Here is a 72,089-nt window from a genome sequence, read left to right as displayed (position 1 = left end):
AGTATTTGAGGTCTGGCTTGCCTATTTGAGAGGAATCTGATAATTATAAATGGTACCACATTGGAGTCTCTTAATGCTTATCTCTGAAAATCATAAATATGGACCAAAAATTCCATCTAGAATTTTGTGGATCCTGACCAGGTGAAATTTCCAGCCATTGAAATACATATGGACACTGTGTAAAAAAACCATATGTGATAACTAAGTTCATGTTTTCAGTTTAAGAGTAGTTGGCTTGTGACGTCAGTATTTATGAAGCAAAATCAATTGGCTATTCAGACTGAGCATACTTTTGATGAACTAAAATTGCCCCCACTGTGCACTGATAGTACTTACTTACTTACCTTGTGTGTATGGGTTGGCAGACATAGAGAGTACTTTCATTTAACTTTTAGTTGGTCAAAAACCTTGTATAGTTCTGTTTTCCAATTAAACTGTAAAGGCATTCTTAGGCAGCACTGAGTTTGTAAGTAATATGTGTAACATGGGATAGAAATGTGGCATAACATTTCACCTAAAAATATAAATAGAGTAGATCCACACAGAGGAGGCATTGAGTGTCAGACAGGCACAATGAAGAAGACTGCTATATATTATTCAACTGTCAGACTAAGCCCATCATCAGACATAGACAGTGAAACACATGCACGTGCGCGTGTGCGTGCACCCCCTCCCCCCCCCCCCCCCCCCCCCATACAAACCATGTGCACATGTGCCCACTGTGACAATGGGTGCTACGATCTGTGAGGTTGCAAAGAATTCCTCTGCTCTCTACTGTAAGATACTCTAGCTTAAATAACTCATGGGGGACTTCTTGATTGGGTGGCAAAGCAGACACTAATGTTGTGTACATGGAATTATGTGCAGGGAATGCTGAACTTTTATAGGGAAAACAGCACAGATGGTGCAGCATCCAAAACTTGTTAGTCTGAGATAAGGAGCAGATAAAATAACTTAAAACCTTACAGCAACATTTTATGCTCAAAGCAATTGTATAAAATGAAGAGTGTCAGTCTCAATGTACCTTTGAATGGAGCATAAAATTTTGATTTTTATTTTTCACTATCCTTTAAGCAACTGTCTGTCCTTTCTATTGGGATTTCATGTAATTCCACAGGAACCAATCAACATGTGTGATGTCCACCAATCATGCTGGTCTTGGGAGCGGACCTCCACTTCTAACCAAATGCTGACTGTATGAATTGTTAGAAGTGCTCACAGACATAAATACTCAAGTGGGATGGTATGCCTACATAGTGATGTCAAGTTAGTGATGTCAAGTTAGCAAATATAGCAGCAATGCACTGTGTGAAAGGCTGAAAGGTTTCGAGTGGAATGACACTGAGTGGCCGTAATACCATACACTATACCATCACTGGAAGGGAAATCCAAGATGCCACAGAAAACGTGCACATAAGACTCAAATATAAGATCAAGGACAGTAATGAGATATCTAGGGGTATTTCTGGACAAAAGTCATAACTTTGCCCATCACATAGGGAAAACAGACAGAAAAGATACAGATGTAATGAATAAAATTATAATCATTGCAAATAGGCAATTTCAGCTCCCTTGAAGAGTCAGAGTATACCACCAGGATAGTGCAAGCATCTGGGCTCACAGACTGCAGCTAGTGAAGCCAGCTTCGACAGTGAGAAGAGTTCAATGAGGTGTGCTGCAACGATTAATGGACACCCACTGCACTACTCTGAGTGATGCTTTGTTAGTAATCCTAGGAATACGCCCACTGGACTTGAAAATTAGGAAAAGGGGAGCCTTTCACTCGTTAAGGAAAGGCAATCAAATGGAAGTATGAAGGGTGCTTGGAACTGAGGCTACTTTGAAATAGGCATTAAAAGATTGGATATTACAACTGGTGGCAAAATGAATGTGACACTTCAGGCACTGAAAGGACAACATATGGACTTCTCTCTAACATCAGGGAAAGATTAACAATGAAATTTTTTAACCCATCAAGTGCATTGATACATTACCTGACTGGTCCTGGCCCTTATGCCACATATATATACAAAAACAGAAGACAGATGAATGGCAGCTGCACCTGCAGCAGTGTGAGCACACCAGAACACACATTGTGGGACTGCATGCTCTGTGAAGATGCAGCATGTAATAGATGTCAGGTATTAAGGATATTGGATCCCAAAGCAGCACTAAGGAGCGAGTGACCTGGTGCATCTTGCACAACACTGCAGCCACAGTATCCAGGAAGGCCACAGAAGGCTTCATGAAGCATTCAACAATAAGTCGTCATGTGCCATCCAGACTAGACAACATACTCTGCACATGGGATGAAGATAACTGAGGTCAGTGACCACCGAATGAATTACTGTCCCAAGAATTTACACTGTGTTGGTGCAAGTGATCATGGAAGGATGGACTTTAAGAAGCAATGGTGATGGATGGAGTTATTTGCTATAGTGGAAATGCTACTGACGTGCTGCCTGACACCCAGTGAATCCAGCAGACTATGGCTGTTGACCAGGTTAGTATGAGGGCAGATCCAGTAGTGGAGACATCCATCTACAAGTTAAGTGCACCAGAATAAATGAACAAACAGAGAACAAATTTTGTAGCATTTGTATTAGATTAATAGCTGGGTAATTGGTTAAAAGTGTTAATGTAGTTTTGCAGTAGTAGAAGTAATTGCAGTTTTTTTGTCTCTCTCTCTTTTTGAAAAATTAAGTGTCTGAAATAAATAATTAATAAATCATTTATTTCTATACAAGGAAATGTATTTGTATGACCTATTTTAGCTTTTCAGATAACAGACTTGTAGTGCCTCAAGAATTTCGACACCAGTTCTAGAGATCCTTGGCTCACGAGAGTGAGAGATGGGAGAGAGTCTACCTCGTGTCAGTTTTCTGTGTGTACAGTGTGGACGTGTATCAAGAGAATGCTACAATGTGGACGATTGATCGACATGGGCAAGTGGTTGCTGCACTTGCCACAGGAGCTACATGCCCAGCACAAAGCAAGCACGCCTTGCTCAGTGACGGTGTTATGTCAGCCATTATTGTGAACAGTTGAATTACGTTATATGAAAAGAAGGAGACACTTACTTACGTACTCTCTTGAGATTCTGATGGTAGGCTTGCGAGAACTTTGAGAGATTTCTGGAACTGAATTTACTGTAAAAGTACTTAATAGTTCTGATGGTCCGCGAGTCATTGGGCTTACGAAAAATTGTTTATTTACATGAAAACTATTATGTGGTGTTCTGTTTGTGGCAGTGAAAATATAGTGGGATTGATTTAAAAGTATCTTGAGTGTACAGAATCATTTTGAGAGTAGAGAAAATTCCTCCAAACAGCATTATATCTTCGGAGAAGAAGCTGGGGAGATCGACAGAGCTGGCTATCCTGAAAAGATAGGCAAAGCACCTCCAAGTAAGTCCAATGATGAAGGGGATGTGTGAGTGTTGCACACCAGAACCACATGGTTTAAAGGAGAAATTTTTGAAGTAAATTGAGACAAGAAGATATTGGGAGTTGCCATAGCAACCAATAGTAACAAGACTTAGAAAATGTTCTGCAGAAATGGGTGCGGCCCAAACAGAAAAAAGGGTGAATGATTTAGTAAATACTACACAAAAGGAGGTGAAGAAAATACTTCGGATAAGAAGATTTGGATGTGGGGAGGAAGCAATTCTCACACACACAATAATGAGCCACCAACATCAATGGAGTAACCAGCCAACGCCGATGCAGTAACCAGCCACCGATGTCGCCACAGTAACCAGCCGCCGACATCGATGCAGTAACCAGCCACCGACATTGACCCAGTAACCAGCCACCAACATCGACGCAGTAACCAGCCACCATTGCTGTCTGAAATGGCTGTCGTTCACTGTTGCTGACTTCACATCCGCTCGCCAACGCCGCAACCAATATTTGATGCTGCCGGTGCCTGTGCTATTCACTGGTGCCGATTCTACACCTGCTTGCTGACGCAGCATGAAACTCTATGCCAGGTGAGTGAACAAAAATAATTGTTCAAGTAAAAAAAAAAAAATAGTTGTGGGGGAATTTGTTTTATATGATCACTAGATCGAAAATCAATAGAGATATGGATAGCATTAAAAAAAACAGGGGAAACTTCAGAACTAGCCGTCGCTATGACATTGAGTAAAGAGTTACTGGACTGGTCTGAGGTAGTGAATTTTAAAGCCCAGAGTGCAGATTCAGTGGCTTTAAGAAAAGAACTAAATGCTAAGTTAGGTGCTCAAAGAGCAGATTTAAATACTCAAAATGCTTCTTTACGAAAAGAACTAAATGATCAAAGTGCTTCTTTAAGACAAAAACTAGGTGATCAAAGTCTTAAGTTATACTCAGTAAATACACAATTGAACACCAAGTTAGATGCTCAGAGTGAAATATTAAGTAACCAAAGAAAAATGTTGAACAATCAAGCAGCTAATATAGTTTTGTTAAAGACTGAATTTGACTCTTTTAAATAATAAGATAGAAAATCTGAAATTAGATTTAAAGAGTGAACTTACCAGTTCTTTGAATACTCATGATGAACAACTATTGACTGAGTTTAACCAAAGACAGGATGAGCACTTTCAGGATTTAACTAAAAAATTAGAATTTGACATTGAAGATAAATGTAATAATGTAGAAATGGGACTTGTCAAAAAAATTTGGATCGTTTCAAAATGTATGCAATCTTACATTCAGTGCGCTAAAGCAAAGGTTGCATGCCTTAAAAGACAGCACAGAAAGGCAGGATAAGATGATCCCTATTGTCCAATCGCAAATTGTAGGCATCAACACTCGAGTTGATGACGTAGAGAGAAATTTTAATGAAAAAGTGGTAACTTCAGACACACTAAATTTAAGTGGTCTGGAGGAACAGGTCGAGGAAATGATAGACAGAAAAGTTGCCGTGAGGGTAACCTCCAGCAACTTGTCTACAAGTCTCTCTTATGAACTCAATGACACTAAGAAAAATGTCAGTGAGTTATGGAAAGAATTCAAGCTTATGCAGGCTAGAGTAAGTAACAGGGTGATTTCTCCTAACGCCATATTAATTAGTGAAGTCATAACAGATTTACAATGGGGAGCGAATTCAAGATTGTTGAGGCAGTTCCAAAAATTTAAGCCAGACGGGGACATACACCTAACTCATTTTTTGAAACGATTTAACCAAGCCTTGCCTAAAAACTTGGAAGACTAAAAAAAAAAAAAAAATAATAATAATAATAATAATAATAATAATAATAAATTTGCAGTGCTGCTGTTGTCTTCAATCCTGAGACTGGTTTGATGCAGCTCTCCATGCTACTCTATCCTGTGCAAGCTTCTTCATCTCCCAGTACTTACTGCAACCTACATCCTTCTGAATCTGCTTAGTGTATTCATCTCTTAGTCTCCCTCTACGATTTTTACCCTCCACGCTGCCCTCCAATGCTAAATTTGTGATCCCTTGATGCCTCAGAACATGTCCTACCAACCGGTCCCATCTTCTTGTCAAGTTGTGCCACAAACTCCTCTTCTCCCCAATTCTATCCAATACCTCCTCATTAGTTATGTGATCTACCCATATAATCTTTAGCATTCTTCTGTAGCACCACATTTTGAAAGCTTCTATTCTCTTCTTGTCCAAACTATTTATCGTCCATGTTTCACTTCCATACATGGCTACACTCCATACAAATACTTTCAGAAACGACTTCCTGACACTTAAATCTATATTCGATGTTAACAAATTTCTCTTCTTCAGAAACGCTTTCCTTGCCATTGCCAGTCTACATTTTATATCCTCTCTACTTCGACCATCATCAGTTATTTTGCTCCCCAAATAGCAAAACTCCTTTACTACTTTAAGTGTCTCATTTCCTAATCTAATTCCCTCAGCATCACCCGACTTAATTCGACCACATTCCATTATCCTTGTTTTGCTTTTGTTGATGTTCATCTTATATCCTCCTTTCAACACACTGTCCATTCTGTTCAACTGCTCTTCCAAGTCCTTTGCTGTCTCTGACAGAATTAAAATGTCATCGGCGAACCTCAACGTTTTTATTTCTTCTCCATGGACTTTAATACCCACTCCGAATTTTTCTTTTGTTTCCTTCACTGCTTGCTCAATATACAGATTGAATAGCATCGGGGACAGGCTACAACCCTGTCTCACTCCCTTCCCAACCGCTGCTTCCCTTTCATGCCCCTCGACTCTTATAACTGCCATCTGGTTTCTGTACAAATTGTAAATAGCCTTTCGCTCCCTGTATTTTGCCCCTGCCACCTTTAGAATTTGAAACAGAGTATTCCAGTCAACATTGTCAAAAGCTTTCTCTAAGTCTACACGTGCTAGAAATGTAGGTTTCCCTTTCCTTAATCTATCTTCTAAGATAAGTCGTAGGGTCAGTATTGCCTCACGTGTTCCAACATTTCTGCGGAATCCAAACTGATCTTGGCTGAGGTCGGCTTCTACCAGTTTTTCCATTCATCTGTAAAGAATTCGTGTTAATATTTTGCAGCTGTGACTTATTAAACTGATAGTTCAGTAATTTTCACATCTGTCAATACCTGCTTTCTTTGGGATTGGAATTATTATATTCTTCTTGAAGTCTGAGGGTATTTCGCCTGTATCATACATCTTGCTCACCAGATGGTAGAGTTTTGTCATGACTGGCTCTCCCAAGGCCGTCAGTAGTTCCAATGGAATGTTGTCTACTCCCGGGGCCTTGTTTCGACTCAGGTCTTTCAGTGCTCTATCAAACTCTTCACGCAGTATCGTATCTCCCATTTCATCTTCATCTACATACTCTTCCATTTCCATAATATTGTCCTCAAGTACATTGCCCTTGTATAGACCCTCTATATACTCCTTCCACCTTTCTGCTTTCCCTTCTTTGCTTAGAGCTGGTTTTCCATCTGAGCTCTTGATATTCATGCAAGTGGTTCTCTTTTCTCCAAAGGACTCTTTAATTTTCCTGTAGGCAGTATCTATCTTACTCCTCATGAGATAAGCCTCTACATCCTTACATTTGTCCTGTAGCCATCCCTGCTTAGCCATTTTGCACTTCCTGTCGATCTCATTTTTGAGACGTTTCTATTCCTTTTTGCCTGCTTCACTTGCTGTATTTTTGTATTTTCTCCTTTCATCAATTAAATTCAGTATCACTTTTGTTACCAAAGGAGTTCTACTAGCCCTCGTCCTTTTACCTACTTGATCCTCTGCTGCCTTCACTATTTCATTCCTCAAAGCTACCCATTCTTCTTCTACTGTATTTCTTTCCCCCATTCCTGTCAGTTGTTCCCTTATGCTCTCCCTGAAACTCTGTACAACCTCTGATTCTTTCAGTTTATCCAGGTCCCATCCCCTTAAATTCCCATCTTTTTGCAGCTTCTTCAGTTTTAATCTACAGTTCATAACCAATAGATTGTGGTCAGAGTCCACATCTGCCCCTGGAAATCTCTTACAGTTTAAAATCTGGTTCCTAAATCTCTGTCTTACCATTATATAATCTATCTGATACCTTCTAGTATCTCCAGGATTCTTCCATGTATACAACCTTCTTTTATGATTCTTGAACCAAGTGTTAGCTATGATTAAGTTATGCTCTGTGCAAAATTCTACCAGACGGCTTCCTCTTTCATTTCTCTCCCCCAATCCCTATTCACCCACTCTGTTTCCTTCTCTCCCTTTTCCTACTCTTGAATTCCAGTCACCCATGACTATTAAATTTTCGTCTCCCTTCACTACCTGAATAATTTCTTTTATCTCATCATACATTTCATCAATTTCTTCGTCATCTGCAGAGCTTGTTGGCATATAAACTTGTACTACTGTAGTAGGCATGGGCTTCGTGTCTATCTTGGCCACAATAATGCGTTCACTATGCTGTTGGTAGTAGCTTACCCGCAGTCCTATTTTTTTATTCATTATTAAACCTACTCCTGCATTACCCCTATTTGATTTTGTATTTATAACCCTATATTCATCTGACCAAAAGTCTTCTCCCTCCTGCCACCGAACTTCACTAATTCCCACTATATCTAACTTTAACCTATCCATTTCCCTTAGTAAATTTTCTAACCTACCTGCCCGATTAAGGGATCAGATATTCCACACTCTGATCCGTAGAATGCCAGTTTTCTTTCTCCTGATAACGACGTCCTCTTGAGTAGTCCCTGCCCGGAGATCCGAATGGGGGACTATTTTACCTCCGGAATATTTTACCCAAGAGTATGCCATCATCATTTAACCATACTGTAAAGCTGCATGCCCTCGTGCAAGATTACGGCTGTAGTTTCCCCTTGCTTTCAGCTGTTCGCAGTACCAGCACAGCAGGCCATTTTGGTTAGTGTTGCAGGTCAGATCAGTCAATCGTCCAGACTGTTGCCCCTGCAACTACTGAAAAGGCTGCTGCCCCTCTTCAGGAACCACATGTTTGTCTGGTCTCTCAACAGATACCCCTCCGTTGTGGTTGCACCTACGGTACGGCCATCTGTATCGCTGAGGCACGCAAGCCTCCCCACCAATGGCAAGGTCCGTGGTTCATGGGGGTAGGTTATCTTTTAGGAGAAGCATCATAATGGGGCATGGTAAACATCGAGAGTTTTTCATCTAGGGCCGACTATCAGAAAAGGTTTAAGGAGAAATATTGGTCAACAAGCGACCAAGAAAAGTTAATATCCGATTTGTGGGACCCAAAGTATTATAACAGTACATCGGGTACGATGAGAAAATATTCTGACTGGCATTTTATACGAGCAAAATATTGATATAAACCCATGGAGGAAGAGGGATTGGTAATAATTTTGATAAGGCGATTACCCACTTACGCTAGGAAAGACATATTATGTAGTGGGTGGAGGGAGGTAGAAGAACAGTTATCCTTTGTAGACGCAATTGGTGCTATAAATAAGAACCGAAATGAGAATGTACATCAAATTTGGAATCAGAACTACAGAAGGAATAATAATAATAATAATAATAATAATAATAATAATAATCTTAAAAGATATGAAACTAATTTGGCTAGATTACACTGGTATAATCAGAATAGTGGTAACAAAAATTATCAAAAAAAGATATCCACATTCCAATATAGGCCCAGTAACTACAGAGGAATTTATACCTAGTAATAATAGAGTACAAAATGGGAATGTCATACCTCGATTTGGTAAGCAACCTGTGATTACAAAAAGTGAGGAAAACGTAGTGTGATCTGGACCCAGGGTCGGGGCCCAGGTCATAGAAATACATTAGAAGGCCTAATTCATAATAAATATGTCACTTTTATGAATAAGATACCCACCAAAGAATGGTTGTTACTAGATCAACATACTGTTAACAGCATTAATCCACGACCAATTATAATTGGAAGGGTAGAAGATCGTGATGTTAACATATTTACAGGTTCGGGTAGTGAAGTGTCACTTATTTCTCAGGGTTTCTTTAACACATTAAGAACTAAGCATGACTTAGCTATAATACCAGTGACTGGAGTATATATAATCGGTATAACTGGAACTAAAAGTTAGGTTGTCAAATACAAAAACCAAGTAAATTGTACCATCAGCGATATTATGTGCCATCAAACACTCCTAGTAGTAGAAAATATTAATAGGGATGTGTTATTTGGCTTAGATTGGCTATCAGAATTTGCCGTGTTAAATTTTGAGGGAAATTTGCTTTATTGTGGAAAGGGAGACTATAAATGTTGTGTACCATTTGTGGCTTTTTCCGATAATTCGGGTAGTATCAGTGATTATGTATGTAAATTTAAGATCAAAGATAATACTCCATTCTTCCATAAACCTTACCCAATACCGGTAAGCTTAAAGGAAACGGTTAAGGAGGAGAGAGATAAAATAATAGAACGCAGCACGAGCGTTATAAATAATCCTTTGGTAGTAGTGAAAAAGGCTACAGGAGGTGTGCGGTTGGTACAGGATGCGCGCACCCTAAATAAACATATAGGAACTGAAAGAGATAGACCTGTTAACATCGACGAGTTATTGTCCAAATCTGAGAAAGCACAGTATTTTAGCTCGATGGACCTGACTGCTGGGTATTGGCAAAGCTGGTTACATCCAGATTCAAAGAAGTACACAGCATTTCTATTTGATGGGAAATCCTATCATTTTGATGTGTTACCATTTGGACTAAATATCTCGGTATCAGTATTTACACGCATGTTAGATGAAGCGTTAGGGAGACAGTTATTAAAGGATTTAATAATATACATAGATGATATACTGATAATCTTACCCACCTGGGACGAGCATTGCCTGACCTTGAAGAAAACAGTACAAAGATTTAAGGAAAAAAGTATTACAATAAAACTGTCTTAATTGCACTTTGTGTGGCAAGAGCTAAAATTCTTGGGACATGTAGTAGGTCTGCAAGGAATTAAACGAGATCCAGAATGGATAGAGGCTATTAAGGAGTGTCCATAAGACAATTGAAGGGACTTCTTGGGATGGCAGGGTATTACAGACGCTATATACAAAGTCAAGAGTTGAACGACCCTTGACTTTTATGATACATTTGAAAATGTAAAGCGGGCACTATCAGAATCACTGATACTGCACCATCCGGTGATGGGTGAACCATTCAAGATTTCAACCAATGCATCAGACTATGGTATAGCCGCAGAACTTTTCCAAGGTGAATGGGGTTTGGAAAGTACAGGTCAACAGCTTTTGCTAGCCGGAGTCTCAACAAACATGAATTGAACTATACAGCAACAGAAAAAGAATTATTGGTCATACTATAGAGTATACAAAAATTCCAAACACTAATATGGGGGTCCGAAATATATGTCTATATGGATCACCGAGCTCTGTCATTTTTAATGAATAGTTGATTACTACATAGCAGATTGATGTGGCACCGAGCTCTGTCATTTTTAATGAATAGTTGATTACTACATAGCAGATTGATGTGGTGGATGTTGCTTCTTCAAGAGTATGACATTAAAATCCAGTATATAAAGGGTTCGGAGAATATTGTACCCGATGCTTTGTCTTGGCTACCAGTAGGTATGAAAGAACTAAAGCGTACGGAAGGACCTGGCGCAATTTTTGTGATTAATTTTTTAACACTAGAATATCCACTTAACAAGGTGCAAGAAATGGCTCAGAAAATAACAAATAACATCCCACATGATCCTTATTTTACAGATATTTTTGATATGTGTGTTGAGAAGTCATTCCCTCCTAATCAAGATGGAAAATGGAAGATTGTAGGAAATAATTTGTTCTGGAGAGACAGTAAGACAACCCAACATTGACATTTATGCACACCAAGTTTAGTAGAAGATGAGTTAGTGTGGTACGTTCATAAGGGATATGGACACATCGGTATAAGGAAATGTTTTGCTCATATGAATAAGTTCTATTATTTTAAAGAGCTAGGACATAGAACAGCATCTGCCACTAAAACTTGTAAAATTTGTCAAAAGGTAAAAGAGGGTAACACTCACGTTAAATATAAAATGTATCCAATCATTCCTAAAACCTTACATGACCTAACAGCTGCAGATTTCTTTGGACCAATTCCAAAAGGAAAGACAGGAGCGGCATATATTTTTGTCCTCATAGAGTGTTGATATAAGTATGTTAAGTTATACCCTATTTAGGAAGCAAACACACCAACAGTAATACACTGTCTGCAACAGTACTTTCTTCAGGCAGGAAAACCGAAACAGTTCCTTTTGACAATGGACCACAGTTTACTAGTAACAAGTTTAAGGAATTTATAGCATGGGAAAATATTTCTCCAATATCAATTTCCAACTGTAATCCCTCTTCTACCCCTTGTGAAAGGGTTATGAAAGAAATTGGGAAGTTATGCCACAAATACTGTCATGAAAAACATACACCATGTGCAACGAAAATGAAAGACTGAGCTTATTTTAAATGAGTTACCACATTTATCAACAGGCTTATCACCTTTCGAGGTAATAGGTACCCCATGAGTCAGTCTGTAAGAACATACTTGACACAGCACAACAACAAATGGGCAAATATAGCGAGAAGGTTACCGAACTGCAATATAAGGCTGATGAGTTAGTTCTTGTGAAGCAGCATCTTCAGAGCTCGGCCTTAAAGAAAGAAACGCATAAATTTTTTTCGACGTATGAGGGACCTTTCCAAGAACAAACAATAATTCATGCTAAGACACTATTTTTAGTAGATCCTATAAATGGATCAGAAAAGGGAAAGTACAATGTAAAAGACCTAAAGTTGTATATAGCCCAGGGATGTTAACATTTTGTGTTAACGGGCGGAATGACGACTATCGGATCCCGAGTTGTGTTTGGTGTTACTTTCATATTCGTTTTTCCACACTGAATTCTCTTCAAATCTTATACTATCCTGTATTCTATTTTCAAATTATTATACTGTCGTATAGTTTACATACTCCTGCATACTCGTCTCAACATGGCAAGCAAGAGTTGCAGCAAATCAGTGATCTCATCATTATACAAAATCTTGCTTGTTTTATGGACACTGTGATTCGCCATTATATAATCACCTTGATGGATTTTGTTGTTATATCAAATCAGGACTGGAGCATATGGTAATGTCTCATAATATGCAAGTCAACCGCCCGCTCTGCTCTAGTCAACAGCGTAATGTTAAATAAAAGGTTACTCTGTGTATCTAAGCCAATAGCACGTTCCGCTCTAATCAGCGATAATCTTAAGCTTTGCCTGCAGTGGATTGCCGATTAGGTATATCCGCATTTACATCCAGAACACTTAATACCTAATGTAGATGTAAGTTGACAGCACACTCCGCTCTAGTCCTGATGTAAATGTGAGTTGACAGCACACTCCGCTCTAGTCCTGATGTAAATGTGAGTTGACAGCACACTCCGCTCTAGTCCTGTTGTAAATGTGAGTTGACAGCACACTCAGCTCTAGTCATCAAGGATCTAGAATCCGATAATAATGAGGTTTTAATTATGTCTATGGGTGTTACCAAGAAATATTAGTTTCACAGGAGATAGAGATTTAGAGGAAACATAACACAACACATAATACGATATAAACGCCGTCCCCATATATTTAGGTTTTATTTTTGCCTAAATTAGTCTTTGTATGTAATCTCTTCATCAGTTTTCCATACAAACCTGTGTATAGAGGTATTGATGAATGGCAATGGATAAGAAACTTTTTTAAAAACAAGTGGAGAATTGAACCTGTTGAGTATTTGAAAGTATTTAAATCGTCTTTGGTGGTTAGATGGTAGGGAGTTGGGCCCACTAGGACATTTTATGACGTCCTCCTCGCTTACTCCAGGAGCGCCCTTGCCAGTCTTTGTGACTTGTCCTGCAGTCTCAACTGTAATGTCGACAGCAGCCAACACAGTCTCGGCATATAGTTAGGTCATATTTTTGCCTAGCCAACCAGTGTATACTTAGGTCTTATTCTGGCCCAAGCTATTGTTGGAGAGTAATCTCTTCTCCAGTTTGTTTATGGAAACCTGGGTAAAGAAACTGCGAAAGATGTTAGATAGCTGGAGTATACAATGTAGTATGAATAATTATATATTTGTGATAATATGATACATAGTTTTATACTTAATACAGAATATTCGATATCTTTTGTAGGATTTAATGCAGAGGGGAGGGTTTGTATTAGCTTTGGAAGGGGTGGGTAGTGCAGGTACAAACATGGCTAACACTACACTACACTACACTACACTACACACACACACACACACACACACACACACACACACACACACACACACACACACACCACTCCTATCAGAAGACAACCCTTGCAAACACGTGTGACTAATTCTTCACCATTTGCCAATCCATAGGGCTTGCTAAGATTTTTCTTCGGGGACTTCAAAGGTGAAGGCGAGAATGTCCATTCTGCAGGAGACGTTTAACATCATACCTCCTCTGGCTTCTCACTCAAGTACCAGCGAAGTTCTGGCGAAGGGAAGTGGGAAGGGTTTCCTGTCTTTTGGGCTATCTTCTTTCACTTCTTCGATCTTAGCAACCATTTCTACTTTTTCCTTTCTTACTTCTCTATTGAGTACTGGTCTATCTTTCCCTTTTTCCATATGCATACACTTCTACCGCTGAAGTCCCTCTCAATTTCTGTGGTTTTCTATACCCTTCAACTTATTTTACATAAGTAGGCCAAAGAATCAGGCTACACGACTACCCATACACTTGCACACAAAGAAACACGAAGACACAAACAGGAAAAGTACAGTTTGAGATAATGTGAGAACCGTCAAGTGTTGTAGAGGGAAGTACGTGCACATAAGGAAGTATGCGCACATTGTGTTACGGTGACAGTTCCACACTGCATATAGGCTTGTACAGGGATATGCTTATATATGTAAGAACTATGAGGATTAATGTTTATTATGATGGTATTACATTGGAAATGTAATGGAGGACTCTAGGACATGAACTGAAGTATTAAGAAGCACAAGTGGAGAGTGAGGTGGATTTTAATATTTCCAAGTAGTTTTGAGTTATAGTATAATAGGTATACTAGGGAAATGAAAAATGAAGCCTATTCAGGAAGGAGGAGGAGGGCACACCCAGCATTTATTGGATGGAAAAGGGCAGCTAGGCAGACCCAAGAAGGGCTGACCGACACTGTGCGATCAGGGGCACCAAGAAGGGAATTGACCTGTACCATAGTAGAATAGGAATTTAAAGGGGCGTAGCTACCAAAACGGAAGGAGGAAGTGCATTCATAGGGTCAACCTGTAGGTAAGGTATAGGTACCGTTCCTAAAGGAAAAAGGCCAGTATCGTGACAGAAGTCACACATTTTGTAGAGATTGTTCTGGTAAGATTGGATTCTCTATTCCACTCACATTGTTATGTTTTATGTGAACTTTCAAGTGTCGAAAAAAGCATTTTCATTTGCCCAGAGTTCCTCCAGACTACAAGCTATTGTACGGAATGAAACTGTTAAGTATGAAAAGAAAAAAATAGTGCAGGGAATTATACTAAAGAATGATGTAATCAAAAGTCTACGGCACCTGGAGTTTGTGATTGGAAATCAGAAATGCTGTCCACATGATCCCTAGATATAAAAGTATGAACTTCAACATTAGGTGAGATGCTCAGATAGTTAGTATCAAAACAAAAAAAGAAGAGCTATGTGTTAAATACACAATCGCTAGAAAAAAGGTTATATAAACTGACTGAAATGTAAATTAACGTTATGAGAATATGATCTTGATGTACATAATGAACATGTATAAAATATTGCGTGTTCAAGATAAGGGGAGGGATATGTAGTGCCTTGAGAATTTCTACATCAGTTCTAGAGACCCTTGGCTTTCCACCATCTCAAACGCCTGATATTTTACGTACGAGAGTGAGAGACGGGAGAGAGTCTACCTCGCACCAGTTTTCTGTGTGCACAGGGTGGACGTGTATCAAGAGAATGCTACAATGTGGACGGTTGATCGACACGGGCAAGTGGTTGTTGCACTTGCCACAGGAGCTACATACCCAGCACAACGAGCAAGCACGCCTTACTCAGTGACGGTGTTATGTCAGCCATTATTGTGAACAGTTGAATTACGTTATATGAAAAGAAGGAGACACTTACGTACTCTCTTGAGATTCTGATGGTAGGCTTGCGAGAACTTCGAGAGATTTCTGGAACTGAATTTACTGTAAAAGTACTTAATAGTTCTAACGGTCCGCGAGTCATTGGGCTTACGAAAAATTGTTTATTTATGTGAATACTATTACGTGGTGTTCTGTTTGTGGCAGTGACAATATAGTGGGATTGATTTAAAAGTATTTTGAGTGTACAGAATCATTTTGAGAGTTGAGAAAATTATATCTTATATATTATATATATATTATATCTTCGAAGAAGAAGTTGGGGAGATTGACACAGCCGGCTATCCTGAAAAGAAGATCGGCCAAGTACCTCCAAGTAAGTCCAATGATGAAGGGGGCGTGTGAGTCTTGCACACCAGCACCACACGGCTTCCTATAGTCGCAGGAAACCGCCACAGACTGTAATTATGAAGAATAAATATAAATAAATGGTACACCTTCATCTTGAAATCACATTGTCTCACAGACAAGTTTAGGTTCAGTCACCAACAACTGTGGCAGCACACCTCTTGTGAAAACTAGGTTACATGCACCAATCAAATGCAATGGCAGCAAATAACATCCTATCGACTGATTTTGTATGATTTCACCTACATCTTTAGAAAGAGGTCTCATAGCTGAAGTAGTTTAAAATTTATAACACTTCAACTAAAACTGCATGACTACAGTGGACTTTACTCAAGTCAAATCAACACGACACAGCCATCAAATGGATGGTTAAACTTCCAAGATGCCCATTTCACTGCACATTAAAAACAAATTGTTATTCTGCCTAATAAATGCAATTGTTCACTGAATCCGTGTGCAAAAGAACAAATCAATAATGATCTTTCCCTTTAAATAATAACAAATAGAATTTTAATACGTGTCCAAAATCACAATACAAGGAAACAGAATGCAAAATTCCAGGATGTAGCATGACAATGTGGTATGCATCAACCTAAGCACAGCAGTGGGGTGCATTGAAGGAGCCTCCCTGAAGATTGCGACAGCAATACACAAACGAGAACCGCAATCGGGCACACCCCGGGCAACATTGATCTATCAGCAGCTAATACTTCAACAACCGGAACGGACTTCTGAGAAAATGAAGACCAATAAGACCCTACCCAAACAGTCTTTTCTAAGGCCACTTGTGATGATGTCGATAAACATTGAAGGAATATCGAGAGACAAAGAAGTTTTATTATCTGACTTGTGTAAAGAATATCAATTTGACTTCCTCCTGATTCAAGAAACTCATCGGGGCAGTACAAGACCCACACCCAAAATAGATGGAATGAAGATCATCTTGGAAAGACCACATGAACGGTACGGTAGTGCCATCTATGCCAGGCCAGGAATTAGAGTCACTTCTGCATCACTGACCGACAGGCAAGACATTGAGATATTAACTGTTCGAACTCAGCAATATAACGTTACCTCAGTGTACAAATCCCCATAATCAGATTTTGTCTTCACTGAGCCTGGTAATTTCAGCTACCAAGACTTTAATTTTGTATTGGGCGATTTCAACTGTCAGAGTACTACATGGGGCTATAAAAAAACTAACAAAAACGGAGTGGAACTAGAGACCTGGGCTGAGGTACATGATCTACTGCTCATACATGACCCGAAACTGCCAAGCTCCTTTAATAGTGGCAGATGGAAGAAAGGGTACAATCCCGATAACATCTTTGCTAGCAAGAAACTCGCTGGCCAATGTGGAAAACTGATTGGGGAGCCAATTCCCCATACGCAGCATCGGCCCATAATTTGCACGGTCAATGCAGTTGTTAAGCCTGAACAAGTTCCTTTCAAAAGAAGGTTCAATTTTAAAAAGGCCAATTGGAAGAAATTTAGAGAGCTGATTGATGTAGAAATAACAAAAATCCCCCCACAACCTGAGACGTACAACTCTTTTGTCAAACTCGTTCAGAAAGTGTCTAGGAAAACAATACCGCGAGGATGCAGAACACAGTATATTATGGGACTGTCTGAGGACGCAAAGCCACTACTGGAAAGATACTAGAAACTCTTCGATAATGACCCATTTGATGATGAGACACTTCTAGCAGGCAATGAACTCATGTCAGTCATAGCCGAGAACCGCAAAGCCAAATGGTGTAACCTCGTGGAGAACCTGGATATGAAAGTGAACAGTAGGCGGGCTTGGAAACTGTTAAAGAACCTTAACGGTGATGCCACAAAGTCAAATTATAAATTTACTAATGTCATGGCAGACCAAGTTGCCACTGCACTCCTTATGAATGGCAAAACCCACAGCAGAAAGTATCAGGAACCATTAGCACGTGATCCGGCAGAGGAAAATCATCACCTCAAGGCACCATTTACAATGTCAGAAGTTACCGCAGCCATTTCCAGCTTGAAGATTAACAGAGCTCCTGGTATCGATGAACTTAGGAGTTGAGCAAATTAAAAACTTTGGCACTAATACCCTACAGTGGCTGCTAGATTTGATAAACGCATGTGTAGAAAGGCTCCATTTTCCAAAGATGTGGAGGAAAGTCTGAGTGGTTGCACTTCTGAAACCAGGAAAGGACTCTGATGATCCAAAAAACTTCCGACCTGTGTCTCTTTTATGTCACTGTTTTAAGATCTTAGAATGGCTGACGCTAAGTCGCATAGAAAGCGTTGAGGAACAACAGATCATCCCACAGCAGGCAGGTTTCCGACCAGGCAAATCGTGCTGCGGTCAAGTCCTGAACCTGACCCAACATATCGAGGATGGGTTTGAGAGGAAAGAGATCACAGGAGTGGTATTCATAGACCTTTCAGCTGCATATGATACTGTAAACCATCGGAGGCTCCTTAGGAAAGTATATAATGAGACAAGAGATCACCATTTGATATCACAGATAGGTACTTTCCTGCATAATAGGAGATTTTTCATCTGTCTCCAGGGCAAGAAGAGCAGGTGGAGAAATCAGAGGAATGGCCTACCTCAGGGAAGCGTCCTCACCCCAGCTCTGTGTAATATATATACAAATGACCAACCAGTGCCAAATATCACGCGCCAATATATGTATGCCGACGACACTGCAGTTGCAGCCCAAGGTAACAATTTCATGGATGTAGAGGAGAAATTAACCAGTACCTTGGAAGCTCTCTCCCAGTATTATGAGGCGAACCACCTAAGGCTGAACCCTTCCAAGACGCAGGTCTGTGCATTCCATTTAAAGAACAGGGAGGCAAATCATGAATTAAATGTAATATGGAGAGGTGAACGTCTCGAGCATTGTAAAATGCCCAAATATCTTGGTGTCACGTTGGATGGCACACTGACCTATAAACATCATTGTAATGCCACAAGGGAAAAAGTCTCAACTAGAAACAACATCATCAGGAAACTAACCAGCGGATCCTGGGGTGCAAACCCAAAAGTCCTGAGAACTTCAGCCCTTGCGCTCAGTGTGTCAGCCGCGGAATACGCTGCTCCAGTATGGTCTGCATCAATACACGTGAGAAAAGTTGATGTCGCGGTGAATGAAAGGGCACGGATTGTTACCGGATGCTTGAGGCCAACCCCAGTGCACAAGATGTACTTAATCATGGGGATCGCACCGCCCAACATATGACGTGACATTGCTGCCGAAGACGGAAAAAACCAAGCAAGAAAAGGACATGCGTCACCCTTTATATGGACACCAGCCTGCTGACTGACGGCTTTGTTCGAGGAAGAGTTTCCTGTCACGTACCTGAGCCCTGAAAGGGTCGGCTGCTGAGAATCGTTTGAAAAGTGGGAAATTGACCTGAGAAACCCCCATAAAGATGTAAAAGAAGAACTGGCGCCTGGTGGAGACCTACCATACATAGTCTGGAGAACCCTAAACCGTGTGAGGGTAGAAGTGCCGAAGTGCAAGACAAACCTGCAGCAATGGGGTTTCCTAAAAGAGAATGAGAACACACTGTCTGTGTGGTTCTGTCCAGGATCCTCAACACCTGCTTATCTGTCCATATTTAGACCAGCCCTGCACAATGAATGACTTACGGGAGGCAAATGACAAGGCCATATTGGCTGCTGATTTTTGGAAGTCTGAAGCCTAGTTCTGGACACGGAAAGTAAGCAAGCACAGCAGTACCATTAATCCAAGCGCATGAATATGAATCATTAATACTCTTCCCATTTAATCTACCGAAGACAGAATTTTAACAAATGAGAAAAATTATGATACATGAGAACAAAAGATTTAATAGAAGATGAAACACTGAAACACATGGACAAAAAATTGATGACTGAAAGCAGATCCATTGGACTTAGATATATACTGTATACACCGCCAGCAAATACCAGTTTTGCCAAATCATCTGACACCACAACTATTAGTCACTAAAATGCAGTGACTTGCTGGCTATATTGGTATTTCAAGCAAGAACTAAAATCTTGTTCTGGCTTAAGTTACATTTGTAACCAGTCTACTGGTAAAAGTGTATTTCCTGAAAGACCGAAATGTGTGGTAGTACCACCCATTTATAAAATTGGAGAAAAACTAGTAACTTTTAATTACATACCCTTCCCCTGTGTTCTCAAAAAATTCTGAGAAGATAACTTCAACAGAATGCTGCAGCTAATTTTGGTATCTGTAAAGGCTTTCTCTTGTAAGTCAGTAAGATATGATCTCGCAAACTAAAATAGTACATATGGATGATGTTACAATGACAGTAAAGAACAAAAGATCACACTAACAACTGGTGACACAAATATGACTCAATTCAGACTGGGCAAACAATAAGTAAAGTGTGCTCCAAGATTTTGTAATAGGTCTATGTAAATGATTTATCTGGGACACTTAGGGCTCCTAAAAAACTGTGATACTAGTATGCTGATAAAGGACCCAAACACATCCGTATCAGATATAGAAAGGAGAGTAATATAACATTCTTACAATGGATCCACAGCAAACACACTGACACTTACTCTTAGAAAAACTCATATTATGCAAGTATAAATAAATCAAAGTAACGTAAGTTATCAGGAATTAAAATCAATGGGTGCATGCTAGATTAGGCTCCATGGCTACACTGCCTCGGCATCCAAATTGATAATAAACTGAGATGGCACCAGCATATGGATAAGTTAACCAAAAATGTGTTCATCCACATCTACATACACACTCCATGAACCAATATACATTGCATGGCACAGGGTAATCTGTACCATAACTATTTATTCCTTTCCTGTTCCACAAGCAAAGGGAGCCAGAGAATAACAATTGTCTATGTGCTTCTATATGAATGCTAATTTCCCTGATCCTGTCTTTGTGATCCTTATTCACGATGTATGTGGGCGGCAACAGGATCATTCTGCAGTCCATTCACTAAGCTTTCTCAATAGCGTTTTTCAAAAGATCATCACCCTAAAGATTTCCATCGAGTTCACGTAGCATTTCTGTGATACTTGGGAGTTGATCAAAATTACTGGTGACAAATCTACCAGGAAACTTTTGAATATGTTTGATTCTACCAATTATGCGAATAGGTGTGAATCCCAAATACTTTAGCAGTACTCAGTAATGCATCACATAAGTGTTCTGTATGTGGTCTCCTTCCTAGAAGAACTACACTTTTGTTGAATTACCTGAGCAAACTGAAGTTTACCATTTGCCTTCCCCACAAACAACCGAACATGCTCATTCATTCTACATTGCCTTGCAACATTATGCCTAGGTATATAATTGATGTGACTGTGTCAAGAAGAACACCACTAATACATATTCAAATATCACAGGACTGTTTTTCCTACTCATGTGCATTAATTCACATTTTTGCACATTTTGAGCAAGCTGCCATTCAACACACCAAATACAAATTCTACAATCACTTTAGAACAAACAGTTGCAGATTGTTGCTCACCCTCCCATTAATTCTTTTAAGTACACTAGGAACAAACATGCTTCTGTCACACTTCCCTGGGGCACTCCTGATGATATCTTTGTCTGCCTGCTTTGCACTTAGAAATCTCTCTTACTGACCTGCAGGTGAAGATGCTACCTTACTAGTGTACTTCCTACAGATATTCTCCAATGTCGTAATCTTCTGGGGCAATGAAGCTACCATAAAAAATGTATTTATTCCGTACAAATACACAGTAAGAGACTTACGTAAAACCGATTTTCAAAAATCTCACTAAAGCCTCTTTAGAGACTTAAGATTTCTTTCAGTCTTGTGTCAATACATAATTATGTTCTCTAACGGTATCTGTGGTTTTATGAAAAGGAAAGTTGCCACTCATCATATAGCGGAGATGCTGAGTCACAGATAGACACAACAGAAAGACTGTCACAAATAAGCTTTCAACCAGCAAGGCCTTTGTCAAAAATAGACAACAGTCTCTCTCTCTCTCTCTCTCACACACACACACACACGCACGCACGCACGCACACGAAAATGCAACTCACATGCACATGACTACAGTCTGGCAACTGAAGCCACACTCGTGTGTGTGTGTGTGTGTGTGTGTGTGTGTGTGTGTGTGTGTGTGATGAAGGGTTTGCTGGCCAAAAGCTTGTATGTGACAGTCTTTTTGTTACGTCTATCTGCGACTCAGCGTCTCCACTATATGGAGAGTGGTAACTTCTCTTTCCATAATATTGTTACATTCCATCCTGGATTTTCCATTGTTTGGTATCTGTGGTTTATAACAGAGAGAATTCAGGATGAATAGTGTAATGCACAACCACAATAGTAGAAACAAAAATAATGTACTATGCAAATATACCCAGGGTTCAGAATGGACTTCTACATTCTGGTGCAAAATTCTATAGGATGTTATCAACATATATCAGGAAGGAAATACGAAATACTCAGCTAATCAAAAACAAGTAAAATACTACCACAGTATCCCATTACTTTAAAGTTTATCTGAATATTTGGAATCATGGATGTAAACAACACATAATTCTAATATATAAAACATGTTTTTACTTTGCCAGTAGACAAACAGCTGTCAGTGAAGCGTGATTTATTAGTCTCATAATGTTTCTATATCAATCATTTAATATAGGTATATGTTACAGATTTGTAATGAAACATCGCCTAAAATAGAAAGCAACTACAGTAATGCTAACAATGGTATCCTCCTCTTCCTGCTGCTGTCAAAATAATTTTTCTCAAATAATTTGTCTATTGCATAAGAATAATACATCACAATTTCACGAATGTATAGGCAGGGAACAATTATGATTTGTAGTTTCTGATAATAGTGGACAAGATAGTTTTGGCTGTGCAGTACAAAAGCATCTAATAATTTTCTTCTGCAGCTTCAGTATCCACAGATGCTATTTGAGCTTCCCAGAAAACTATTCTACACCTAATGATAAATACAGTAATTAGTATATGCTATTTGTAATGTATAGATGTCAGTAGAAGTTGTACGCCTAATTCAAAATTACTTCATTTATTTTTAAGAAAATCGATGTGTGATTATCTTAAATTCTTGTCCAAATTTAATCCAAGAAATTTAACTGTATCATCTTTCTCTCTAACCCAATTGTTCAAAATTATTTTAATCTCCTAGCAATTTAAATGTTTCTTTTGGATATGTACATTATGGGATTTTGTTTGCAGTTCCAGTTTCAACCCATTTAACTGGAACCAGTTTTCTACGGTACTAAATAAGATTCTTCGAATAATACCATATTCTGCAAAAAATTTTGTAACTGGATTGTAGCCGTTTTTGACAGGATTTGAATACAAATTGGACAATAGCTTGCTTTGTTTTCACTTGACCCTTTCTTGAACAGAGGTTTACCTTCTGTTTACTTCAACAACTTGTGTTAAAAATATTAGTTGACTATTTTAATTATTTCAGTTACTGGAGATGCTGTTATGCTTTACAGTGATTTAAGTGTCCTTCACACCCAGTAGTATTTTTTAATGATAATATAACATTTTACACAGTCTTCATCAAAACCTTTTAAAATTCTGTAAGATACTGAGCTTCTTGATCCAGCCCAAAGCGATTTACTTTACTCTGCTGTATCAACAGCTGCCTTCTCTATATTTAACAAGTACTTAGAGGATAGTATGCTGAGGCATTTGAGATAAGTGTGTCAACATTGATGTGGTCTCAGAATTAATCTTTAATGCTCCAGTAGAATATATGTTATACTGAAAGTTCCTGAAAGATTAACACTATGTACTGGACCATGTCTCGTACATAGAACCCTGTCTTTTGAGAGAAATGGTCTTTTTCGTAATGTAAGGCCTGCTAGTAATTATGAATTCTCTGTTCAAGAATCACAAGAAGAGGAGGTATACTTAGAAAAGGTTGGGTGATATGGAAAGATTTCAGTTAGATTACCTCATGGTCAGACAGAGATTCCGAAATCAGCTACTGTATTTTAAGACATATCCAGGAGCAGATATAGACTATCACAAACTAGTAGTAATGAAGAGCAGACTGAAAGTTTAAGAGATTAGTCAGGAAGAACCAATATGCAAGAAGTGGGATACAGAAGTACTAAAGAATGATGAGATACGCTTGAAGTTCTCTAAGGCTGTAGATATAGCAATAAAGAATAGCCCAGTAGGCAGTACAGTTGAAGAGGAATGGACATCTCTAAAATGAGCATTCACAGAAGTTAGAAAGAAAAACATAGGTACAAAGAAGTTCACTGTGAAGAAGCCATGGGTAACAGAAGAAATACTTCAGTTGATCGATGAAAGAAGAAAGTACAAAAATGTACTGGGAAATTCTGGAATACAGAAATATAAGTCACCGAGGAATGAAATAAATATGAAGTGCAGGAAAGCTAAGATGAAATAGCCACATGAAATATATGAAGAAATTGGAAAAGAAATGATCGTTGGAAGGACAGACTCAGTGTATAGGAAAGTCAAAACAACCTTAGGTGAAATTAAAAACAAGGGTGGTAACATTAAGAGTGCAACAGGAATTCCACTACTAAATGCAGAGGAGTGAGCGGATAGGCGGAAAGAGTACTTTGAAGGCCTCTATGAGGGGGAAGACTTGTCTAACGTGATACAGGAAGAAACAGGAGTCAATATATAAGAGAGAGGGGATCCAGTATTTGAATCAGAATTTATGAGAACTTTGAAGGACTTAAGATCAAATAAGACAGAAAGGACTGATAACATTCCATCAGAATTTCTAAAATCACTGGGGGAAGGGGCAACAAAACGACTATTCACATTTGTATGTAGAGAGTATGAGTCTGGCGACATACCATCTGACTTTCGGAAAAATATCATCAACACAATTTCGAAGACTGCTAGAGCCGACAAATGTGAGAATTATCACACCATCAGCTTAACAGCTCATGCTTACAAGAATAATGAACTGCAGAATGGAAAAGAAAAATGAGTATGTGTTAGATGATGATCAGTTTGGCTTAGGAAAGGTAAAGGCACCAGAGGGTCACTTTTGATGTTGTGGTTGATAATAGAAACAAGACTAAAGAAAAAAATCAAGACATGTTCACTTGAATTGTTGACCTGGAGAAAGTGTTCAACAATGTAAAATATGTCAAGATGTTCAAAATTCTGAGAAAAAAAGGGGTAAGCTATAGGCAGAGACGGGTTATATACAATATGTACAAGAACAAGAGAGAATAATAAGAATGGGCGACCAAGATTGTAGTACTCAGATTGAAAAGGGTGTAAGAGAGGGATGTAGTCTTTCACCGCTACTGTTCAATCTGTACATTGAAGAAGCAATGATGGAAATAAAAGAAAGGTTCAGGAGTGGAATTAAAATTTAAGGCAGAAGAATATCAATGTTATGATTCACTGATGACACTGCTATCCTGAGTGAATGTGAAGAAGAATTGCAGGATCTTCTGAATGGAATAAACAGTCTAATGAGTACACAATATGGACTGAGATTAAAAGTGAAGGAAGACAAAAGTAAGGAGAAGGAGTAGAAATGAGAAATGTGAGAAACTTAACACCAGGATTGATGGTCACGAAGTAGATGAAGTTAAGGACTTCTACTACCCAGGCAATAAATAACCAGTGACAGATGGAGCAATCAAAAGTAGATTAGCACTGCAAAATGGGCATTCCTGCCCAAGAGATGTCTACTTGTATCAAACATAGGCCTTAATTTGAGGAAGAAATTTCTGAGAATGTGTGTTAGCAGCACAGAATTGTATAGTAGAGAAATCTGGACCGTGGGAACAGTGGAACAGGAGAAAACCGAAGCATTTGAGATGTGATGCTACAGACGAATGTTGACAATTAGATGGACTGGTAAAGTAAGGAATGAGGAGGTTCTGCACAGAATTGGTGAGGAAAGGAACATGTGGAAAACACTGACAAGGAGAAGGGACAGGGTAATAGAACATCTGTTAAGACATCAGGGAATGACTTCCATGGTACTAGAAGGAGCTGTAGAAGGCAAAAACTGCAGAGGAAGACAGATTGGAATACATCCAGCTAATAATACAGGACATAGGTTGCAAGTGTTACTCTGTGATGAAGAGGTTGGCACAGGAGAGGAATTCATGGTAGGCTAAATCAAATCAGTCAGAAGACTGATGTCTCAAGTCCATTTCAGGCACACAACTTTAATTTATTACGAACTTTAATGAGTATATTTGTTGGAAAAGAGTTACAGGTGTGACATTGGAAGAGTTCTTGAAAATGCAATTAATTTAAAAAGAAGGTCCACTAACAAAGCCAGTGATCAAACTATTCTTGAAGTTCTACTTGGATTAATGGAAAAGGCAGATAAGGCTTGAACAAGAGACAAATGAGTCAACAAGGGCCTGTGTAGTCACAGAGTTACATATTTGCTCAACAAATTTAAGCATAGAACATTATAATAATGGTACACCACAAAAAGACTACTCACTATCTGAAACATGAGGAAAGGAATTACTGTAGTTTAGTGGTTGCATTTCTTCATGTTTTTGTTTGTTGCTTTTATCCAGGAATTTCCATTACAGTTACCAGTAAGGAACTGGTATTTTATCAGTTACAAAGAGGCTATCAATATGTGAATAACTTATTCTAATCACTGTGAAATATACTGTGTAACCAATCACTAAACAAAAGGATTTTAATTACATTCATTAGTTAGTGAGAAAATTAAAGCAATGCCTTGCATATCATACACTGACATTCAAGAATTTACCACAAGATTATTATGTCACTATAACAATGTGTTAGTCTGTTGAATAGCCACTGTTGTAATGCTATATATTATAATACAGTCCAAAATATAACAAATCCTCACCATATAATTGAGCCAATGGGTGGCAAACAAGCACAGACATCTCTGAACTACCTCTGCATTTTAACATTACAGAAACAAATTTCAATGGCATAGTTGTTCCTGAAACCAAATAAATTAACTTTTACCTTTTAATATAAGTCTGGCTCCTACTCAATACCTTAACTACATAGTAAGTGGATACAGTTATTCCTTCCATTTTTTCTATTCCACCCAGTACAATAACTTCTACTTATATAATGTCTGTGCATTGTTGTGCCATACAGTTCCCATATTCTTAATAATTTGCAGTTCCCAACAGCACTTTCTGGAACACCACTCTGTTCCGAGTCTCATACCATTTCTTCTCAAAGCTTATACCCCTGCTGGTTCACTGCTTGTGCAATGCACAGCCTGGAGGTAGCACACTTGTGAGAGTAAAGTAGGAGGTATGAATAAAAGCTAATGATGGGTTATTACCCCTTCAAGAAGTCTCATTACAAATGGTGGAAACAACTGCTTTTTTCTGTTCATGGCAGGTGTCACAAGACAAGAAATATGGATGAAAGATAAAGTTTACCCTCTCCAAACTGTGGCAAACATTTCCAGAAAAACAAATCACATACTAAATAATAATAATAATAATATTCACACCCAACAAGTTTCTGCAAAGTGTGTGCTGACGTCATTAAGAGCAGGAAGCAAAATGTGTCTGAAATGAAACATTCAGGCAATGGCCTGGTTAGGATTTTTATCTTTGTTTGTGCATTTCAAAACAAACAAGACGTTAAATTATGTTGAACAGTTTGTACAAGTTCCTTTTTTTCTTGGGATAAAAAAAGAAGTTTTGGTAAAAGCTTTCGTATGTTTGGCGTTAAAAACTGATATAACATACATGAACATACAGACCAGATATGAACTCCATAGCCCATCATTCGAATTTGTTGCACTCATTGTGGCAAGGCAATGTGCTAAATTTGGAGTTCAGCTACCCTGTTTGGCGTATTTGAATTCTGTCTCCAATGTATTAACAGCAACAGACGAGATCTGTGAACTTGACAAGGTAGAAACGGTAGGTTGGGCAGTTTTCAGGACAGTGGATGGGCAAACACAAAACAGAGGTATTAATGGAGCAACAAAGATGAAAAGGAAAGAAGTAGTAAATGGTGCAGGCAGATAATGTCTGAAAACGCCTGACAGACAATAAATAAATCACAACAAAAAATTGGAAAAATGATAGCAATAGCAAGGGAGTATGAATGAAAAGGAGATTTACAGGTGTATGTTGAGGGAAACATAGTGGCAAGAATCAACTAAATGGTGTAAAGTAATCTCCCAGAGATAGTTTAAAGGTTTGGCGTTAGAAGGAAGAATGCCAAAGTTATGAGTCACTTGCATAGTGAATGATGAGGATAAAGAAAACTGAATAGAACAGATGTTCCCAATTGCCAAATGTGTCAGTCTCCACCGGGAGTAAGGATATGACGCAGGTCACAATCTCACAGAAATGGATACTTTTCTTCTCTACACAGTTTAAGAAGGAACAAATGTGGAACCAACAGGTGATATTTTTGGTCAAACAGTCCATTTATCATTTGCTGTTTACTACACACACAAAAAAATCTGCATATAGAGCCCAAGTCTTGGAAACAGGTAGCTTCTTGATTTTTCATTGCACATACAATGTGACAGAAATAGTGGAATCCAATGATGACTTTCTTTCTCCATACACACTGAAGGCCAACAGTCATGCACTAGTGATGAATAAAGAAAATGTAACATGCTTCCACAACCAGATGTTGTAGGGAATGTTTTAAATACATCACAAATGTGAAGAAAGCAGACAACTATCTTCATCTCATTTAGGGCTTCATACTATTTAAAAATTCACTAAATATTTTAGGAAGAAGAGACTCTTGCAAATTTTACTACAGGGTTTGCAACAAAAATAATTCATAAAAGATGCAATGTTTTCCTCCTATACCGTAATATCAAAACTGTGGCAGCAAAAAGGGACAAATTCATTTAACGGACAAGATGATTATTTTTCCCCATTAGTAATGTCCTGCCTCTGCTGAAGCAAGTATGTAGAAAAGCTGAACAAATATCTTCTCATCAGATCAACTTTTTTTCATTTTGTTATGTTACATCAATATTTACCCAATTACTAAAAAAGTTCAATATTTATTTCAAATATACTATTGTCAAACTAAACTGTTGATCACTACTTCGCATTTTCTATCTCATTTTCTGGAAGCTCAATTTTCTTCTTTTTTATGTAATGCTGAATGCGCTCATCCAAACTATCACATTTTGGCCTCTCAAAGAGCGGCTGGTAAACTTTGCGTTTCACTCCATCAAGAAGGCATGAACTTTGTTCATTTGCATTTTGCTCTATATTTTCTTGCAAGCAGCACAACATAGAACGCACCATTGTTGTTTTAACAGCATTAATTGTCCAAATTCTCTGGAGTTCATGTATCACACTTATTAGTGTATCATTGTCCACTATCTCCCCCATTTCATCAAATTCACAATGGAAGAGATTAAGTGGAACTTCATTAGCAAGACAATACTGAGGTTTCTGTGGGTTAATATCAACGTTTAGTAAGTCCTTTATAACAGTGGGCTCCTCCTTGCCTTGACCAATTAAGAACAAAACACCGACAATGCATCTAATCTGGTGCCAAAGAAAGCCTTTTCCTTTTACCGTTAGTACACACACGTCATATGATACTACTTTTGCAGGATCCTCGGAGACAACTTTCAGTTCAATGCTAAGAATATCCCTTATATAATTGATTACTCCATTCTTTACATCCATTTTACACAAATTACGAAAATCATGGCTACCTACCAGATAGCATGTAGCTTCACTAATCCTCTGTAGATCTAAATTTCCTCTAGGGAAAAAATATTTGTATGTCCTAGATTTGCAATCAAATCTTGCACTGAAGTCTTGTGGTACAGGTGTCCAGGATAGAACCCTAATGTCACTTGGCAAAACACGGTTCAAAAGCTTTGGATACGGTAGTTCTGAGTTAGTGCTTCCTGAGTGTACTTCCTCTTCAGTCAAGTTGCTTCTAACATCTAATGTGAATGCCTGACAGAAAGCACTTACACCCTTATCTGTACGACCACATCGATGATAATTGGCAGTCTCCCTGCTTTCAACAAGGCAAGTTTTGTACAGAGCTGCAAACAGCTCATGTTCAATCGTTTTAGTGCTGTCCTCCTGTGTTGTTAGACCCTGATAATTCCATCCAAGATACAATACTTTCAACATAATATGCCTCTTAAAGCAATTTGAAAAATCAAAAGCTCGTTTGCGCTTTGTTTCTTCAATACTGACTGTATTCTCCACTTCACTCAGTCGTTTAGTTAGTGAACACTTTAATTGTGTGTTATAGGCTTCCAACTGCAGAACTCTTGAGATCAGTTCTTCTTTTGACAACTCCTGAAGTTCTTCTTTTGTATATGTTTTTCTCTTCTGTTTTCGGGCAGGATTTTGGGCCATTTTGCACCTTTATTTTCAGATGATTTGATTCTGAAAGAAATATTGAAATATGAAAATTAATTACACCTTCTTTACCATTTCGAGAATCAAATCTGTATGGAATATTAACATTCTCTTTAATGAATTGGGAAGGAATACAGTGCTTTCTTGCACATATTCTGGTTACTACATTAATTCTTTGTTATTGCACTTACTTGCAGTCTAAAGACAATGCAAGAAGAAATGGTGGCTTAATGGTTTAAGGAAAAGATTTTTGTGGGCAAGGGGGAGGAGGGGGGGGGGGAGTGAGTAAGCAATGAGGAGCATATTCATGGTATCTAAATAATTAACTCAACAGGCAGCAAAATAGATAACTGAGGGGGGGGGCGGAGGGGGGGGTTAACATAAACTGCCTGGTAAAAAAAGAAAATTACATTCAGTGCAATGAAAACATAGTACAACTTACAGCATGTCAATCCCCTAATCAAATGCACCAAATGGTAATAGTGCACATGAGTATGTAATAAGCTCAGCGCTAAGGTGCCTTGTGATTTGGACAGACACGGGGAGTCACACACACATTTCATATTTAATAATTCAAAAGTGACAACAGTGAAACAGATACACCAGCAGTATCGAAAAAGCACTTGTCCATCTGCACGGGTTCAAAAATCCAGATTCGACGATATAAAACAATAAAGTTAAGTTCAAAGTCAGGCCTTTGTCATTGATAATGTGCGACTCTTCACAGTAATGGAAACTGTTTTCACTAAACTGTAACACAGATATCATCCCTGATATTGGATGTAATTTTTTTCCTCACTTCAATGAAACTCAAAGAGGCAGAAGAAAGTGTAGATTCTCTCCCAAAGACCTTTTCATTCAACCGAGACTTCATAACGAATTTTTCCTTTTATATTCACCTATTTCTGTCTGATTACCACCAACTAGATATTCATTGATTTCGTTTGAATCTAAAGTGTAGTATGATTTCACCATTTTGAATGCTGATCAGATTAAAATATCAGATCTCTGTTTAACTTTATCGACTTCTTCTGGCAGATATTTGGATAACAAAGGAAGGAAAATAAGAGTTTCACAATTTATCAATGACATGGTCATTATGGGAGTGCACAAGCAGGATAGCAGAGGTATAAAGGGAATTGGCTTTGGTATTTTCAAAGGAACAACCCGTCAATTGTGTTAAGTGATTTAAGGGTACCATAGGAAACTTAAATCTGGACAGTTAGAGAGATTTAAATACTACTCCTGAGTATGAGTAAGTGCCTTAAACAATGTGGTACTTCAGTTGATGTTACTGCTTTTCCTGTACATACTATACTGTAAATAGTAAATTTTTATTTTTCTTCCCAATTATTTTACCACCATTCAGTATTATATATGCAAGACTTAATCTATGTACCCTACTCAATACTAAAAGAAGACAATATGTTTTTAAAAAACATCACAGTGTCTTCGGATTAAATGTTATCAGTTCTGAGCACAGTCCAATGCTGAAACCAAGGTCTTGACTACCTTATGCGTGCTATTAATACGATATTGCTCTTTCTCACCTGCTTCATGAAAAATGCTATACTCAACTTCTTATTTAACATTAAACTGGTTTTCTTTTGAAAATCATACCTCATATCAATGCAAGTCTTACTAATAGCATATATCTTTCTCAGCTCCAGTATATATATTTACAAGCCAAAGAATAATCTTGTTTAACTGAGTGGCCAACCAAGAAACATAACCACAGACACTGTAAATTAAAGCTGTAATTATGCTGATGCAATTTTGTGTTACTGATTACACTACTGTTGACATGGTGAGCAGACAGCAGCATTAAGCAGTTTGTTTTCATTCAATGCACTGCAGTTTACTAATAAACACATCAAACTAGTCTCTTACATCGCTAGTGTAGATTTACATTTTACTCTAAAGGGAAAAAAGATTGGGGTTTACTGTACCGACAATGTTTATTCCACATAGTTCCATTTAATTATTTACATTTCATTAACTTTCCATATTATTGGACACTATTTCACTGTCTAAATTTCTGGCAAGCAAATAACCAAGTTATCAGAAAAACTTTTCTCTAAGAATCATACATTTAGTTTCAAATTACTGTTCGGCTGTGTAACATGTCTGACTGCCAACTGCACTACATTACAGCCATATCTAAGGAACTCCAGAAATTCAAACTTGTATCATCAACAGTAACTTATTACTATGACTCCTTAGAGATTTGGAACCAGAATGTGTTACATGTAGAGAGAGAGAGGTAGACAAAGCTAACAAACTTGCAGTTACATGTATTATGCCTCTCAGTAACACAAACTACTTCACAAATATTTCATTAACATTGTTCTCCTTCACTTGTGAAGGCATAAGGCTAACAAATTTTTATTAATGATAATCATCCATTATCAGTATCTGATAAGTCATTAACACTACATTCCATCTGTGATTCCTTTTCTTTCATGATAGTACATACAATCAAAACATTCTTGCAGACAAAGTCAGCAATATGGCTACAAAATGCAGTTAATTAAAAATATAACATACCACAGTCTTACAGTAAAACTTTTGTATAGAGCAATTTAAAATCTGGTAATCATCATCAGTCACTGCAATATAACTGCGCGCTCTTACATTCCATCAGCCATTTTTCTTACATTTAAAAATACATAAGATATTACATTATCATATCAGCAGAACTACTATTGCCAAATTATTTGGGACTGCTGGAATAAATAGAGGACAAACCATCACAACATTATTGTTTACCACAGACTAAATTAATTTTGGAATAATTTTTCAATGTATTGTTGTGTGGTGATTTAAAATGAGTCCAAAAATAATGGACAATGAAATAAAGTGCTATTTCAATATTATTATTGATTTTTAAGTTTTACATTAAATAATACACAATGAAACAAAGAAAGTACTGTAGAAATGCAACTTTCAAAATAAAACTTTTCGGCTGAAGAGTAACTTATATACAGGTTAAATGTAACTTGATTCTCTACACATACGAAGGATCCCTGTAACACAGTTGTCAGATGTTTGAGAATTACTGAAATTTCAAGGAATTCTTCTTATAAAGGCCATTTACTCCATAAATATTATTGTTTGTCCAGCAAATCTTAGGCATTGATTACATTTAATATAAAACAAATGACTGAAACTAATACTGAATGCACAGTCAGTGACTTGAGCTGATTGTCAGTACAATTAATAATCACCATAAACAATTACAATCATTATCTCAATAATAGGAAGTAAAACAACTTAAATATCACTTTTCCATAATTTAATTGTCTTGTCATTTTCTAGTGCTGCTGAAGCAATAATATTTTCTGTTGGATGACATGTTGTGCAAAGCACTACATCTGTATGTCCTTGTAGCTTCTGCACTATTTCCTTTGTCTGGAGATTCCAAATATACACCATATTGTCCTCTGAACCAGAAACAATCCATTTACCACCAGTTACAGAAAAATTTGCAAATATACAATATTTTTCATTACGATGTCCTGTGTATGTTTTCAAACATTTTCCTTTGCTATAGTCCCAAAGCTTCAATGTGTTATCCAACGTAGCTGCAAGGATGTATTTGCCATTTGGAGAAAATTTAACAAATGACACTGGAGGATTGTCATCATCTATCAGTGTTTTCAGGCACTGACCTGATGCAGTATCCCATATTCTGCAGAGGCCATCATAGCTGCTGGACACAATTAGGGAACCATCTCTGTTAAAATGAACAGCACTCACTGGATCTGAATGAGCAGGCAATGTCTTTAAACACTTTCCAGTTCTTACATCCCAGATGCGAACACTCTCATCAAATGAGCCAGAAACAATTAGGTTAGACTGAGGATTGAAGTTACAGCAAAAAACATAATTACTATGACCTTTAAGAGTTTTCAAACACTTTCCTGAACTCAGTTCCCAAATTTTTAATGTTTTATCATCAGAAGCACTTACTAATAACCTGCTATCACTAGACCACGATACATCTGATATACCCAATTTATGTCCTGAAATTGTCTTTTCAAACTTTCCGTCATATGCTCCCCAGATTTTGATTAATTTATCAGCAGATGAACTTGCAAGCCATTCACCATTTGGGCTGAATTTTACAGCAGATACTGCCTTTGTGTGACCAGCAAGAGTGAACTTTAGTGCATAGTTAGGTTTCACCCCGGAACTTGCTTTAGCAGATCCTCCTGTTGGATTATTAGGAGTTCCTGGAGTAGTCGTATTGTTGACTCCAGTTTGTGAAATATTTTGCCCCGAGCTTACTGGTACCATTGTAATGGTTTTCAAAAAGTGACAGTTATGTTAAATGTATCAATATCATGTAATGTCTGGAATTCATAATAATCAAATTAGGGGCTGTCTGCTCAACACACCTAGTCCACTATATGCACTTGCGAAGCAAACTACAGCGTAACCCTCTCAGTAGTGTTGACGCCTTGCAGGAACAGGAACAATTCTGAAACAATTACAAGTTTCTTTGTTAGCAAATACTTTGAAATACTTTGCACCCTGGTGTGTGTGTGTGTGTGTGTGTGTGTGTGTGTGTCTCCACTCTTGTACAAAAAACGCCAATTTGTTCTTTCTAAATGAGTGATGGGTGAGAGGCCGTAAAATGAAAGTGAATATGATACCTGAAAATCCTGGGTGCAATAATAATAATAATAATAATAATAATAATGGAAGGAATAGGGGTAATCACTCTCCTATAGCTGAGATGATGGACAGTGCACAGGCACCTAAAGAAGAATAAATTATTGCTAGGCTTTCAAACAATGTCCTTCCTGGGAGATAAACTAACAAGAACACATACAAATGCATGGTTATATTAGCTCGAACACGCAGTTGTACTGCACCACCAAGATGACGCAACTATGCGTTACGTGTACGAATGTGGGTTTTGCTAGTCTATTGTGTACAAAAACTTGGTTAATTTCAATTTTCGTTACGCGCTTGTCACCTGTTCAAACACACAATTATTTGGCAAGAGGCTGACTTTACTCCTCCATTGTTTAAAATGAAAGTCAGCAACAGGTATCTGGGAATAATATTACATTAATTAATAGATTGTTTTCCATTAGGAGACCAGAATGCGCTCAACAACCACGATATGACTTTCAAAGTGATAGAGAGCAGCAATCAGTAGTAGTTTCCTTTCTAGCTTTATTAAAGCAGAACTAGGTTTCGAATAGTAACTAGCCTTTATCAATGCAGTATTTCAAAGTTTTTATGCCTGCCTTAGTATGTCTATACCTGCTGTTTGAGATCTTGTCACAGTTCATTCCAGTCTGTTATTTAATTCACAATCCCTATTTCCACATGTGTGCCGCTTCCATACATGATTGATACAAAATTTGTCAGTAAAAATTATTTACCTTTAAGAGGACATCACTGTTCTGTCCACCAATAGTTACCTATTTCACTTCATCTATACATAAATAAACAAGATTCCTCTTTGTCTGTTGGGAAATGAGAATGCAGTGCTTCATATAATAATTCTTGTTGATTTCAGTGTAAATACTGCAGCCTTTTTACCACTGTGCATGATTCATGTATACAGGCAGCAAGAATTCTTATTTATTCTTACACAGGCTTAATGAAATGTGTACATATAGCTGACAATGCCCTCTTAACGAAAAATGATTCATATTGATGCACATCAAGTTGACAAAGGCAAACAAGCTGACTGTACAATGCTTTTTAGCAATACAACAGCAGACAGCTAGAGACCAGATTTCTGTGAACAGCACTGGTGATAAAAAAAAAAGAGGAAAATACTAAGCTCAGTTCTAGCAATGAAAAAAAGATGGTAGCTGATCATGTATTGTATACACGATAAGGTTATTGGACCAGATATGAGTAATCAAAACCAACACAGAGTGCAAAATAAAATCACGGATGGAGCCAGCTGATGAATGAATCAATAGTAACTATCTAAGCTGCTATAACCATAGATGATTTGAACAGTTATTACTATCTGTATCTGGCGACATCCACTTTTGTATCGGGATAATCATGAATCTATGTCAAGGGAGGCAGTAGGTGGGTGGTATACAACATGTGTCTCAGAAGAAGCAGGGCTAGAGTTTATTGTCTTGTCAGAAACCAAGCATAGTTGGGAAAGGATAGGGGAATAAATCAAACAAAGCCCCACTGAAGTAATTGTTATGGCATTTGCCAGAGGTGCTTTCTGAGAAAAAGTTATTTTAATGCTTTTTGGGGTAAATGATGTTTTCTGATTATTATCCAATACTTGCAGATATTTACCTTTATTTTTTTAAACAAATATAGGATGTTGCTGGTAAGTAAGTCTTTCCAGTGCCTACAATAAAGTAATATTTTTACATAAATGAATGTAACTGGTATCTATATACGTTTGTAAAATAGAACTGACAAAGGCTCCACGACAGTCTTCACTCGTTTGAAATAAATAAAGATAAAGCTGTTTTGTCTGGCTCTCACAATTCCCACGTTATAAAGATTGGCACTTAACGACTGTGTCTAGCCAATGGACTACTAAGAGCAGCACTGACACATAACCCTTCCAGTACCAATGTATTTATCATAGCATGTAGTGCCAAGGAGGATTGAGGAGGGGAGAGGGGTGTATTTTGTGCCCACCACAAAAAATTTTATAATTCAGATTTCTTTAACTTTTATTGACCTTTATTAACAAAATATTGTATAATATGTAATAAATGTCCAGAAATTGTAAATATCTTTTAGCACGTTCTACAAAAATGCATTTAGTATTTTTCACTTTTTTCCATCACATGAGTTTATTTAGTCTTGTTTTCTTGAGCAGCATCTCTCTACATTGGTAGTAAAAGTCATTACAGAGTTATTGAAGAAACTTCATTATAATTAAAAAGTATTACAGATATTTTAGGTAAAACACAGCAGTTTACATTACATAGCTTCTGGGATAACTTATTCATCCCTTTCTTCAGGCATGTCTTCGCACTTGGAACATGCAACAGTTTTCTTGCTGTGTTTATTGTATGTGTATCTGTTACAGTTGTTACAGATAATTGTTGTTTTGTTCACTTTATTGTATTTCACTGCTTTTGACTGGCTTTCGTTACAACACAAAAGACACCTTCCCCGTCCTCCTCCAGCTTACTTTGCAGCAAACTTCTGTTTGATACTCCATCTGAGAATATGTCCCTCAGTTCTGGAATCCTCTAATATTCACTGCCCTTTCTTCAATGTATGATTTTGTGAATTGTAGTCCAAATTCGTGAAGAAAAAGTCATTGCTTATTAGATTTCATCTTATTCCCCTCTGAGAAGCTGCACAGAAACAATGTACAACCATTCAACGTTGCTATGTCCACAAAAGTATAGAAAATAGATCGCAACCACCTTCTTGTAACCCTTTTAGTTGGAAATTGACTCACCCTTTGATCAACTGTGCCAATGCTGCCTTTAAACTCATTATAATACAAATTTATGATTGCTTTCTTCTTAATGTCAGTATGTGAACCAAGCGCAGCATCATAATGTTGAGTCAACAGCAATGGAAGGCTTTTTATTTTTATTTTTTTTCATGGGTGATATATGATACAACCGTGATTAGGATGATTCCAGTAATAGAATCACTGCATGAAAATTTACTGGAAAATAATTCTCTTCTTGAGGAATATGCTTCCTATTAGCTTGGAATGTTCCCACAAGTGAGCTTGTGATTCATCCATAAATCTTTGGCCAAATTAACTGAAGTGTAATATCTCTATGTCTGGTGGCTTTGCATCCTGAATTATGTGTAGGAACAACCAGATGTTCCACTACAGCTGCAGCTGAATTTGATTGTTGTGGACTGTCATTTTTCCTCCCCGGATATGGCTCCACGCTGAGAACATATCTGGTTTTATAGTCTGAACATTGTATGTATACCATACTTTCCAGGTTTTTCCTTAATGTAGACCTTGAAGGGACACCTACCACGAAACAATGACAATATCTCATCAACAATAGTGTACATACACCTGCAGAATAGAATCTTGGTAGTAATTCATTCATTTTATCAAATACTTCTCAAATTGCAGCAAACTTGTCATATTTCCTGCACTCTCTCTCTCTCTCTCTCTCTCTCTCTCTCTCTCCCTCTCTCTCTCCTCAAATTTTACTATTTTAGTGTGCTCATGGTCTCTGCTTCTACTCATAGTAGCAGAGTAAACAAACCTTCTGTAAGAGTTGGACCATAAATCGGGAACAGGCGACAGTTATCTCTAGCACTGGACAAAATGGCACTGAATAAGAAGTAACAAGAAACAATCATAAACCCAAGACCATGAATCACTTTTGAGATCATTGTTGCTACCCACACAGAGAAATTCAACACTGTCAAAATTTTTAAATTTATGGAATAAGGCATTCGTTGTCAAGTCACATCTACTACTAAGGAGGTAGACTTTATGACGAGTGCCATTAGACTTACATTAAGTTTTGATGAAAGAATTTACACATTTATAAAATCAGGTGAAGGAAATAAAAAACAATATTTTTATGAGAATTTTAAAATATGGAATACCAATCTAAGTTACAATATTTACAAAAGGTGGGCTCAAAGTACCTCCTCCTCCCCCCCCCCCCTCTATTAGAGAGATACAGAAACCACAAAACATCTAGAATATTGAGCAGATGGATACTGTCCCACTACAAAGTTAGACATTTTACTTATCTCACTACTATGAGGGATTCAAAGATTCAGGTTGGAGGCATGTGAGGGCAGATATTAACTGTGTGCGAGAGCAGATATTAACTGTTATGACACAAACCAGAAAAGAGTTCCTTTGTACCCGGACCACTTTCAACCAACTCCTTCCTTTGCTAGATTTCACACCTAGGTTCATTCCTTGGTTCACACAATCATCACTTCTGAAATCCATTCTACTTTTGGGAAAGGCTCTGATTAACTGCAAGGAATGATATCAAATGTAAGGATAAAAGGTATTTGTGAATTCTTAAGTATTGTGGTCTGGGCACTCTAACTCTTTTTCCCAGGTACACAGAAAGCATGCTCACTTAAGTGACCTGCAGGAAGTAGCTAGGACTTGTGCTATGTAGGACGTTCTGTGTATAGCTGAACTTGCAATTCATTGGATATAGATGTCTACTTTTACCTTGAGATTTAAACTGATTTTCAACTCTGCAGAGGGATATTTATATACCTAATACATCTGCTTTTGTGAGGATGCCAAAAAGTTGAAGTGGAGAAAGGGTCTTCACCAACAAAAGAATTCCAAAAGCCAGATTTAAGACATTAAGTATTTGTTCGGCTATCACCAGTTATTGTATCAAATTGATCTATAAATTTTTTTTTTTAATTAAAAAAAAAAAAAAAAAAAAAAAAAAAAAAAAAAAAAAAAAAAAAAAAAAGAAAGTGTTGCTATATTTTGACTAATTTTACGTTTTCAAATTCACACTATATTTAACTTCTTATTATTTTCAATGGTAGATATTTCAATGGGGTATGTCCTGCTTTCTTACCAGCTCCCTAACAAACACTTATCAAACAACATAAATTTTTACCATCCACCAATGCCTCACTTCTTTAAACAACTCCCCAGAAGTGCATTTGAATACATCAAGGGACAGATGCCCTGGTGCTATCGCTGTAACTGAAGCACAGAAAGTAATAACAAACAATTTTGGTGGTAGTTTTCATTTGACGTTTAAACAGAAAAATATGGCCATCACAATGACATGAGGGCATGCTGAAAAATAATGCCCCCAAATTTTATATGTGAAAACCCTTAAAGCTTTTTAAATAAAACAAACTTTATTAACATTCTGCATATTTATTGCACATGTCTACAGATTTATTTCTCAACAGTCGTCCTGGTAACAAACACATTCCTTCCAGTGAGAAACAAGTTGGGTGACACGGCCACTGTAAAATGTTTGACTTTCTCGACAACCTCTGTTGCATCGCTTCATCACTATAAAACTGTGATCCCTGAAGGTTTTCTTAAGTTTTGGAAGCAGATGAAAATTGGGTGGGGCCTAGTCAGGACTGTATGGAGGATGATTGATGACAGTAAAGCTAACGCATCTAACTTTGCAGATGACATACTGCTCGTCTGGTCTGGTATTGTAACACTGAAGGAGAGGGTGCTCCATGTGTGGATGAACTCTTTGAATTATTGTTTTCAGCTTTCTGAGAGTTTTACAGCACACTGACATAGTTACACTAGATGCTTCAATTCAGAGCCCTCTAGCAGCAGAGGGTTGCAACCTGTGTCAGCAAAGCGGAAAAGTCGGCCAAGTAATATGCATGACATATAACACCTCAACCAATCTTGAGAACAGAACAGAAAATTTGGAGGCGTCACTTTTCAGCACACCCATGTACATCCTTTCTTGTTTTTGTATTAGTATTATAAAGTACTTCAGTACGTTTTGGATATTTCTCCTGTTTTGTATATCTATTGAAGTATTCTAATATAACAACAAAATAATCAGTTTTTGATAATTTAATGTAACTGGACCGATAAACTCTACTCACCAAGCAACGGCTGAACACACACATAAAAGAAGGTTATACTAATGTAAGCTTCCAGAATCAGTGGCTGCTCCTTCCGGCAAAGAGGTTGGGGGGAAAGAAAGAGGGGTGAAAAAAATGACTGGAGAGGTTTCAGAAAAGAGGAAGATTTTGGAAAACGGCAGTTCAGGGGAGACTTTTCAAAAACCTGCCCTTTCCCTAAACCTTTCCAGTCTTTTACTTCACCCCTCTTCCTCCCCCTCCAACCATTCTGCCAGAAGGAGCCACTGGCTCCAAAAGTGTAACCTTCTTTCATGTGTGTGTTCTGCTGCTGCTTGGTGAGTGGATTTTTTGTCTATTCAATTACATTATATTGAAATATTCTGTAAGTCATTAAGGCAACTGGAGCAGATAAGAGAAATCCTCCCCCCAATCATAGCATGTTTTCTTCAGAGCTTTCAATGCACTGGATACCATGTGGAACATGAATCCTTTATCACAAGTAGGTCTACAATTTACGACAACAGCATATTCTTCATTTAATTTTGTCAAGTTTAAAATATTTCAGGTCTGTTGAAAAATCAGTGTGGAATTAACAAATGAGATTTCCTAATGCAAGTCTCAAAGGACGTCACAACTCACAGAGAACTATTTATGCAATTACCCGGTGAGCAACAGTATGGTGTATTAGTGCCTAAGTAAGGAATACATTTTTTAAATGCCACTATGTGGGATAGTTGTTTGCATTTATGGGGCGACTCATGATACAGGTTTTATCTGTTCATTTCTTGCAGTTAATACCCAATAAAAATATTTGTTTGGAGAAGTAAGCCACAAGGTGCCATAAGTGTGGCAGTCAAATGATTATCAAATGTAAATCTGTGACATTATTACAAAGCTGAAACATTAATGGAAAATAGAAACCACAAACATAGAATAATGAACATGTTCTCTCTCACTGAAGGTTAGTTTTTAATTAAAATAGGAAAGACAATTACATTTGAAATACTGCATTATACTGTAAGTTCCACTAGAGTGAACCTCCTGCATACAGTGAAACATGCCGCACAGCATTTGAAGCAAGAGCAAGCTATCAGGATGGAATAGTATCTCCCAAATCCTCACTGAAATCAATTACATAGCCTTCTGCATTCCAAATACATTAACAGTTCAATGTCTGTCTGATACTCCCTGTGCATTATTGAAGGAAACACCAGAAAAACTACTTGGACAGTTTTCCTGATTCCTGGAGAAGGAAAGGAGGAGGTTTAAAAAACTTTTTCCACAAGTCGGGAACTGCTCTTCCTCCTCTGGTGGCTTACTTATTTTGCTTTGTCTGTGTGCTTTTGTAATGGTGTTGTGTAGGTTTCCAATGTCTTTAGTATAGCTAGGGACTGTGAATGGACTGATGACCACTGCAGTTAAGTCCCATAGTGGTCAGAGCCATTTGAACCATGACTGTGAATGCTGTGTTTGCATGTAAGGTGAGTTGAAGACCCTTCACACTCACAGCTCCATGAGGTTCTGGCTTTGATCGTACAGCTAGAGACTGTTGCCAATGGGCATCAGTGGACTTGGGATTCCAAGGAATATCCAGCACATCTCATGAGTCCCCTGATATGTCCACTAAAGTGAATAAACTGGTTACTGCCTGCACTGAGTCGAGTGTGAGATTGTTTCAACATGTGGCAGACAATGATAATTTTCCAGGTCACTGGCTGAAATGCTTCCCCAGTCTGTCTGACAAACAGCCTTCAGGTGCTACCTGGCACTAATGATGGTCCTGAGCCAGATGCAGTCATTAGCCTTGTTTCAGTGGAAGCCTCTCAGTTTACAAGGTTGGGCACTCACAGAGGGTGAGAATATTGATAGTCTAGAGTGTAGTGGAACGTATCACTTTGGTAAAGCAACATCTACCTAGCCAATGAATGATATTCACAACAATTGCACACTGTGTGCATACTAGACACAATTATATCAAGTGTGGACTGGATTATTCTGGATGACATGAAGCACACAGCATACAACCAAGAGCAGATGGTGCCTCATGTCATTACTAATGTGTGTTCCTTTGACTCAGAAGAGATTCTCTCTAGTTTCCGGAGGTTATCTGAAGTTATTGGAAGAAATACAGTCCATCTCTTTTGAAGATACCAAGCAAAATTTTTTCTTCTTTTTTAAATATATTTATTTTTGATGGATTTGGATGTTAATGGTGTTCAGTCTCACTACAACAGCCTTGTGGTCAATAGTCTCTGTACCCATTGTGATGCTTCCTATTTGTTCAAGATTGTTTATTGTCAGATCTAGAATGTTATCCCAACTATTTGCTCTGTGTGTGGGCTCTTGAGCTAATTGCTCAAAATACTTTACTGAGAAATCATGTAGTATAATTCCATATGATGATTTATGTCTACTACCAACTTCAAATGTGTGTTTTCGCCAACATATTGAGGGTAGATTGAAATTGCCACCAACTGTAATTGTATGAGTTGGCCACCTATTTGAAATGAAACTCAAATTGTCCTTGAACTTTTCAGAAACTTTATCATTCAAGGGAGGGGGGGGGGGGGGGGGGGGGTTGTCTGTAAAAGGGACCAACTGATAATTTATTCCAGTTGTTCCATAAAACCTGTACCCGTACTAACTCACAGCAACTATCTATCTCAATTTCACTGCAAGGGAAACTAATTTTGACAGCAACAATCATGCCACTGTCAACCGAATTTACTCATCTTTTCCGAATAATGTCAGGTCCTTTGTAAAAGTTTTGTGTGGTTGCCTCCGGCTTAAGCCAACTTTAAGTACCTATAAAGACTTGTGTTTCAGTGCTTTTGATTAGAGCTTGGAGCACTATTTCTATCCCAACCCAGCTATAACAGTTTACAACTGTAATACAAGTGAAATTCGTGGCGATTAAAGCTGTGTGCCTGACTGGGACTCGAACCCAGGATCTTTGTCAATCAGAGCAAATGGTTTACCGACTTAGCTAACCCAAATACAACTCAAGATCAATCTTCCAATCTTCAGTTTTACTTCTGCCAGTACCTCACCTCCACCTCCCAAACTTCGCAAAAGTTCTCCTGTGAAACTTGCAGGATTGACATACCTGGAAGAAATGATTTTTCAGAGACATGGCTTGGCCTCAAGCTGGGGGATGTTCCCGGAATGAATTTTTCACTCTGCAGCAGTGTGTATGCTGATGTGAAACTTTACGGGAGATTACGACTGTTTGTCAGACCCTGACTCAAACTCAGGATCTTTGCTTCTTGCACGCAGGTGCTCTATTAACTGAGCTATGTAAGCACAATTCCTGACCTCCCTCACAATTTTACGTACACCAGCATTTCATTTCCTAGCTTCCAGACTTCATATTTTATTTTTTAATAGTGATACTTCTTGGGTCTACCCTCATTCCTCGTTTGACCCACACCTTTTGATACTGAACCCTTTTCCAGGTGTCTCTAACATGGGCCACTACCTAGTCCATTCCACACAACCCTCCGATACCCATGCAGCCACCTCCTGTGTGTAATGGGTCCCTGAGGTATTGAGTGGATCACAGCACCTCTAATGTAAGGTGCAAGTCAAGGAATTTTCAGGCCACACATTTGCAGAACCGTCTGAGCCTTTGATCAGACATTCCATTCAGCTCTGTACTGAAGGTCCAGAGGTGCAAGTCAAGGAATCTTCAGCCCACACGTTTGCAGAACCGTCTGAGCCTTTGATCAGGCATTCCACTCAGCTCTGTACTGAAGGTCCAGAATGGTTCTGTGAACAGTGCTACTGATGGTGAGCTCCTGCAAGATATCACTTTGGTAGAGCAGTGTGTTATTCAACTTCCACCTATATGATGAAGCATTGGCTGTCTTCCTGTTCATGTTGTATATTAATGACCTCATGGACAATATTTGTAGTAGCCCAGGCTTTTTGTACATGAAGCAGTTATCTATAATTAAGTACTGTCTGAAAGAAGCTGCATAAATATTGTCAGATCTTGGTAAGGTTACAAAGTGGTGTAAAGATTTGACAATTTGCTTTAAAAGTTAAGAAACGTAAAACTGTTTGCTTCACAACATGAAAAAAAAGTGGTATCCTCTGACTGTAATATCAATATGTCACAGTTGTAACTGGCCAACTCATACAAATACCTGGGTGTAACACTTTGTTGGGATATGAAATGGAATGACCGCCTAGACTTAGTTAGGGGTAAAGCAGGTGGTAAACTTCGTTTATTTGTAGAATATTAGGGAAATGCTATCAGTCTACTAATGAAGCTGCTTAAAAATAACTTGTGCAACTTATTCTAATATTACTCAATTGTGTGGGATCTGTACCAAACAGGACTAACAAGCAATACTGAACGTATACAGAGAAAGTCAGCATGGTCACAGGTTTGTTTGACCTGTGGGAGAGTGTCACTGAGAGGTTGAAGAAACTGAACTGGTAGACTCCTGAAGACAAATGTAAACATCCTGAGAAGTTTCAAGAACCAGCTTTGAGTGATGACTCTAGGAATATTCTACAATCCTCTATGTATTTCTCACTTAGGGACTGTGAGGATAGATTACATCAATTACAGCAGTAACTGATTTTTCAGGCCCACTTTCCAACTTACTCTATGAAGCTCTTTCATTGAGTTTGTGGTTTATTTGCACTCGAGGAAATCAGATTGACAACATAAAGGTGGTTCACTTATGTTCTATTAACACACATTCGTTCTTTGTTTTAGCTGACAAAGCCAAAACATTCCTGTCTGAGAGATCGTAGATGAAGTTAACATTTCAGTTGGATCGAGTCATGAAATCCTCACACAGCATCATGGTGTTGCCACCAAGTTTGTTCACTGCTCATGAGTGAAAATCAGAAAGACCTTTGTCTCGCAATCTATGAAGATCACAAGAAATGAAATCACTGTGCTGCCTCACCCACCGTACTCTCCAGATCTGGCCCCTGTGGGCTTTCTTTTATTTCCAAAGCTGAAAATCCCATTGAAAGGATGAAAATTTGCAACAATAAATGAGATAAAAGAAAATTTGCAGACAGTGCTTCGTGCAAACCAGCAAGAGATGTACCAAGACTGCTTCCAGAAGTGGAAATGGTGCTCAGAGTGGTGTATCAACTGATGAGGAAAGTAATTCGAAGGAGACCAGTCACAATAATTAAAAGGTGAGTGTAGAAAAGTTTTGTGGAAAAAGCATCGGAATTTTTTGAAGAGACCTTGTTTACTGGTACCTGTTGTATCAGATATGTTCAGCCAGCACTGATGATGTATGATGTCCTTTCAGGAATTTCAGTTTTTATGTCTTTTTTTCACAGAAGATGCAACAATTCTTGTGGCCTATTTCAGAAGGCCTAAAAAGTACATTTGCAATATTTAGAATAACACACTGTAGCAGTAACTACATCCTATTGTCAGTAATGAATAGCAGCGATGAGAAAAGGCAACAATAAGTAGTCTCGTATTACAGGTGAAACCTTGACATTTAATTCATACAAACACCATGATCTTATTGATATTTTTGCGAGTGAAAAAATATTTCTGTAACTTTATGCCATGAAGTCTATAGTACACAGTTTAAGCCAACAATATGTCATCAGAGTCAAGGACATTAATACGCACACTTTGGAAGAGAATTAGTGAAGTCTATGGACAGAAGTAAGAAAGATATACCACTTACAAAGCTGAGTCTTCAACAATAATGCTAACATTCAGAAGCTTTGGGACACAAAGCAAAAAATGTTGATCAGAAGACAATGTCTTAGTCAGTGTTGGCACTGTTAGGATGAACATTCATTCATGGAGCTGCTAAACGTAACCTGGTAGTAATACGGTAAGAACAGAACTTATGGTAAATGTAACCTGTCACATATGGACATACAAACACAAACATTTTTCTTGCTATTCCAATCTAAGTTTCATATCCTCTCTACTTCGGCCATATCAGTTACTCTGCTGTCAAAATAGTAGATTTTATTTACAATTTGCTTGCTACTCCAATTCCATCAGCATGACCTAATTTAATTCAACTACGTTAGATTATCCTTGTTTTCCTTTTGTTTATATTCATCTTAACAGCCTCCTTTCAAAGATGGTTTATTAGACCCTTTCTGTTACATCACAAGTGACGAAACGCAGTTTCATCTTCCTGGTCATGAGAGTTCACAGAACATGGGGTACTAGGCAACAGATAACCCTAACACTGTTAGCAACCACTTCGTGAGGAAAATATCAACATTCAGTGCAGTGTAACAGCAACATGTATTATTGGACTGATATTTTTTGACACTACTCTCAATATGGTTGCATATATGGAAATTTTTGATACATTTTGTGCTCAATTCTCTGAATATGAAAGACAATACTGGTTGTTCCAGCAATATAAGGCAACATGCCACACTTCTATGGTATCCCTGGAACGAGTCCATGATGAGGAACGAACTACCAGCAAACATTTTGGCCACCACATTTGCTGGAACTAACAATATGTGATTTTTTTTCTTTTCCTGTTTTCCTGGGGAGGGGAGAGGGGGGGGGGGGGAGCACATGAAGAGTAAGGTCTATTAAACAAATCCACACACAATACAAAGACCATCATCAGACATGAAGTTGCTGCCATAGACATCCAAACTATACACCAGGTGTATCTGAACATGCCTCGATATGCACAGACGTATACTGAAGTCGCAGGGGGTCACTTTCAGCATCTTCTATTGTTGTATTTTCACTTTATTTTTCATTATAAATAAATGATAAGTCCATTTCAGCTCTTTGTTTCTGTAATTTCACTGTATTTACTTTATACTTAAATAGGCTACATTTATCTGTGCCACCTTGTATTTTCTTATTTCATCAATAAATTCAATATCTCCTGTGTTATCCAAAGATTTATATTAGGCCTTGTCTTTTTACCCATTTGATGATCTGCTGCCTTCATTATTTCATCTCTGAAAACTGCAGAAACCAATATTTTAGTCCTCTAAGTCTTGTGATAACTTTAAAGACAGAACATGCTGATTAGAGCCAACTAGATGTTGTCTGCATATGTTTATTGAGGTCCCTTAACCACTGATAATTTAAACCTGTTTCTAATGATGTGGCCATGAAATTCACATTGGTGATACTCAGTAGTGAGCTTCGTAGCAGGACTATCAGTTACTGGCTATTGACATGCCGTTATTGACACAGTTTCCATCTGTGTACTTGTTAGGTAATTCAATCAAAATCACAACATTAAATGGGTATGAAACTACAATATTTCATACAAATCCCATGATTCTAAAACATGTACAACCATTCTGCAGCTGCCCATTTAACCACATTCAAAATGCATTACATCACCACACAGCTGATGACCAAATAAGATACTTGTGTAAATATGTAGATCTCAATCTGATGGAAAAACAGAAGGTTTATAAATGGTAAAACACTTGTCTTGATCACCAAAATAATTTTATTTATCGTCTCATGATGCATTTCGGAAGAAACCCATCACTAGATTTCTGTCATGAAACAGCAGATGCCATATGACAAGATATCAAATGGAATGCATTGTAACATTGTATTGAAGCTGAAAAATATATCTGCCAAAATCAATACTGAGTATCTTGTCACTTCTTACTCCTTTCTGTAAGCATAGGCAGTTTCACACTTTACAATGTAAACAATTTTATCAGTATGTGCTGCTAGTGACAGTAACGCCTATGACATCAAGCATAACTGTTTCATGACAAATGCTTACGAAAACACACACACACACACACACACACACACACACACACACACAACATAACTGGCCCATGAAACACTCCCTCGATATGCACCAACTCTGACTCATACTTGTGAGTGGGTCTACGAGGAAACTGCAACGATTGGCATAAAATTATACCATACACACACACAAAGTGTGTAAGACACTAAAAGGTTTAGCATAATCATTTCTATTACGTTTATATGCCTGTCAACTGCTCAATGCATTAAAAATATGGTGAGTGGTCCCCTTTACTGATTCCATTATTTGTATTCCAATCACATCCTTTCTGCATTCATTACATCTCTGGAAAAGTTTCCCATAGTCTGCAAGTTCTAGTTCTGTCATTCTTAGCATCTGTATTCCAGTTCTGAAATTGTGGATTTGGTCCTGTGAGACACAAGAGAATTTACTTCCATTGCTTGGGAATCTGTGGGCATTTTTGGAGGCCAAGGGAGAAAGACTTTAAAATTCCCATTTTCTTTACATAAATGAATTGGTCAGATTTGACGCATGCCATGCAATAACTAAATTTTGTAGGTGACTCAAAAACCAAACATATGATACCACAGAGAATTGATGGTTATCCACTCAATACATGAATAAAAACTCTGTAATCCACATTTCAAATGGGAGGGAGGAGGGGAGGAGTACAGCAGCAAATGCCCCTCTTCTGAATGCTATGTTCTCTCCTGTACAGCTGGTCGAGGGCCGATATTGTGTTCACTATGTTATTAAATGAAGGTTATTATTAAGCAAACACATGGTTATGCAAACATTCACAACTGATGAAGGAAGGAACATTAAAACTTAATGTACTATTGACAGCGTGGTCATCAGAGATGGTGCAGGCCCAGATTACAAAAGCATCAGGAAGGAAATTGGCCCGTCTTCTTCAAATGGATTATCCTGGCATTTACTTGGAGCAATTTAGGAAAATGATACAAAACGTAAATCTGGAGGCATTCCAGAATAATGCGATCCATTCCACACACACTGTCAGAGTGGCAGGGACTTTAGAATGCATTTTCATGCATTAATTGTGGTGACCTCTGGTCAAGACAAGATTAATTATATATTACATAAACATAAAAATTATTTTTTACTATATGTTTGTGGAGGTAAATGAAGAAAAAGACTGTATTAGTAGAAGTCATTACCGTAATCATGAAAATGATTTCAGCTGCTCCTACAGAAGTATGCAGATTTAAGGATTAGTGTTCACAATTACTTTATGAATTTAATTTATCAATCTCATGAAGCAGTGCGCCCAGGGTTGAAAAATCAGCGAACTTTTACACAAACAGGAAAAAGCAGCCATTGTAGTGTACTTCTGCTGTGTAGATTAACCCATCTGCACCCATACTCTGCAAACTACTGGGTCATTCCATGTCAGTTCAACCAGGGGCACAGTCTCAGATTTGACTGAAGTTCAGTACACAAATTCTACCACGTGTAGAATACTCATGTACAAAGTATTAGTTTCCCCTGCCTATTAGTTCCAGAATTATGACTTGTGAAAGAAGGTGGCATGACCCGGAAATTGCAACCCGCATCTGGCAATCTGCCTTCAGACCCATCTTCAGGTCTTAATAACTTTGGAACTATTCCACACAGTCCACTGAAATATTTACAATCCAGTAACATCCATTTAGAGAACACACTCCATGAATCAAAACACTAACATATTTCTGGGGGAAAATAAAAAATTCCGAAACGTGATTTAAAAAATGTAATACGTTAAAAGGTACATACTGTAGGTGCCCTCTATGCCAAATATAATTCACTCAAAAAGGGTATAATTTTTTTGTGGTATTAATGTGGCCTAAACACACACAGTACTTATCATGCCCCTATCAGTCACAAAAACTAAGTTACATGCACACAAAAATTTGAAAAATTACCTGAAAAACATGGATTTTCGAAGTGTGGTAGCACAAAAGGGACAAGTGGTATCCAATCCAAATTTCACACACTGCATAAGTAGATCATAATGATATATATCTCAAAATTTCAGCATGTTATTGCAAGACATTTGTGTACAATGGAAGTTGACAGATGTATTTGTGATGTGGCCATTGTTTCACAATACAATTTTGTAAAAACATATCGTAAACTGTTCTGCCTCTTCTTATCCTCTCCCACAAGTGTTTAATCACTAAGTAACAACATATAGACAGATTAACACAACCTATCACTAATGTTTACTGCAACTTAACTGCTAAAAACCAGTCGATTGTGCCTCCAACAGAGGTTCTCCCACACTTTAACTACTGTACTCTGTACACTGAGTGGCAAACTGTACTGTCTTCCTGACACTGTGGTAGGAACTGGAACTGTCATAAGAATTTGTTCAAAAGGAATCCAACACCTGTCTGCCAAATGTGGCCAATGAAATGATCTTGCTGGTCCTGCTGGTGCCATGAAGTTCACAAATACACCACCTTCTGCTTCACAGCACTCTGCAACACATCCTAAGTACCATTTGTCATCATAAACAGCAATAACATAGCAACCTGGTTGTATGTTGCTGCTTATGCTTCTGAATCCTGAGTCAGACACACTGAAGACACATGTTGTGCTTGAACCTATAGTTATAACCGGACAGTCTGCTCATCTGCACATAGTCAGAGTCTGCTGGAGAGAGGTGATGATGGCTCCTTGTGCCTGCAACAGTTTTAACATGTTATAGTCTGCTTTTTAGCAACTCTTTGACTGATTTTACCTCATCTTTCGAAACACAGAATGACCATATTCCAGAGATATTTTTCTGTACCCAGATAAATAATTGAAGAGGTGTTAGAATGTGACCTCCTGTAGGATGCTGCAAACTAGCTCGTGATGCAATGCGCTTAATGGTAGCACCAATACCATCACATATATTTTCACCATGACTTAAGAAAAAATTCCATTCTGCTTTAATCTGAAAATCATGGTACTGCATGCATAAATTTTTGAGATTTTTACAGTTTTTGTATTGACTAGCTGCCCCATCACTGAAGTATTACACAAAATGTGTGTGAGGCAGCTTTTCACATATGCCACGACAGTGCGAATGTGGGCATGAACTGCAATGGCATCATGAATTAAACAGTCACTAAAAACGTACAGGTTCATGACAGACACATCACCTGATTCACCTTTATACTAAATCGCAAATGGCTGGACAGTTGCTTGGATGTTGTTCCAGTGATATCCTTGGATGGCATCTTGAACAATACATGCATAATTTTCAGAAAAGTCTAGTATTACTATAATTTCATCTTGTTTCAAATTATCCTTACAAAACTGGAGATAAGCCGATTGTGTTGTTGCTGTGAAGCTGTGTGTGGTCAGTTTGTCCGTTTTTTGACAACACATTTCAACAAAATCTTCCACTGTACTTTGCTTTGTTTCAAGACTTCTGCGATCCATGTGTGTCCATTGTTTATAAGAAACAAGTTCATCATCATCCATTAAGAGTTCAAAATACAGTTTGTTATGCATGTGTTCTGCAAGATTTGCCTTACCTGGACACTTTTCACACCTGTGTATCATGCACTGGTAGGAACTGATGTCACACACTAGCAGCTTCATTGCACCTTTGTAATCCAGACCAGAATCCTTTATAGCAGCAAACGTCAGCTCAGCATTTTGATGGGTCTCTCATACACAAACATTGTGTGTGCCCCTTGCACTTACAGGCACAGCCCATTTTGGCCGAAGATTGAAAAAAGATGATAAGCCTACTTTGGTATTGGGATACTTTTCCTTGAATTCTACATATAGTTCTGATATGTTGCATAGCAACAATCTTTTTTGCGTCTGTACATGTACATTTCCCATTTTCACCGTTACATAGTCTTTTTTCCAGGCATTATTCGGCTGTAGTCATTATTTTCATGAAACTTCGACACTAGCACCTTTATTTCTGAACTCAATTGCTTACTCTGAGCCTGCTGAAGTTGTGGAAGCACTCCTTGGGTTGTTTTTATTTTCCTAGCTTGCTTTACCATATATGTAGAAACATTGAATTCCTTTGCAGTGTAGTCAATAGACCAGCTGGAAGGTGCAAGGGTAAGAATAGCTACTTTTTTCTGGCATGTTTTCTTTCAAATCATGCACAATTTTGTCCAAATCAGAGCATTTCTGTCATGATTTCTGTTCCTTTGGAGCAGATAGTTCTTCCTCTTCCACCATTAGTGTGTCAGCTATTTTGTGTTTTAATTTCATTTGAGCTTCTTGTAGTTTTCTTCTACCATAGCTGGGCCTGTCTCTTTTCCCAACTTTGTGTGTCTTCATGGGAGACAAACCAAGAGCAGTCACTGAAGTATTTAATTGCTCATCCACTGTGGTTGTAGGTGGCTGATACTCTTCGTCACTGTCATGTAAATATTCAGAATATTCTTCATTTTTTAGTAATGTAACACATCTGGAACATAACTTTTGTCCTGGTTTCATGTTAAGTCCGATTCAATTTCTCTGAGGCTACACTTCACTGTCTTATTATGAATCCAAAATGGATCAAAACAACTTCTTTGTAGGAAAGAATACTTATCCAGAAACACTTTCATATGATGGTAACAAAGACTAAAAGTTTCCTGGAACTGTACTTCTTGTGCCCACATGGTGTATCCCGGATCTCCATAGCAACAAATCTTGGTCCGATTCATCCAGATCATACAGTACAAAGCAAATGCCACATTTTGTTCCATATGTTGTTTTATTACATTCAGATGCTTGTGCTCTACCAATACTGCAACTTGTTTGATCAAAAGCACCACTAGCACACTCTTATGCCTCCATACTGACTTTCCACAACAGTACTGACAGTCTGAACTAGAATCTTAAAAACATGAGTAACCTGTGATTGTTGCTTGTTTCCTTTGTTGTTCCTACCTAACAATGACTCATTCTGTCCCTGAAAACTACCATTGTTTAACTTTCTGTTGCCTAATGATTCCCAACAATTGCTGCAGCTTTATCTGAAACAAGCTGTCTGCTACATTGCATTAAAAGAAACGTAACCAAATACATCTCTATCAACTTTTATTGTACACAAATGTCTTGCAATAACAAGTTGAAATTTTGCCACATACAATATTATGGTCTACTTATGCCGTGTTTCAAATTTGGCTTGGATATCACTTGTCCCTTTTGTGCTACCACACTTAGGGAATCCACGTCTTTCAGGTAATTTTTCAAATTTTTGTATTTTCATGTGCATGTAACTCTGTTTGTGTGACTGTGGGCATGATGAGTTCTGTGTGTGTTTAGGCCACATTAAGCTTACCACCAAAAAAATTTATAACCTTTTTGAGTTAATTGTATTTGGCATAGAGGGCACCTACAATATGTACCTTTTAACGTATTACATTTTTTAATCACATTTTGGAATTTTTTATTTTCCCTCAGAAATATGTTGGTGTTTTGATTCATAGAGTGTGTTCTCTAAGTGGATGTTACTGGGTTGTAAAAATTTCAGTGGACTGTGTGAAATAGTTCCAAACTTATTAAGACCTGAAGTTGGGTCTGAAGATAGATTGCCAGTGGCGGGTTGCAATTTCCGGGTCATGCCACCTTCTTTCACAAGCCATAATTCTGGAACTAATTCGCAGAGGAACTTAAAAATTTTGTACATGAGTGTTCCACACCTGGTAGCATTGGTGTGCTAAATTTCAGCCAAATCTGAGACTATCAGCTGGAACATTTTCTCAAATTGGTTGAATTGACATGGAATGACCCTAATGTGAAGTGTACCTACTTGCAATTATGGTTATTGGAACCAATTCATACCTCCAAGTAGAAATCTGATTACAAATCATTGGTGGAGTGGCTAATAGGGTATTCGGTTAATTAAAACAGATCATCACTGTTGCAAACTGAGAACCATATGTAACTCAAGTGTTGCAACACACATTTTATCTAAGATATAACATATTTCTCTTTCTTTTGTTAGTAAATAGTAAATTTTAAACAAAGGCATACTGTTAGAACGAAGTGAACAGAAGCAACATAACAGGTCAATGGCAACAGCATCTCTCACCCACTCCGACATGAAATTGACTTCGTAGATGCACGACAGGTCAGTATAGTATTAGACGAATTTTGGATGATAAACTTGGGTCGTATTCAAAGAACTATCATCTTACAAACGTAACTTCCGGTAGTGTTGCTGCAGGACAAATACCTATTAGGCCTACAGTTCTTACATACCGTCTACGAACGTAAACATATTAGCATACCGTATCATTCAGCTGTTGTTGACTTATCCTGCCGACGGGCTTTAGCACGCTTCAGTCGTGGTGACAGGGGTCTTCAATGAACAGTTAAATCTGCCTCATGCTTCTCAATTTCGTCAAACATCTAACATATAGAAAATGGTTAATCAAACGAGTATCTACACATATGTATTAGACTACGTCGTCTATAAATTAATATCAACAAAGATATTTACGTCAAAATGTACTATTTTATTTAGCTACATGTCATTTTAAAGACTCCAAATTCTTGGAAAATTGTGTTACGCTTTCTCTCACCTTTATCAAAACATCAACATCACAGACATTTAACGCTGCCACGGGTAGTCATTTGATAATTGGCGGCAAATTCTCTCTGGTTTCCAACTTACACAACCGAAATAATAAATAATACTGTATCATTAGCTATAATCTTGCTTATTTACTGTATGACGGCTACCACGTCCATACTGTAAACAAATGCGTATTAAAAGGAAACAAATAGAACTGCTTTCCTTTACCGACAACAGTCTTGTTTATACATTCAATTTATAGTACGAATTATACAGTAATACACAATGCTGCGCAAGACGTAGCAACTCATTAAAATAATTTATTGTTTTCTGAACGTCAATCGCAAGTAATTCAAATTGTTTTTTTATTATAAGATTACGAGAAAACTTTGCAAGTTATGTTTTTCCATAGAATGATGAACTCTTCGGGACAGTTCACAGATGAGACAAAGTTTGCCTATAAAAATAGATGTTTTCTAAACTCCTCGAGTAATATCGGTATTTGCCTCAGTAAACTCTTACGTATTTAGGATATTGAGAGTAAATCACGTGGATTCAAGTGCTATACCTAATCGGAAATAAATCTGAGGGCGAAATTTCGCTGCAACTGCCAACAGCAGTATCGAATGAAGAGAGCTGTCTGACCATTATTCAGTGTTTTAACAAACTTTCTCGATAATTTAGTATAGTTAACAGACGTGCAATTCTTTTATTTCTTCACTTTGACTCCAACTGGTGGGTCACATAAGAGTAGTTGTATCAGATGTAAAGGAGTCGTCAGCATTCGTCGATAGTTAGCAATATAGCAAATAAGAAAACCCATTTTTTTACGGACCTTGGGAACAACTGTTGTTTAAATACATTCTAAGAAGGGGAACATACCGGGTGATCAAAAAGTCAGTATAAATTTGAAAACTTAATAAACCACGCAATAATGTAGTTAGAGAGGTAAAAATTGACACACATGCTTGGGATGACATGGGGTTTTGTTAGAATAATAATAAAAATAATCAAAGTTCACAAAATTTCCGACAGACGCGTGAAAGATTTCTTGCGCTCATCGTTTGGTGATGATAGTGTGCTCAGCCGCCACTTTCGTCATGCTTGGCCTCCCAGGTCCCCATTATTGGCTTTGCGGTTACCTGAAGTCGCAAGTGTATCGTGATCGATCGTCATCTCTAGGGATGCTGAAAGACAACATCCGACGCCAATGCCTCACCATAACTCCGGACATGCTTTACAGTGTTGTTCAGATTAGATTAGATTAGTACTTGTTCCATAGATCATGAATACGACACTTAGTAATGATGTGGAACGTGTCAGATTAATAAAAGGTGTCTATACAAGATATTCCTCGACTACAGCTATTGTTGAGGAATGATGGTGGACATATTGAGCATTTCCTGTAAAGAACATCATATTTGCTTTGTCTTACTTTGTTATGCTAATTATTGCTATTCTGATCAGATGAAGCGCCATCTGTCGGAAATGTTTTGACCTTTTGTATTTTTTTTTGGTTCTAATAAAACACCATGTCTTTCCAAGCATATGTGTCAATTTGTACCTCTCTATCTACATTATTCCGTGATTGATTTATTCAGTTTTCATATTTATACTGACTTTTTGATCACCCGGTACTTGTCCTTGACACACTTCTACAAAAAAAAAAAAAAAAAAAAAAATGCGCTTGGCAAGAACCAAAAGAAAATAAAAACCAAATCTACTATTTTTGTAAAACAATAAAGACCAGGGGCTAGATGTAACGGTCCTGAGCAGCTCTTGAATAGCAAGTGTTCATCAACTTGAAAATTACAGATGGAAAAAACACAATACAGCCAAAGAAAATGGCATAGGCACTCGTATTCAAATACAGAGATATGTAAACACGTAGAATACGGCGCTGCGATCGAGAACGTCCATATAACGCAACAAGTGCCTGACGCAGTTGTTAGATCGGTTACTGCTGCTACAGTGGCAGGTTATCAAGATTTAAGTGAGTTTGAACGTGATGGTGTAGTCGGCGCGCGAGCGATGGGAGATAGCATCTCCGAGGTAGCATTGAAGTGGGGATTTTACCAAACGACCATTTCACGAGTGTACCATGAGAATCAGGAATCCGGTAAACCATCAAATCTCCGACATCGCTCCTGCCGGAAAAAGATCCTGCAAGAACGGGACCAATGACGACTGAAGAGAATCGTTCAACATGACAGATGTGCAACACTCCGCAAATTACTGCAGATTTCAATGCTAGGCCATCAACAAGTGTCAGTGTGTGAACCATTCAACGAAACATAATGTCTTTCGAAGCCGAAGGCCCACTCGTGTACCTGTGATGATTGCACAATATACGCTTTACAACTCGCCTGGGCCCATCAACACCGAAACAGGACTGTTGTTGACTGGAAACATGTTGCCTAGTCGGACGAGTCTCGTTTCAAATTGTATCGAGCGGATGGACGTGTGCAGGTATGGAGACAACCTCATGAATTTATGGATCCTGCATGTCAGCAGGGGACTGTTCAAGCTGGCGGAGGCCCTGTAATTGTATGGGCCGTGTGCAGTTGGAGTGATATGGAACTCTTGATCCATCTAGATACGACTCTGACAGGTGACATGTACGTAAGCATCCTGTCTAATCACCTGCATCCATTCATGTCCATTGTGCATTCCGACGGACTTCGGCAGTTCCAGCAGGGAACTGTGACACCCCACACGTCCAGAATTGCTACTGAGTGGCTCCAGGAACACTCTTCTGAATTTAAACGTTTCTGCTGGCCACCAAACGCTCCAGACACAAACATTATTAAGCATATCTGCGATGTCTTGCAACATGCTGTTCAAAAGAGATCTCTATCCCATCTTACTCTTACGGATTTATGGACAGCCCTTTAGGACTCATGGTGTCAACAACTTCCAGCACAACTTCAGACATTAGTCGAGTCCATGCCATGTCGTGTTGTGCCACTTCTGCATGCTTGCAGTGGCCCTACACGATATTAGGTAGGTGTACCAGTTTCTCTGGCTATTTAGTGTGGAACAAACCAAACAAGAAACTGGTTTAATTGAGCAGAAAGAGATGAAAATTTTGAGAATTTTTTAAGAACATGGAGGCGCCATTAATATGGGTTGCTATGCTCCATTTTAAGTGCCATTACAAATTCTTATGTTCTGCATCTATATACATACTACACAAATTACTGTGAAGTACGTGGCAGAGGGTACTTGGCACAGTAGCACATGTTAGGGTTTATTTCCATTCCAGTCGCATATGGAATGCAGGAAGAATTCTGCAGTGTCTGCTGTAATCAGTCTAATTTTGTCTTCATGTAAATGATATGTGAGGACACAATATCTCTAGATTTTTCACTTAATAGTGCTCCTTGAAATTTTTTAATTAGCCTTTGAGGGATTATAGATGTCTGTCTTCAAGAGCCTGCCAATTCATGTTTCCAAAACATTAGGGATTTTAACTCCATCATGTGTGTACCTTTACCACTCACTTATACACATGAAAAGTAACCTTGAATATGAGGGTGGTTTTAAAAGTTCTCAGAATCACCATGAGAGGTCAGCACTAGCGCAACAAGTTGTTCACGTGATACTCATTGGACTGTTGCCTGTTAACACATGCCATGTCAGCGCTCTTGAAAGAAAGCTGTGGTGGTGACATCCTCTCTTGTTCCTGCGTAGTGATTTGCGAAGATGGAAAAAATCGAGATTCGAGCAGTCATTAACACTATAACCGTGTCTGGGTCACTCGTGACCCACTTGATAATTTTTTTGTTCGTCACTCTTTTGTATTATTGCCGAGAGTGTTACATTTCTGTGACTTTTTATGAAATAAGGTAATTAGTGATTATACTTCATTTCACATTTTATGGCGACAACATAAAAGAGAAATATGAAGATTCACCTAGAACTGCAGAAGGGTCAGTTCTGACCCACCCGGTGCAGTCGCTACAACAATCACATTTTTCGTGTAGCTTCATGCCTATTGTTAGTGTGTGTTTGGTCAACAATCGCAAAACTCGTTTTTACTTCACTTCCGGCTGACGTTCCAGTTTTCAGCAGGGAACGAGAGGGAGAGAGGTTCAAACAGGTCTGACCTTGTATGCAGATATTGCGCACCCAGAGTTTTGTACCACGAAAACGGGTTTAGTAGTGCATTCTGTCTGTGTCGATAGTGCTTCTAACTTATGAATATATTATGGCCAAATTTCTACGCACAGAAGAGGACATTATAAATGCTCTAAATGAGATTTCATATAATGAATCTGAGGGCGAACCACTGGAGTCTTTATCTGAGGAAGAATTTCCATCGCCAATAGTTTCGGATTCTTCATCAGAAGACGATGTTACTCCTGAGAGTGTTCTACTGAATGCTGATGAGAAAGGTATGCTTGTTTAAGTGTTTGTTTTATAATAACTTTTGTTTATGTATATGTTGCATAGACACTAATTTCAATTGCAACAATGTTTATGCTTTGCTTCATGTTGAATTTTTACAAGTTATGTATTACATTTATGAAGGTGTTTTTTTGTTCTAATATCACATAATATATTCAATATTAAATCGCATTCTAATACATATAACTACTATTACAAGAACAGTTGCCACAAAGACTAAGTCAACTCAAGGAAGTGGACGTCCTCAAGGTCGGCGTGGACCACAAAATGCCCAGGGTTCTGGACTACTTCAGTTTCCTTCAGGTAGTGATATTGTAGCACCCAATGGAACAACCTGGAAAGTTGGAGTAATAGGTTCAGTTGGAAGATATGGACAACAGAATGTTTTCAAAGATAGGACAGGACCATCTCCGCATGCAAAACGAAACGTGAATGAGAGCTGTTACAGTGCATGGCATCTAATGATAACGGACAAAATTTTGAAACATATTGTAAAATATACAGAAGCTGAAGCACGTCGTGTACTGAGCTCAGATGAGTGGACTATAAAAATTGAAGAACTGGAAGCTTTTATAGCTATATTGTACGTCCGTGATGCTATTGGAGCTAAGTGCTTAGAACTAGACACATTGTGGTCAGTGAAGTGGGGAAATAATTTTGTGAAATGGCTCGTGACAGATTCAGAGAGATAATGCATTATCTCAGATTTGACATTAGATCCACAAGATCAGAACGACTAAGAGAAGACAAGTTTGCTTTGGTATCAGAAATCTGGAATGAGGTCATTGCAAATGCACAGTCTAGCTACATATTGGGTCCATATATAACAATCGACGAACTGCTTTTTCCTTCAAAGTGCCATTGCAGATTCATGCAGTTTATGGCCTCAAAACCGGACAAATACGGGCAAAAGTACTGGATGGCGGTAGAGAAAGACTCAAAATATATTATGAATGCTATCCCTTATCTAGGAAAGGATGACACTAGGCGAAGTGATGAGTGTCTTGGTGACTTTTTTGTAAAAAAATTGAAGCAACCTTACCTCAACAAAGGAATAAATGTCACATTTGACAATTTTTTCACCTCAGTTCTAAGAGTCTTGTGGGCACAATAAATCGATCTCGCAGGGAAATTCCAGTCTGTATAAAGAAGTCAAGAGTACAGTTATACAGCACAGTATTGTTGAAAAAAGATGATAACACACTGACTGTTTATCAGGGTAAAAGCAACAAGAATGTCCTGATTGTGAGCACTATGCATCCTTATGTGACGATTGAGGATGGTATAAAAAAGAAGCCAGATACAGTTACGTTTTATAACTGCTCTAAATATGGAGTGGACGTGGTCGACCAAATGGCTCGCAAATACTCTGTCAAAGCACCATCGAGACGTTGGCCTGTTCACACATTTTACAACTTGATCGATTTGGCTGTGATAAATGCGTGGGTATTGTTCAACTCCCTAAATAAAAAAAAATTGAAACGTAGGATTTCATCCTGCAGCTGGGGGAGGAGCTTGCTGAGAAGTACGCAGTGACTAGAAAGAGTAGCGTCCCTGTCAGACCTGAAGATATTCCTGACAGACAAAAAAAGCGAACATGTTGCCTTGTAAAGTGTAACTGTGAAGGAAACAAATCATTTGTAAAGTGTCACATCTGCAAGAAAACTGTGTGCAACAAATGTACATCAAAAGACTATTATTTGTGTTCATCATGTAACCGTAGCCAGTAAAAACACTCAGCAAATATATGTAAGTTTTAAAATATAAAATTTAGATTTGTGTAAACCCTGTTTATTTTTGTTAATTTCATTCTAAATTTCCTTGTGCTTCTGACAATAGATTCATTGGCAGTAACAATAACCCATGGACATAGGGGAAATAAAGGAAAAGATCGCGGGTCATTAGTGACCCAGCCGCGGTTCTAGGTATGTCAAAATATCAGCGGTTCTAGTGTTCAGTACTTCATAAAGAAAGGTATGAAAGCAAAGGACACTCATGGAGGTTTCCAACTTACACTGAGGGACCCTGCTCCTTCATATTCAACTGTTGCCAAGTGGATAAATGAAATTAAATTTGGTCAGGAGAGCTTAGTGAAGATCTGTGCAGTGGTCGGCCAAATTTGTCACTACTCCGGAAATCATTGCAAAAGTGTACAAAATGGTCATCAAGGATCGCCAATTGAAAGTGCCTGAAATTGCTCACGCTTGACAGACATCATCTGAAAGGTCGCAACACATTTTAACTGAAGAATTAGAAATGAAAAGATTATCTGCAAGATGGGTGCCGTGACTCTTGATGATGGATCAAAAACGTCTTCCGTTGCCACGGCAAAATTACACGAACTAAGGTATGAATTGTTGCTATGCCCACCTTTTTCACCTGTATGGCTCTGTCAGACTTCCATTTCTTCCCAAATCAGAAAATTTTTCTTGGTGGACGTTGATTGACTTCCAACGAAGAATTGTTAGCTGGAGTTGACAACTATTTGCTGGCCTGGATGAAACTCGTTTTCGAGATGGGATCAAGGCACTGGAACATCGTTGGACCACATGCATTAATCTATAAGGAGACTACATTGAAGAATAAAAAAAGGTTTCAGTGATGTAAGTAACTTTTTTTTTTAATCCATTCTAAGAACTTTTCAGACCACCCTCGTATTACTGCACAAACTGCTCTGTGCCTGACCATGGACTAAGGTCTATGCTGAAGTTGTGTGTACCAAGAAAAAATAAACATAAAACTCAAAATAGCGTTTTCTCTTCAGAAATAAAATTATACAACTAATTCCCTAAAGAGTTTACTGAAATTAAGTTGCATGAAAACCAAAAAGCTCCTATTAAGTAATACATTCTGTGCAGTGAAGGATTACTTAAATACACTGACAGAAAAATTGTAACACCAAAAAATAATTAATGTAGAGTACAGTAAAGAAATTCCGGGAATACATTTGTCTTGGTAACATGATTAAGTGATTAACATTGCAAGATCGAAGGCACCATAAGCTCGAGATAAGCCATTGCAAATGTGAATTGCTGGTACATTAATAACTGGCGTAACCGCCATAAAGTTGAATGTAAGCATGCAAATGTGAATGCATTGTGTTGTACAGGTGCTGGATGGCATTTTGTGGGTTGGAGGTCCATGCCTGCTGCACTTGTCTAGTCAGTACAGGGACAGTTAATGCAGGTTGTGGATGACGCTGGAGATATCATCCAATGATATCCCATATGTGCTTCATTGGTGACAGATCTGGTGATGAAGCAGGCCAAGGCAACATGTGGACACTCTGTAGGGCATGTTGGGTTGCAACAGTGGAACGTGGGCGAGCTTTATCCTGTTGGAAAACACCCAGTGGAACGCTGTTCATCAATGGCAGTATAACAAGTCGAATCACCAGACTGACATACAGATTTGCAGTCAGCATGCATGGGATAACCACAAAAGTGCTCCTGCTGTCATTCGAAATCGCACACCAGACTATAAACTCCAGGTGTGGGTCCAGTGTGTCTAGCGAGCAGACAAGTTGGTGGCAGGCCCTCATCTGGCCTCCTTCTAACCATCATTGGCACCAAAGCAGAACCAGCATTCATCAGAAAACATAAAAGATCTCCACCCTGCCCTCCAGCGAGCTCATGCTTGACACCACTGCACTCGCAAATGGCGGCGGTTTGGGCTACTGGGCATCTGGCGCAGAGCTGTCCTTGAAGTAACTAATTTATAACAGTTCGTTGTGCCACTCTGCTTCCAACTGCTGCTCGAAAGTGCAGCTGCAGATGCACCAGAGCCATACGCCAAACACAATGATCTTCTCTCTCGATAGTGACATGTGTCCATCCAGCGCCTGATCTTCTTCAACTGTACATTCTCGCGACCACCGCTGCCAGGAGACATATACAGTGGCTACGTGCCTGCCAAATCTTTCTGCAGTATCACAGAAGGAACATTCAGTTTCTCATAGTCATATTACATGACCTTGTTGAAACACACTGAGGTGTTGACAATGGCGTCTCTGTTGCTTTATAGGGTATTCTCGACTAACATCAACTCACCACGGCCAATCTGAAAATTAACTAATCCTCATGACCATTACAGCGTTTATTTAAAGCAAACCTGACTCACATTCTTATAGTGACACTACTAGAGCAACTCTTGTGCGACAGGCGCGAAGTTTGAATAGACATCGTCTTTCAAATGAAAAGCTTGCTTATCAACTTTCGTTTACGTCACACAACTCCTTCATGGTGTTGCAATTTCTTTTTCTTTTAGTGTAACATGGAGTAGGGGCACAGTAAAAAATGTGGCGAAAGTAAATAATAATTTAAACTCTGTCTCACTTGACAGCATATTTTTTCGCTATAATCCTTTTCTTCTCTTTTCATGAAAATATTAAAGCAAGACTCTTTTTGAGTGCAACATCTCACACATTATATGGAGGCAAAATTTTTCAGTCAAGCAGATTATGAAATTGTGGCACATAAAATAGAAACTAAACATCATCCTCATCATTTTGATATCAGCTGACAGAGCATAGCAAGAATGTATAAACAAACCAATATTGTACACTAGGGATAGACCGAATGTGGCTGCATGGTTTTTAACATAATGATCTCATATCTGAATGGATGGAAGCTCTAATATTCATCTCTTCATCCTAATTTAGGTTTTCTTTTCTTTAATTAGATTTCTTGTGGTAAGTGCTGGGGTTTTATTTCTTTACGAGTTTTTGTGGAATCATGTGAGCCAAAACTACTTTATCATGGGACGAGTTTACAGAATGCTGATTAGAAAATTTATAAACAAAAGAATTAATAAAACGTGAAAGACGTTTTTGAAGAATATACTAAAACTAATACATTACAAGTTACTCCTCTATGGAATAGTAGGAGAAGGAAACCTTACAAGGTGGACTGGAATACGCTGGGTTTATAATTCAATTTTCTTAGTTCTGATGGGAGCCTATCGAAAATGCAAACTGCTGAATAATGCACATCTTTCTGATCAGTGCTTAAGAAAGTATTATTCCAAGAGCACATCATTTGTCCATTTAGTGTTCACTGGATGCATATTGCAGACTCATATGAGTGAACCAATATTTTCAACCACAATTTCCATGGTGGAGTATATGAATAGGACGAACATGGATAGCAGAGTTAGAATTCTGAGACACCAAATTTTGGCCTCCATGAAGCTCGTGAACTGGCACTGCAGTTCAGTTTGAAATCCTTTTGTGGGCTAAGAATGTTCTTTGTGAGCGCACAGAGTTGCTCCAGTATACAATATCTTGTAACACAATAAAGAGAAAGTAAGCAATTAAAACAAGTCTTGAGAGTTCAGTGCCAGAAACAGTGGAGTACTTTTTTTACAGTGAAGATAGTAACATTTATGTTCTGCACAAGAAATTAAAAACGATACTTCCAAGAAAGCCTTCCATCTACACTTAGTCCCAAGAATTGAAAATAATTGACTTCACTGATTGTTAGATCATTTTGGGACAATAAAATTTTGTTTTTACAGGATTTTCATGTCAGAAACTGAATGCATTACGTTTTGTTACAGTTAATCATTGATCTTTTCTGTAAAAACCACATGCTGATGTTGCAGACTACCCTATTATCTGCAGCGATTATATTATATTCCACAGTGTTCACATTAAGACCTGTCATCTGCAAAATGAAAAAAGTTGTATCATGCTTCATGTTTAGTTTCATGTTTCACGTTTTGATGTACGATGTGTGATCGAAAGTAAAGGATTTTTTTTTTATTTTGCAGGTTTCATACATCCTATTTTCATTTTTTATCTTGTTAGCACACGTCACGTTCCTGATGTTTGTTTGCTTTTTCAGTTGTTTTGCATATTTAGTTTATTGTTGAGTGCACGGCGAATTTTTACTTTCGAAAAAGATGGATCAAAGAATTTTCATTAAAATTTGCTTGGAAATGGGGAATAAAGTGCAGCACCTCATTCGAAATGTTGACTGTTGCTTTTGGCTAATTTGCTATTAGAAAGACATGAGTTTACGAGTTGTGCAGACGCTTCAAAGAAGATCGAAAAGACGCTGAAGACGACGAACGCCCTGGACGACCTGGCACAACTGTTACTGATTACAGTTTGGAAGAAGTAAGGAAAATGGTTCTGGAAAATCGCTGAATCACCGTCAGAGGTTGTTGATGATGTAAGCGTCTTTTGGCTTATGCCAAGTACTTTTTTCGGATGTTTTGGGATGAAACGTTTTGCAGCAAAGTTTGTTCTGAAACTGTCGAATTTCGACCAAAAAAGATATCACTTAGATATTGGTGGGAAGTTGTTGAATAACAACAATGATCCCAAACTTCTAAAGAAGGTTATAACAGGTGATGAAACATGGATATATATTAGGTATGACGTCGAAATTGGGGTCAGATCGTTCCAATGCAAACTGCCTGGAGAGCTAAGACCGAAAAAAATCCAACAAGTTCGATCACATATGAAGGTTCTTCTCACTTTTTCCTGCCCACACCTCAATGCTTAATCATGATTTTTTTTTACACTAGCCTACAAATTGTAGTAGCTTTATATGACAATTCTTATTATTTTTTTATAAGTTTTACCATTACTTCTCTTATTTAATACTATTAATTAGTTCATATTTATTTTGTGAAGAATTGTCTTCAGCTTTTTGCAAATTCTGGAACAGAAGTCCTATTGAAACAATTTCTATGCCCCATTTAACAGTAATTTCTGTAAATGAAAACACAGATATGACAATAAAGATACAGTATGTAATGAAATTGTAGCACATCATGTACATTAGTCAAATTAACTCATACAGTACACCTGAGTCTGGACCCCCACCCCCCCAGAATTTCATACATGAAACTTATACATTAGACTCTGCCAGAATATCCATGCAACAAAAAAGTTAACATGTATTTGAGTTAGAACTATGTTGAGACAAGCCCAACAGAGTCAGTACTTGTGTTGATTTGTTACAAAAAGCCCTGTAAAAAATCACTGTTTGTGTTGTCTTGAAACAACCTTAACTTGTATAGTTGTCTGCTTTCTGTGGGAGACATTGAAATGTAAAAAATTTAATTAGTTTTCTTCTTCTTTCTTGTTTCTTGTCCTTGTTTCATGGGATAAGTTGTCCACCTTCATCTCCTTCACTAGAGTTCTTTCTTGAACTGCTTACCAAATCTCTCTATTCTCTTCCTATGAATCATACAGTATCACATTGTTGATTCAAATCTAGGGCATAAAAGATACAATACACATGAAAAAAGTAATTCTCAGATGGTGGATAAAATTCATTAGTAACTGCAAAATTTATTCCAAAACAAATAATAAACATCATTACTAATATAAGTTTTGATTTTATTTTTGTTCTTTTCTGTCTCTTTTACATTTTGAACACCTTTTGCAGTATATTTAATGCGCATTATGTTGTAGGTCTGTCTAAACATTGACTTACTGGTAGTCGTTTTGTGGATCTGACATCCATTCACATACTGAACTCGTTGCTTGTAATGGACTATAGATATTCGCACAATTTTTATAGGACCTTTTGCTATGAACAGCTGTGCTAGTGCCTTTTTTCTTGTTATGCAAGGGAAGACATGAAATACCATTTTTAAGTTTAGGAAATATCTTGAGTTGTTTTAAATTTCTATTAGCTCTGACGTTTTTTTACATGGACCTGGCCTTGTAGAATAATACTGAATTTACAGTATTGACGAATTTAATACAGTACTGGAGGTTACATTCTTTTTGTAGTGAGATAAAAGTAATAGATTTCGTAATATTTATTTAGTGTTTCATATTTAGGTTTTTCTTTTTTGCTGTAGGTATTATTTGACTGTGAGTAGAAACTGTGGGAACTGTCATATGAAACTAATTAGTGGGATGTATTGTATAAGCTGTAGTAAATGATTTCATTGGGGAAAGACAGTTTGGAGAGCTCCGGGGAGGTCTCCAAGGTCTTTTCCTGGAACTGTAAAATATGCAGGTGGAATAGATTAATAGATGAGCAGAAGGAAAGGTATATGCCCTTCAGGCACACTTAGATCAAGCTAGAAAAGAACTAGTGAGGCCGAGAGAAGGCAGTGGTGAGGTGGATGGTTGGGAATTGGCAGTTGCCTGAAGGGCTAGCAGGAACAGGATGTGGTCTGACAATGCAAAACCAGCAATAGGTGCCAACTGCCAGAGGTGAGGGTAGAGGAGCCTAAATATGCTGTAAGATGGTGGATGTGCAGTGTACTCTGCCCATGAGTAGGAAGGATGGAAAAGGTATATATGTTAGGAAAAAGAGAGTACTGCTGTTATGTAGCAGTCATGACAGACCCTCAGTTACAGGAGAAGTTAGGGGAGTAATATCATATCACCAGTGTTTTCAAGCCAAGTGATGGGTTTGATCAAGTGATTGAAGATTTAGTGTTTTTTCACACAGGATGATCACATAGCGATAGTGGGTGGGGTAGGGAAAAGCTTGGGTAGGGACAGAGCGTACAACATAGATGAGTAAGGTAGCTTCTCTAACAGGTGACACCCATTTGTAAATGGTAGAGCTGTTTTAATGAAATGAGAGGTCTAATCTAGGCAGTGCTGTACAACTAGTCAGTATTGAGCTGGACATGACGCTGATGACTGGCGGCCAAATGCACATTGCACTGGTGCAGCTGGAGACAACTGGGAGATGGGGCTGCACTAGGTGTGTCTGCACTTCAGTAGAGTTGGGAAAGGGAGGCTGGAGGAATTAATTAGTGGGGGTATAGCCAGTGGGTGTTGGGCCAACATGGTCAAATACCTGCTGTCATATGAAGGAGAAGTAGGCCTTTTTTAAGATAAAACCATTACAACCAATGAAATGCCAAATGTGATTTATTTGTCTCATAACATGCATATGTTAATCATTAAATCAGAGTACAGGAGACACACCAAAATATGTTTAATAGAATTTCACTGATACAAAACTGTAATAAGATGTAGTTGTATTTAAACAGTAATGTAACTTTTTTATGAATAATTACCTTCCCATATTCACACAACAAGACAACTGATACACAATATATACCCAAATATTTAGTTCATCATTCATGTAATCTTCAACTGAGTAGTAGCATCGCTGAAGTAGAGTATCATGCTACTTTCTTTTCAGGGTATCTAGGTTCATATTCAGAATAATGTTGGCTTTTATAGTCTGTTGTAAGTTTTCATTCCCATTTACTAGAGAGTCTGATTATACAAGTTTAAAAAATGTGCAAGGACCCAAAAGTTTCTCTATTTCTTTATTATACGTGTGATCAATGTAGTGGTCTTTGCAGAACTATAAATTGCTACACAAGAAAAGTATAATGTCGTAGATATATTGAAGGAGTACAGTTAATAATGTCAGATTTTTAAATAATGGGCGAAATGATTTCCTCAGATGCATAGCGAAAATGTTTCTAAGAATTCCATTCTGTAATTTCAGAATGCACTTTAAGTTACTGTAATTTCCACAAAAAGTAATACCATACCTTGTAACTAACTAGAAGCAGCTATTGTACACAATTTTCCTTCTATCCATGTCAGTGGCTTTTGATAATATTTGCACTGAAAACACAAAGCTACATAGTTTGTTAACTAAATATTCCAGATGTCTGTTTCAATTTAAATTCTTGTCTAGATTTAATACTAAAAAATTCACAGTACACACTTCTTCTAGATTTCCTGGGCTGTTGACTGATCTGTTCTGATCTGGATCCCATGGGTTTTTGGGATGTCCAGGGTTAATCCAGTGAGATGAAACCATGTTTCTCAATTATCTGTTGTATTGATTGTGGGTGGTTGGTTGATTTGGGGGGGAGGGGACCAAACAGTGAGGTCATCAGTCCCATCAGATTAAGAAATGATGGGGAAGGAAGTTGGCCATGCCCTTTCACAGGAACCATCCCAGCATTTACATGAAGTGACTTAGGCGAACCACAGAAAACCTAAAAGAGGTTGGCAGGACGTGGGTTTGAACTGTCGTCCTCCAGAATGTGAGTCCAGTGTATGAACTACTGCATCATCTCGTTCAGTATTGATGATGCAGATAGGGATAGTTTCTGGCTCATGATCTTCAATTAATATGGATATTTCATCTGCAAATAAAACCGATGGGGCATTAGTGTTAATTGATAGTTTATCAATGTAGAATACAAATAAAATAGGTCCTAGTATATAACCTTGAGGGACATCTTGCATTACTGTCTTCCATTTGGAAGAATAATTTGGTGCATTTGTACAGACAACCACTCTGTTTCCCATTGCACAGGTATGAAACAAGCCACTGCAGAACACTACTGCTAATTCTATATCTATAAAGTTTACAGATAAGAATTGCAAGATACACTGACTCAAAGGATTTTGTGACATCACAGAGGATCCCTGTAACTTTATTTTTATTGATGATGTGCTTAACTTGTCAACAAACTTGTTAATTGCATCTACATTTCTTTTTCCACCCTGGAAGCTACATTGATTTTTCAAAATAATGTTATGGTTTTCAATAACATTTTGAATCTGGATGCCAGCTTTTTCGAATACTTTTGACAAGACTGGAAGAAGAGATGTGGGATGATGATTTCCCATATCGTCTCTTGACCCATTTTTGAACAGCAGTTTTAATTCTGCTTAGTTTAGTACCTCTGGGAAACATCCATGATCAAAAGATTAGTTTATTATATAGATAGTGGCTGTCCTACTGTTTTAAGCACAAATTTGGGAACTATTGTGGGAATCCTATCCCAACCTGTAGATTTTTTATTTTTTCATTAATATACTCTTTCTACATCTGTTCCTTACACTGTTTTAAATTTTGTGGAGCATTCAGACATTTGATACAAGAACACAGTTTGTTGTCATAATCTGCAACATTGAAGCATTCTGAAATTTGAGCTAGATTTTCAATTACCTTACCTTCAAGTTTGATTTTACAAATTTCGTGACCAGAGTCTTTAATACCCAATTTTGATTTCACAATTGACCACACTGCCTTTAATTTATTCTTATGTCTTAAAATTAAACTACTATTGTCCATCTGCTTTGCGGCCTTGACAACTTTCTTAAATGTAAATTTCTATCATCTAACATATTAAACAATGTGAGTATTTTGTTATATCTTTGCTCATTATGTAGCTGCGTGGTCCATTTCAATTTGTCACTTTATTAAAACAAATTTTATGTGGAAACTTTACATTGAAAACATTTAAAAAGCTACTTAAGAACGCTTCAGAATTAACACTACTTGGAACATTTTCGTCAAAGTGCCTTTCTGTCTCATGCAGCTTGCCATGAAATGAAATCATGTTTTTCCTGATTAAAGTTCCTTCTTAGGTACACATTTTCACACAGAACTTCCTTACTTGATCTCAGCTCAATGAATAACGCAATTGACCAGAAACTCCTACATCGAAACAAAATTTATGTGCATCTTCAAAAACATAATTAGTTAAAATATTATCAATACGTGTAGCTGACTGTGCACCTTCTCTCACTGATTCCGAAAAATTTAATTTGAAACCGTGTTTTTTTATTGTGTCAATGAATTTTGGCACTTCACCATTTTCACTCAACATATTGATGCTGAAGTCAGCAGCAATGACAATTTTTTTCTCTTTGTCTAGGTGTTCTAGCAAACACTGGAGTTTTCATAGGAAATGCTTAATTGTGACTTTACCTGGGTTTCTATAAGTAGACATTATAACAACATTTTGGATCCTTAATTCGATACAGCAGCTCTCAAAAATATACAGTTTGAAGTCACTTCTTACATGCTTATCTACAGCTCAATGAATAAGTATGCATGAATCTCCTGGTGACTGACTTTTCCTACAAAAACTGGTAGCTAATATAAAATTTTCAGTTTTATTTAAGACTTTTATTATTTTTAAACTCAGACAAAAGGATTTGAAGCTTATCTATTTTAGAGCTTCAGTCACCTGAATATTCAGCATTTAATCAATTTACATTCGAGTGCCTTATATATGAACTCTCAGTTCTATTTATAGTTTTACTATTGGTTGGAAGTCATTTAGGTTCTTTAACATCCTCATCAACACTTATTGGTTTCCCTAATTTCTTATGATATGACATATATCAGTGAATATTTCACTAGGTATTTTGGAACTCAGTCTGTTAAGATGTACCTAAATCATCTTTCCCCAGACATTTATTGCTTAAGAATTTATTAGGATCAATAAATACAGCTCCTAATCTGTTGAAATACTGCTTGATACTGAAATTTAGTCTGCTATGTACATTTCATTAATCGATCTTCTGTATATTACGCCGCTTGTTGCATTCCTATAAGCTTTGTATAGGTGTCTTGCCGTTCAAATCACGTTTTCCGTCTCGTTGTTGTTTTCTTGCTTGCTGCTGCTTTGAGGAGAATTTGTCCACACGTGTAGGAATATAACTTTGAAGTTCACGCTGGATTCGTCTCTTGACGTTTCTTTCGAGCATAATATGTTACTGAGATACTTACTCATTTGCTGAGACTTGATGTCTGCACAGCCGGCCGAAGTGGCCGTGCGGTTAAAGGCGCTGCAGTCTGGAACCGCAAGACCGCTACGGTCGCAGGTTCGAATCCTGCCTCGGGCATGGATGTTC

At 37.9% G+C, this 72,089-nt stretch overlaps 2 protein-coding genes across 6 annotated transcripts; both read right to left on the bottom strand.

Moving 5' to 3' along the window:
• Positions 1-26,017: 26,017 nt before the first annotated feature.
• LOC124775064 (tRNA pseudouridine(38/39) synthase) lies at positions 26,018-55,246 on the bottom strand. 5 transcript variants are annotated; one of them, XM_047249860.1, is made up of 4 exons: positions 55,026-55,246; positions 54,786-54,906; positions 34,702-34,784; positions 26,018-30,328 (listed from the first exon to the last, which is right to left on the bottom strand). In XM_047249860.1, the coding sequence occupies exon 4, from the start codon at positions 30,296-30,298 to the stop codon at positions 29,006-29,008; it is 1,293 nt and encodes a 430-aa protein (XP_047105816.1). In that variant the 5' UTR covers positions 30,299-30,328; positions 34,702-34,784; positions 54,786-54,906; positions 55,026-55,246; the 3' UTR covers positions 26,018-29,005. The 5 variants fall into 5 exon arrangements, with proteins under 5 accessions (XP_047105816.1, XP_047105815.1, XP_047105819.1 ...); XM_047249859.1 differs by having other exon boundaries at positions 55,080-55,246; XM_047249863.1 differs by lacking the exon at positions 34,702-34,784.
• Positions 33,575-34,600, bottom strand: LOC124775494 (WD repeat-containing protein 5-like). The gene has a single exon (XM_047250328.1). The coding sequence runs from the start codon at positions 34,598-34,600 to the stop codon at positions 33,575-33,577; it is 1,026 nt and encodes a 341-aa protein (XP_047106284.1).
• Positions 55,247-72,089: the final 16,843 nt, after the last annotated feature.

The sequence above is a fragment of the Schistocerca piceifrons genome, chromosome 2, assembly GCF_021461385.2.
Source record: "Schistocerca piceifrons isolate TAMUIC-IGC-003096 chromosome 2, iqSchPice1.1, whole genome shotgun sequence".
In the NCBI taxonomy this organism is placed as follows: domain Eukaryota; kingdom Metazoa; phylum Arthropoda; class Insecta; order Orthoptera; family Acrididae; genus Schistocerca; species Schistocerca piceifrons.
This window is presented reverse-complemented; position numbering and strand designations above follow the sequence as displayed.

Coding starts and splice junctions, on each gene's coding strand:
- LOC124775064 (XM_047249860.1), bottom strand. CDS start 30,298: ATGGCCCAAAATCCTGCCCGAAAACAGAAGAGAAAAACATATACAAAA.
- LOC124775494 (XM_047250328.1), bottom strand. CDS start 34,600: ATGGTACCAGTAAGCTCGGGGCAAAATATTTCACAAACTGGAGTCAAC.